This window comes from Oryx dammah, unplaced genomic scaffold (genome assembly GCF_014754425.2).
Source record: "Oryx dammah isolate SB20612 unplaced genomic scaffold, SCBI_Odam_1.1 HiC_scaffold_13, whole genome shotgun sequence".
NCBI classification, from domain to species: Eukaryota; Metazoa; Chordata; class Mammalia; order Artiodactyla; family Bovidae; genus Oryx; species Oryx dammah.
In genome coordinates this window covers 46740794-46812571 of record NW_024070197.1, presented here as the reverse complement: position 1 = coordinate 46812571, position 71778 = coordinate 46740794, and the positions used below count along the sequence as shown (strand labels likewise).

General features: G+C 46.9%; 1 protein-coding gene and 1 long non-coding RNA gene across 2 annotated transcripts in view; both read left to right on the top strand.

Moving 5' to 3' along the window:
• LOC120872821 overlaps nt 1–1752 on the top strand; it is a 62929-nt gene extending 61177 nt beyond the window's left edge. The window contains exon 4 of the long non-coding RNA XR_005723345.1: nt 1393–1752. This is a non-coding gene — a long non-coding RNA (uncharacterized LOC120872821). The remainder of the gene's footprint in view (nt 1–1392) is intronic.
• A 33698-nt stretch (nt 1753–35450) lies between these two features.
• Nucleotides 35451–54975, top strand: CUNH16orf78 (chromosome unknown C16orf78 homolog). The gene is made up of 5 exons (XM_040253475.1): nt 35451–35600; nt 39554–39667; nt 40212–40347; nt 50136–50388; nt 54828–54975. The coding sequence occupies exons 1-5, from the start codon at nt 35451–35453 to the stop codon at nt 54973–54975; spliced, it is 801 nt and encodes a 266-aa protein (XP_040109409.1).
• Nucleotides 54976–71778: the final 16803 nt, after the last annotated feature.

Genomic DNA, 71778 nt, shown 5'->3' with positions numbered 1-71778 from the left:
CAGCACATGATTTAATCCAGGTGAAGGGTTGGTCAGGACAATGTCGTTTTCCTGTGACTTAGCCTTAGGAGAACTGAAAGAAATGAGTATCTGCCTGCCCGTTGCTGGAGGAGGAAGGAGCTGGTCGTTCTCCACTCTCTTTGTATTCGTCCTCTGCCGTGCGCTCCCAGCTTCATGCCCTTGGAGGCTGATGCCCACAGATTTCATCACCAGGCTCTGCCCTTGGCATCTGAGTGGGTTCATCCTGTGGGAGGCACCAGGAAGAGACGGGAGGGAGCAGGAAAAGAAATGGGGCTTTTCTTCCTTCCACTCCATCCCTGCCAGGCCCCGGTGTACACTGACTGCCCTTCCCTACTGAAGGCCAAGGGCAGGAAGACCCTGCCTTTGGTGGCCTCCTGAGGTACTGGTTCCACCTTTTGTACTTAGATCTACAGTCCAGCTTTAAGTGGCTTTTCCTCCTGCTTTTTATTTTGAAAGTTTTCAAATCTACTGAAAAGTTTAGAATAACTTAATAAACACTCATGCCCTTCAGCTAGATTCCCCAGTGGTTAATGTTATATCACATTTTCCTTATGTCTTTCAATAGATATAGATATAAATAGATGGAGATGTAGATATAGACAGATAATGCATTGAGCTGTGCAATTTTGGATTTTGCTGAACAATTTGAATGGTCTAGACATCTTAACATTTCACTCCTAAACACTTTGGCATGTGTCTCCTAAGGATAAAGACGTTAACACACCCCTTAGATGTTAGCTAACACATTAGTTAATGAATTAACTAACATTAATTCAATAATATCACCCAATTATTTGTCTTTTCCTTAAAAAAAAATACTTTCTTGATAATCCTTTCATTTAATAGTGCTTTGCAGCTGATAAAGCACTTCCACTAACATTATTTCATTTCATACCCAGAGTCACCATCTGAAGCAACTGTTATCATCCCCATCTTAGAGGCAAAAATAAATAAATAAATAAATAAGAATTAGAGAGGCTAATGACCTACCAAAGGTCACACAGCATGAGTGGGATTCAACTGTAGGCCTTCCGACTCCAAATTCCAAACACTTTCCTTGACATTATGCCTCATTTTGGACAGAGTTTAGAAAATGTCCATTTTTCTAGAACTTATGCCCCAGAACATTTCCCTTATTCCCTCCCCTCAAAAAACCTTCTCATTCACCAAAAATAGTGAGGATGCCTTTCTCCAGCTTCAAATAACAATACTTAAAATGTGCTGGTTATCCACCCTGGCCTCTGCTTGATATGGAAAAAAACGTTAGGCAACACATTTGAACAACACATTTAATTTAAGCTAGTGTGATTGATTACATAGTATTTCTTAACTGCATTATGTTTGATTCACCCCTTCCTTCCCTGGGCACAGGGTGAAAGAAAGCTTCTCTCCTGGATGAGGAGAGCCTGGTTTATACTGCTCATGAAGCAGGACAGGGCACGTGTCCTTGACACCCAGCCAAGACAGAATCTCGGACTCCCTGCTACCAGATTGCTTCCTGAGGACCTCTCCAGTCAGGCCTTTTCTCTCCTTTGTGATTGTCACTGCACTGCTCTAAGCCACCTCACCTCCAGCTGGGAGACTGCAGCAGCCCCTCACCTCGTCTACCCTCCATCTGCCTTCCCCTCCCCACCACCCCTCCACTCCCAGGCTCACCAGTAATGTTTGCTACCCTGAGAATAAAGCACAAAAGCCTGCGCTGTCCCACCTCCTGGCTTGGGCTCCCACTGACCTCGCTGCCTCGTCTCCTACCACGTACCACTCCCCACCCCTAGTTCATGCCAGGCCAGCCTTGTTTTCCTCAAACAAGCCTGCCCACGGTCTGTCCACCTGCTTTTTTCTCTCTGCCTGCAATGTGTCCCCATTTCCACCTCCAGCTGCCCAATTGTGCATCCCTCAAACCTCACCCTTCAACCTTAGTTTAAAGACCCAGCTCTAAGCCCCACAGCTAGATCCGACCCCCCCCCCCCCCGACAGATGCCTACATCACATCCTATGCTTTTCCTGCAAGGATCCTGCCATCTTCACGTAATAAGTGTCCAACGAATTGGTCAGTGATCGAATCCTCCCAGTTTCTCTCCAGAAAGTAGTGAGGTCCATGGGACAAATTGAGAGAGTAGCATTTACATATATTCACTACCATGTGTAAAATAGATAGCTAGTGGGAAGTCAGATCAGTGCTCTTTGATGACAGAGAGGAGTGGGATGGGGGCTGATAGGAGGAAGGCTCAAGAGGGAGCATATATATATACATATATATATAAATATAAATTTATTCATAGCTGATTGCTGTTTTTGTATGGCAGAAGCCAACACAACATTGTAAAGCAGTTATCCTCCAATTAAAGTATAAGAAAGAGGGGCTTCCCTGATGGTCCAGTGGGTAAGAATCTGCCTTGCAATGCAAGAGAAGACAGCGGTTCAGTCCTTGGTCCGGGAAGATCCCCCATGCCACAGAGCAACAAAGCCCATCAGCCACAACTGCTGAGCCTGAGCTCTGGAGTCCGGGAGCCACAACTCCTCAAGCCCATGGGCCTAGAGCCTGTGCTCCACAACAAGAGACGCCACTGCAATGAGAAGCCCGTGCACCACAACTAGAGAGCAGCCCCCACTAGAGACAGCACAACAGTGAAGACCCAGAACAACCAAAAATTAAAAAATTAATAAATCTTTGGAAAAACAGTAGTGAGACCCAGGCAGGAGAGGTAATACCTAAAGTCGGTGTCAGAGCCCAGGTGAGCCCCAGCCTTTCTCACCCAAAGCCAGGGCCCCGGCTGCCTGGGAGGGAGTCCCTCCTGCTATGTCCCAGCTCCTCTTCTGGGAGCAGTCCACTTGCCCTGCCATCATCACAGGGCGCGCCCCACTGGAGGGGGATGGGAAACCGCCTCACCCTCTCTTCGCATCTGCTCTTCAAATCACAGATGTTCATTCATGCAGTCGTTCAATCCCTTTATTATTCCCATTCACTTATCACTATATATTTACTGAGCGTAATTATATGTGTGATACTGTGCTATTCATAGGGATACAGAGGTAAGCAAAACAGACTGCTGCCCTCAGGGCATCACCATGTAGACAGACCAAACTGCATAAACAGACAGTGGGTGTTAAGTGGCAGCCAGAGGGAGGTGCAGGAAGGAATCTAGAGGACAGAGCGACAGAAGAACGGCGGTTCCCACCCAGCATCAACCCTCCCTCTCTCCTAACAGAACTCTGGCCATTGAGTTCAGCAGTCCACCCCCTCGAACATCCCCTAAGCCTCTGGAGAAACCACCTCAACCCCCAGGCCCGAGGGTGGACCCGATTGGTCCAAGGGTAATTCTACCCCCTTGCCAGGGACAGGCTTAGGAAGTTGCATGTGACCTACATCAGGCCAATGAGACAAAGGTCATCCTGCTTGGGAAGACAGGGACCTAGGAAAGAGTCCCTGCTTTAAAGAGAAAGGCCCAAGAAGAGATGCCGGCTCAAAGTGCCACAGCCTCCTGTTCCCAGCCTGAGGGTGAAGCCAGCCCCACACTTGGCTGAGCAGAGAGGTGGAAGAACCAGGTCCATGGTGCTAATGAATTGTGAGGGTCCTGGAGCCCTCTGATTTCCTGTCCATGTGAGATTTCCTTTTTTTTTTTTTTAATAGTCCATCTAAAGTACCAAAACTGACACAGAGATATGGGCCGTATCTATCAGTACTTCCCTCACTTTCCTGTTCCTAAGTGCTACCATAGTGCCTGGAACACAGTAAAGATTCCATAAATAGGCACAGGGAATGGATGGCATGTGTAAAGTCAGACTTCCTAGAGCCAACAAGGCTTCCCATGCAAGTGTCAAGTATGAAGTGCTCCTGGGGGTCCCCTCTGGGGGAAGCAGAAGTAGGCAAGAAAGTAGGGGAGGCGAAGAACAGGAGCAGAATCAGACAAAGACCCCAGGGCAGTTTCCACCTGATACCTCAGGGAACTTGACCCAGGGAGCTGGGCTTGGGGACCAAGTCTCCTCAGTCTCTGCCTGGGGACCACTCCAGGGGGACAGAAAACTCAGTCCCTTCAGCTCTCAACTCTCACAGTTAAAGTGGTTCCAGAAGCACAAGAGTGGCACCTGCTGACCACTGGAGGCAAGTGTACAGCGCAGCTAGCTGAAGGGTATGCCGAAGTGATGAAAGGGATTGAAGAGGGTCTGGGTATGGTCCAGCAATGGAGCCACAGGGTAGATAAATGAACAGGCCTAGAGCATGTCCACGACTGAGCCTCAAGCAGCAAAACTGAGGCAGCTTTCTGGTCTACAAATGCTCCCACCATATCCCTCCTCTAGCCAGAGGGGTCTTTTCCTGCTGCCCACACAAGGATGGCTAACAGAAGCCCCCAACTCTTATTAAAATGGAAAACAGTCTTTGCATTTCAAAATTATTATTGCACTTCTTGAGATTCTTTTTGCAAAACATCAAAAGCCAGATCATAATTTGATGATGAAATATTGATTATGCGTCTGTGTTTGTATGCAGAGGTCCACACTATGTAGATAGAACGCCCACACTGTAATATCTTCTATTTAAGTCAATATGAAGATGGATGTTCCCCCCAGGCAGGTTTTGATAAAATACTTGTGTCGATACAAAGAGACATTAATGCCAATGCAAATCAATACCCGCTTATTGGTTTGGGTCGCTTCTTCTTCACGCAGCAGCCGTCCCCAAGAGGGGCTCCAAACCCCAGCAGCTCCCAGCCCTGTTTGCATATTTCTTCATTTACACCATGTGAGTGGGAAATGTCGGGGGAATGTGGACTGGCAGAGGGCTGCCCACGCCCGCTCCTGAATTGAATCGGGAAGGAAATGAAAATAAAAGCAAACACAACCTGTAAACAAATCTGGGAGATGCTTTATTACTGTCATTAGCAACGTGCTTATCCTGTCTCCCTTTCAAAAAGAGTAATATTAAAACGGCAGAAGAGCCAAGAATCATCTCCATCCTTGTCAGGTTCTCAGCATACAAAAGGAACTAGGTCTCATCTTAACTGTGGACACTTGCTGTGTCTGCCCGCCCAGCACTTGTTGTCACCAGAAACTCCACGTATTTAGTACTTTCTAAAAATCTCACTTATTCTCTGCCTTCACCAACCATAAAGTGAGGTTCCCAAAGGGCTGAGTTTTTAATTTGCTTTGTTTACTGCTGTATTTCCAATGTGTGGATGTTGAATTAATTTCTTTCTGCTTCATTCATTCACCCAACAAATTGAGCAACTACTATATGACATGACTCTACTAGGTCCTCGGAGAAGGCGATGGCACCCCTCTCCAGTACTCTTGCCTGGAAATTCCCATGGACGGAGGAGCCTGGTGGGCTGCAGTCCATGGGGTCGCTAGGAGTTGGACACGACTGAGTGACTTCACTTTCACTTCTCACTTTCATGCATTGGAGAAGGAAATGGCAACCCACTCCAGTGTTCTTGCCTGGAGAATCCCAGGGACGGGGGAGCCTGGTGGGCTGCCATTGATGGGGTCGCACAGAGTCGGACACGACTGAAGCGACTTAGCAGCAGCAGCAGCTACTAGGTCCTTGGTGAAAAAAATATTGTCCCGATGAAGAAATTTTGGTGAACGAAACAGATATTCCAGTGGGCTAGAGGACAATGAGATAGTGAGTAACTACCATGTGGAGTAAGTGAGAAGGCACTAATTGCTATGGAGCAGGCAAAGGATGAGCAAGGTAAGGACTGAGAATGTTAGGGAGATGCAGTCCAGTTTTAAATTGGGTGGTCAGGTGCAGCCTCGGAAGGTAAATCTGAGCAAAGCTTTGTGGGAGGTAAAGCTTCCCTGGTAGCTGAGATGGTAAAGAATCTACCCACAGTGCAGGAGACCCGGATTCAATCCCTGGGTCAAGAAGATCCCCTGGAGAAGGGAATGGCAGCCCACTCCAGTATTCTTGCCTAGAGAATTCCATGGGCAGAGGAGCCTGGCGGGCTACAGTCCATGGGGTCACAAAGAGTCGGACGTGGCTGAGCAACTAACACTCTGTGGGAGGAAAAGGAATGAGACAGGCAGCTGTGGAGCAGAGAAGGGAGGGATTTCTGGGCACTTGAAATAGTGCAAATGTCCTAAGGCGAGAATATGCCTGGCTGATTTAAGGAACATGAAAAGGGGGGTGGCAAAAATGGATTGAGCAACACTTGGACAGCTGAACTAGATGGAGGATGTTAAGGCTTCTCGGGGCTACCCTGCCCCTAACAGCTGCCACATGGGGAGACCCCATAAGAAGAATCATACTGAGTCCCCGGAATCCAGCCACCCCATACCCAACATCTTCTCTATGCTTGAACCAATATATTCCTTTTTAAAGTCACCTGTAACTGAAAGAGTCCTGATAAAACACTCTGAAACCAAGTGCCTAGGACGCTTGAGTTGCTGTGCCAACCGTGGGTCTCAAAGATACGGGTAGGCTGGCTCAGGGGCAGTGGGAAATCCCGCCTGGGGTAGTGAGGCCTGGGAGCCATCTGTGCAGGGGAGGCCTGGACTCCTGACAAGTGAGAAGGAATCTTTCAAATTTGCAATTTTCAAGTGTCAGAAGGATGCGGTGCTGCTCCTCTGACACTCTGCACGTTAGGCAGATTCTCTGCATTTCCATCAACACGTCTAGTGTGCAAGATGCAGCCCTTGCACCCTCATGACCTGGAACCCACAACTGAGAATGAGAACGCCAGGTGTTAGTTTGTCCAGCAAGGTACATTCAAAGGACCAGACAGGCCCTTCTTCCTCAATTACCAAAGCGGACGCAATACTTTCAAAGGATTCTATTCAATTCAGCAGGCGCCTTGAACAGCTTCAAGATGCTGGGGAGTCAGAGAAACACACAGCTTGGTCTGTCCCCTTAGAAGGTAATCTAGTGGGTGAGGGGCCTTTTAATTCATTTCATTCACATGTAGTGGTTTATTCACTAAGTTGTGTCTGACTCTTTGCAGACCCATGGACTGTAACCTGCCCAGCTCCTCTGTCCATAGGATTTTCCAGGCAAAAATACTGAAGTAGATTGTCATTTCCTTCTTCAGGGGATCTTCCCAATTCAGGGATCGAATGCAGGTCTCTTGCACTGCAGGCAGATTCTTTACCAACTGAGCTACCAGGGATATTCCATGCTAAAGGCAAGACAGGGGCTGCTGGGGTAGAAACTCCCCAAACAGGGGAAGGACAGACATTTGCAGATGATACTGGTGTGTGATCACCCCACCATTATTCATTCATCAGAAGTGAAGTGCTTCCTGTGAACCCAGCACTCCTGGGCATTAAGGATACAGCAAAGCAAGATGAGCAAGATCCCCGCCCAAGTGGAGGATGAAGATAACAAAGTGAAACTAACTTTTTAAAGAAAGGCTTTCTGAAACTAGTTAAGTGTAGCAGGAAGAATGTACCAGGAAAATATATTCCCATAGAGACATGGGAGAGTGGACAAGAGGGAGAAGGCGGAGCTGAGCTGAGCTGAGCCCACATGCTGGGAAGGAGCCAGTCTGCCATGATGCAGGGCAAGTACTCTAGGCAGAAGGAATAGTGGGTGCAAAGGCCGGAGCAGGAGCAGGCTTGGCACACCTGAGGACCAGAGGCCAGGCTGGGTGACCCGAGCTTAGCTGGCGATGAGGAGAGATGGGAGATGAGGTCAGGGTGAATGGGGCCAGATCATGAGGAGTTCGAGTTTTATTCTAAGTGCCAGCACCTTTATTGCAGGGTGATATTGGCATATCTCCACTCAGATAAATTAACATTCTCACCTTGGCAGGTCATTTGGGTGGGAACAAGAAATGTACCCAGCAGTGCGGAAAGAAGAGGAGGGTTCTACAATTTCTCAAGATACAGAAAATAGTCCCTTGTGGTGGTGTTGGGTTTTGTTTTGTTTTTAGAAGAAGAGAGCCTCCAAATAAGCAGAGCCCAAGATTGAAATTAAGAGGCCACAGTAGAGGAGAGAAACACACAACACCCATCATAAAATGAACCAGGCAGGGGCAGTTCATCCCCCGCAGAGCCCATGGGAAGGAGAAGGTGGGCCTGGAAGGACGTGGGGATGCTGAGCGCTGGAGGTAGGAGAGCTGTGCCTGGTCTGGGAGGCAGCAGCAGGGGTCAGGAGCAGAGTGAGCTGGCCAGGAAGATCAGGGTAATGGCTGGGATTGAGAGCGAGAGAGGAGACCAGGCTGCTGGCAGCAGATTTAAAGTTAAATGGCTGCTGTGGGTCTTGTGTAGCCCTCTGGGCTTCTCTCCTTCTTGGGGAGCTTTAGTCCTGGACCCAGGGGAAGTCTCACCAGGTTTCTACCCAGCATGTGGGCTGTGGCAGTGGCAGGCTGCAGGAAGGGTGAGGTCCCAGGCTCATAGAAGATCACACATCTAGTCCTCACCAGCAGCTGCTGTGTTCTCGGCAGTTGGAAAAACATAAAAGACGTTCATTTTTCTGTAGCAGCTACAGTGATGAGCAGAGAGAAGTGACTGGAAAGGTCAGACAGGGCCTCCACCTACTCAGCTCATAAACCAGGGGAGCGACAGAGCCCCGAGACCTCGGGAGGGGAGTAGATGCTCTGCTGTACCGAGACTGCAGAGCTGAGGCAAGATCAGACCACCCTGGGTGACTTCTGCTCCGGGTCCCTGGCCCCCTGGCTGAGCTTGCTGAACAGGGCAGGCTAAGAGGAGCTGTGCCACTAGAGTTCAAGGGCCAGGTGACTTAGAAAGGCAGGATAGGGTTGTGGTCAAGAGAATGGGCTCTGATGTCAGAATGACATTAGTTCAAATACAGAATGGCTGTCATCCTAACTTGAGGTGGCACCATTGAGGCTGAAACCCACTGACATTACAAAAGTAGGCCAGCCGCCTGAGGAAGGAGCCAGTGCTTCCCCTTACTAAGAGAAGCTTCACTGAACCCCACCAAGCAGGTAAGAACTGCAGCAACTTGAGTATCTCAGGGGGGTTCCCTGCTAGGAGGTCAAGTGGAGGGCAGAACCCAAAGGTAAAGCATTGGTGGGTTGCTTCCAGCACAACCTGGGACAGAAGGGGTCTCCATTCCTGAAAGGGCCTGAATAAAACCTCCCAGAAGTTATATCCCAACAGCCATCATAGTTTGAAGACAATGCCATTAAAATTATGAATTCCCTAACTCTAGTTTTATACCCACCAAACATCCTTCTTATTTAAAATCAGCTTCCTATGATGTGTGTGAGAGAGTGTTGACAGAAAGGGAGGCAACTATTTTCCTTGGCAAGCATGTTTTCATTAATAAACCAGTTTTCCAATCTCCCCCTCTCTCTCTCTCTCTGTCACTTGCTACATCCTTTGTGAAGGGAGTAGTATGGATTGTACATTCCATATCCCAGGTGTGCATAAAACTAAATGCCACGAAACGTCCCTTCAATTCTGATCCCCAAGGTACATGTTGCTTCTCCGCAATAGCTTCCTCTCCTTCCTCTTTGCCCAGGCCGTTCTGCTCCCTCCTCCAGGTATATCAGAGCTCAACAGAATCATGTCAGGGCTTGGAGGATCCTGAGAGCACACTGAAAGCAATGACTCCTGCACTGAGGTTCGCAGAAGTAGCATTGGGTTCCATGAATCCCTGGCAAAAATTCAGAAAACCTAAGGGAATCCACACATTAGCCGATAATGAGGCCACACAGACTAACTAAAGCATCAGCCACCTCATTAAACTGGGAAGCTTAATACTGTTTTTATTGCACAATCACTTCTAAATGTCTTTTATTAATAAAATTGGGGAAATGAATTAGTTATTCCTTAATAGGCACAGTGTGTTTAGTTGACAAAATCTTTACAAAGAAGAGGATCCACGAGTGGTGATTTTCATTTTCAATGGGGTTGGAAAAAACCAAGTTGCCACCAACCACCCGCCACCACTCTATTTTACAAATGAAGAAACTACAGGAAAAAATAATACTTTCCCTCAAATTTCTATTTCCCTTAGATGTTAGAAAATTCTGTAACTCTTTGTAGCCTATAGCGGCTAGAATCATGAGAGACAGTCTCTTTAGAATCTGTTCACTTTTTTCCTCTTAATCCACTCAAACTCAGTGAATGATAGAGCTGACCCTTGAAGTCAGTGTTCACCGAAGTGTGAATTGTCCTCAGTTCACCTGCTATTGGTGAGAGGGGAGGGAGGGGATGAGATGGTTCAATAATTTTTAAGTAGGGAGGGAAGGGGTAGAAAACGACACCTCCAGTGGTTTCTCCATATTATTTAATCTTCACAACACTCTCATGAGGAAAGTATTTTACAGATAAGGAAATTAACATTTAGAGAGGTTAAAAGACTTTCCAAGGGAACAAATGTTTAGAAGTAAAGCCCAGCTCTCAGGTTTAAGTCCAGGGTGATTCGGTGGCAAGGCTCTTTAAACCCCACTGGATTCAGCACCAGGGACAGAGGCAGAGCTCCTAGAGTCTTCACTGGGAAAGGACGGGACAGAGAGGGTGAGAAGTTGGGTGTTGAGTCCCAAGGATGAGCTCTAACTACAGACATGTGTGAGCTATAGGAAGGGGGCCAGGACCAAGGAAAGAGTCATCATCATAATCTCTTCACATCCGCATCAAACTGCTCTTCTTAGAACCATTTTCTGTTCTCCTGCCAACCACTTAAGGTAGGACAAGCATTGTCACCTGTAAGATGCCATTGCCAGACTGCCACCCAGAGTTTTTATAAAACACAGATGGATCCACGCATGGAAAAGTTATCTGAGGTTCATAAAAATCCACTGTTAAAGAAATAACTGTAACAGATCAACCCCAGATCCCCAGTGACTTAACACAACCTAGCTTGTGTACAGCCCCAAACAGGAATTCCTGGTAGCCATGAAGCTCACTTCCCAGAGCGATTCTGGTACCCAGAGTACTTCCTCTCCTCATGGCTCTGCCACCTTACAACACAGCTTCTAAAGTTCCCATGTTTATCTGCATCAAGCCAAAAGGAAAAATCATGAAGAATACCTAGGGAGATTTTCATAAGCTGAGTCTGGAAGTGGTACACATCACTTCTGCTCACATTCTATTCATTAGAACCAAGCTCATGGCCTCACCTATCTACAAGAGGTTATAGGAGGTGTGGTCCAGCTGTGAGTACAGGAAGATGAGGAGATGAGTCTTGTTTAACACAGAGCAGTTTCTCATTTCTGTGCTAAGTTGAGAAGCTGTCCAAATCACATGATTTTTAACCCTATTTGAGAGCTTGAGAATGGGAATAAACCAAGGACCAACCATGTAAAACATCTTGACTCCAGGGCTTGTGCTGGAAAATTCCACATATGGATAATCTTGGAATCCCCTGCTGGGCATCTTGCACCCTCAAAGGTATAAAGGCAGGAAAAATGATCACAACTAGAGCTTTTAGATAAGACCAGTCAACCCTAAAGGAAATCAGTCCTGAATATTCACTGGAAGAACTGATGCTGAAGCTGAAGCTCCAATACTTTGGCTCCCTGATGCAAACGACTGACTCTTTGGAAAAGACCTTGATACTGAGAAAGACTGAAGGCAGGAGGAGAAGGGGACGACAGAGGATGAGATGGTTGGATGGCATCATCGAATTGATGGACACGAGTTTGAGCAAGCTCTGGGACTTGGTGATTGGCAGGGAGGCTTGGTGTGCTGCAGTCCATGGAGTCACCAAGAATCTTTCGCGACTAAGCAACTGAACTGAACTGAGAACTGTTAGATCATTAGATTACCTAGGATGATATGTATATCTACATATAGATAAGTAGATAATCTATACTTCTGGAGATTCTAATTCAGCTACCTGATGTGGACATGGGAATGTATTTTTAACCACAGGGGATATGTCAGGACTCTTTCTGTTACAAATGTCAGGAATTCAACACACATACTCTTAAGCAAGAAAGGCAATGCTTTGGTCCATGTAACCTTGCAGGGGTTGGACTACTCTGAGTTGTAACTGGATGTAGTCTCAAACAGCCTCACTGGGACACCCCAGCCCTCTGTCTCCCAACTGATCTTTTCAGTAGAAGATTCATTTTCAGGCAATCTCCCCTCATGGGTCAAGATGGCCACTAGCAGCTCCGGGCATACTGGTTTTTTATCCACATCTCCAAGAGAACTGCTCTTTCTCAGGAAAAGTTCCATAATTTATCCCTTTGGCACTAATTGTTCTGGCTTGGGTCCCATGTCTGTCCCTAAGCCAGTCATGTGACCTGAAAGATGGTAATCCTCTGACTGTCCAGCATGAGCCCAGGTCATGAGCCAGACCTGACCAATCCATACCATACACGTGGGCAGTGTGCGGCAGGATGGTTTCCCAAGGACAACCAGGGTGCTATACCGAGAAGGGACACAGGGAATGGGCGCTGGGCAAGCATCAGCAACAGAGACCCTCGTGCACAGGCTAGGGGGCTCTGAGAGATGTGGGAGCCCTGAGCTTCAGGCTCCCCACAGGTCTGTGGGAAGGTCTTCAGAACTAGAGAGGGGTCTCTGCTCACCAAGCTGCCTGATGCCTTCTGCACCCACCCCAGATCCTGTTGAGGTCTCTATACATTGAACACATGGAACTTGGACCACCCTCTAGCCTTCCTTTTTCGGAAGGACAGGAGTATGCTTGGCCCTTTCGCTCAGACACTCTCAGCAGCCCTGCCTCAAAAGGCCTGGCCCTCTTCCCAGGACCAAGTGTTTGGGTGCCAATGGCACCAAGGACTTTAGCTGGTGGTAACTTAAAACAGGTTCATGACCTGAGGCCTCTGGGCAACAAAGAAGCCATGAAGCCCTAAAACTGAAATCAACACTCAAGTGTATGTATATAATATACGTGTATGCATCTCTCCACTTGGGGAAGAAAAAACTGAGAATTTCCATCAGGTTAGCCAGAGAGACTAATCCTAAAAAGACTGAGAACCACCATTGTCAACTGTGGCTTCTCTGGGTATCTGCTTCAGGTATTTAATGGTGAAGTTTCATGTCCCATAATACACTTGTTGAAGATGCAGGGAGCTTCTCCAAGTTGCTGGCATGGGCCAATTTGAAATATTCTTTGATCAGTGTTTCCCAAAACAGGTTCCTTGGAAGAGAGATTGTTGTGATCTTGTGTCTAGTGAGAGAAACACAAACATTTCATGTTCAGATCAGTTGGGGAAATGCTAGGTTAAATGAGACTAAACAGGCTTCTTTTCTGCAGGACTTCTCAAGAGACTTTAATATTCCAATGTTTTGTGACTCCTCAGAAGCCATTATGGTAGGCAGTGTTTCTCAAACTTATATAACACAAGCACGGTCTTGAATGAGGATTTTGCTTTTTTTTGCAGCATCCTGTGATTCTTGTGATTCTATGGACTGTAGCCCCTAAACACGAACTCAGGGGTTATCCATTTGGGGACCTCCCTGGTCCCCAGGGATGTGTGTTTGTGGTGTGACTTTGAGTTTCTGCTGCTGTGAAGAGAACTGGCAGCAAGCATCCAAAAGCTTCAAAGAGGGGGTGGTATTTAGAACAAGTCATTCTCTGTTCTTTTCCTGAGTCAGAACAAAAAAGATGCCAGCATGTTTGAGAGACCCCTGGCATCTCTGGATGCCTGTGAGCCATGTAGCATCAAGAAGAGCAAGGGGCTGGAGTCAGCACGCCTGGGGAGGGCTCCTGACTGTCACTAACTGGCTGTGCAATTCAGGCAGGGATTTAACCCCTCTGAGCCTCAGTCTGTGATCTGTAAAAGTGTTTGATGTGAGGAATTGGTGAGCTCATGTAGGGAATGCACAGTGTTTGGCACTCAGGAATGCTCACCCATCGGTAACCAAGGTAGAAGACTCTTTGAAACCTGGAGGGCTTCCTTTGACTGTCCTCTGACAGCTGCAGGAAATGTCCCAGTGATCTTTGCCTACCTTCTCCTCTTGCCTTAACCTTCTCCCCCTTGCTCTTGACAGCTCCCCATTTTCTCCCATTCAGGCTCCTTGGCTGCTGCTCGTGCGTGCATGCTAAGTTGCTTCAGTCCTGCCCAACTCTTTGTGTTTCTATGGACTGTAGCCCACCAGGCTCCTCTGTCCATGGGATTCTCCAGGCAAGAATACTAGAGTGGGTTGCCATGCCCTCCTCCAGGGGATCTTCCCAACCCAGGTCAGGCGGGTTCTACCTCTAAACCCTGCTGTCCCTTTTCCCTGCCCTCTTGTGGCAGTTGAGGGGGTAGCAATGGGACCATGACCTCTGAGACTGGCTCCCTCCCACCTCCCTCGGCAACTCCACTGGCACAGTCTTGGGCCAACGAGCCACATGGAAATGGATGCAGAATCCCCCACCGTTGGCTGACACTCAGGCTCCACTTAAGGTCACCCTTTGTGATATGTCACGGAGAGCGAACAAATCCGCACCGTGTCTATTCTATCAGAGCTTGTTTCTATCTGCATCTGTCATCGCTGATTGCATTTGAATGGGTTTATTCTCTATTTTAAATAAAAGATTTATGCCTTAGCTGTCAGAGCCGGCCTTTATTTGAAAATTTAATCTTGTTTCTAGGAGTCTAGATTAACTTATTAGATTTAGGCGTCCCTCGTGTGTCTCTGAGAGAAAAGGAGAAGATTCTCCTTTGCACACAGCCCTCCACATGCCACGCAGTGGAAGCCAAGAGCTGGGTAGGCTTCACCATCCAACAAACGAGGCAGGATGGGGGCCTCTGTCTGGAGAGCTTTATTTGGTATCCTTATATCCAGGGAGGGTTCTTCTGGGCTCATAAGTCTCTGGACCAGCTCCCCAAATGTGAACTGGGAAGCCTGTGTTCCCTGCAAGCATCCTCCACCAAACTTGCCCTTTCTCCAGAGTTTTCTGGAAGCCCCGGCAGAGACCCCCAGTGGGAGACCGCCAAGTCCACCTTACCTGTGCCAACGAAAGGAGTTCCAAGCTTCCTTCACATCTATGTTCTATCTTCTGCCCTCTCAGAGCGCTCACCCAACTGACCAGACCCCAGGGTCAGAAGACCTGGGTGTGACCTTGGGCAGTCACCCAACATGCCTGACCTCATCTGAAAGGTGGAGGTAATGTTCATGCCCATCTCATAAGGCTGCTCTGTCACTGACTGGGAAAAATAGTGGGCGAGGGGGGAGAACCCTTGAGAGTTGCTTTCTCTGAGCTTGTAGCTACTTCAGTAGGTATGGGGTGGGACACACATCTACCTCCTTTGCAAGTGGAGACGTGGCTGCTGCAAAGGAAAGAAGTGTCCGCTTGGGGTCACAGCAGAGTTATGGGTAAAGCTGGTCCAGAACCAGGAGTTCTGATCCCCACCCAGCGCCGCAGGCTCTTCCCTCCTCCCCACCCACACCCCACCCCCATCTCTGTCTCTCTCTCTCCCCCTCCCCTTCTTTCCTTCTCTCCTTGTCTCTCTCTGCAGTGGATGGAATTGTGCCCCCTAGAATTCCTAGGTTAAAACCCTAACCCTCAGTGTGACTTTATTTGGGGAGAGGGTCTTTAGGAGGTAATTAGGTTAAATGAGGTCATAAGGGTAGGGCCCTAATCTCAGGATTGGTTGCCTTAAAGGAAAAGCCACCTCTCTCTCTGCACCACCCCCCCCCCCACCCCCCCCCCCCGCCACCACGTGCATGCGCTAAGGAAGGCCTTGTGAGCACACAGTCAGATGGCAGCAGCCTGCAAACCAAGATAAGAGGCGTCAGAATGGAAACCTACCTTGCTGGCACCTTGACCTTGGACTTGCCAGCCTCCAGCACTGTGAGAAATTTCTTTGTCAAGCCACCCAGTCTGTAATGTTTTGTTATGGCAGCCGAAAGAGACTAATATACTCTCTCTGCCTCTGTAACGTCTCTCTCTCTTTCTCTGTCTGTCTGTCTCTCTGCTCGCTCCCTCCCCGCAGTCCCTGACTTTCCCACAGCACTTTCGCCCTCTGCTGGCCAGTCTCGGGTTAGCAGGCAAGGTCCGGGCCTCAGAGAGGGTCTGTCTCATCCAGGGCAGTATCTTCCCACCCTCCCCCCAACACAGACACCGCACACACTCCCCAGGATGAGAGTCGGATGGCATCTCACCACCCCTTCGTTTGCCCTCCCTCACACCCAATAACCCAACACACCGTAATCCCTGATACATGAGTAAACACTTTTTGTTCTAAGCTCCTGAGTCAGGGCCACAACCGACCCATCTCTTTACCAACCCTCATGCCCACCTACTCACTCACTGCCCGGCACACAGTAGGTGTTCACTAAATGAGTGACTAAGGGAAGACACTTATGGGGATTTCATGAGTTCTTGTATTGGGTGGGTCGGGGGGAGGCTCTGACTGAGGAAGGGAACGTCTCTTCCTCCTGGTGGAGCCCCCGTATGCACACTTCACATGGTGTCTGGGCGGTGCCCACGCTCACTCCCTGCACACAGCGCCAAGCAGTGCCCGCCCGGGCTACCTACCGGTGACGGATGGGGAGCCCCGTCTCCTGCCTCGTTAAGTGGCCTCCCACCCAGCTCCACCCGCCAACCTGGAGCAGGGGACGTGCATCTCTTGGTTTGTCACTCGGCAAAACAACTCAGAGGAAAGGAAGACGAAGCGACTGTCTCCACAATTCAGCCCCCTCAGCCTGGGAAGGAACTGTATCTGAGGTGGCTAATTAAGATGAATCTATCCGAGGGGAGAGGAAACCCCAGCTTCAGCTTCCTAGCTTAAAGGCTGCTCCATCACTCTGGTTCCTGAATCAGCCGTGGGAGGCAGGGGTGGGAGGTAAGGGAGTCTCCTGGCCCAGTGTGCTCAGCCAGGCTCCTTTCATCCGCATCAGTCCAGGATGAAGGTGAAGGGAGTGAGGAACTCAGCTGGGGCACAAGGTTTTAGGGGCACCGCGAGCAGGATCATGCAGGGTGAGTGCCAGCCACCCTCCCCTTCGCCTCCGGCTCTCCTGCAGCTCAGCCCTATGCTGCTCCCGATCTCGCCTTTCACTGTTTGATAGTTTATTCACTGCGGACTTTTTTTGCATGAATTTTGATTTTTTTTTTTTAATAATGAAAGTGGGGACTTAGATATCTGTATATCCATGTTCTTAGCAGCATTATCCACAATAGCCAAAGAATAGAAAACAACCCAGGTGTCCACTGACGGATGAGGGGATATATGAAGTGTGGTATATCCATATGGAATTGTATTCAGCCTCTAAAAGGGGAGGAGATTCTGACACGTGCTCCAGCATGGAAGAACCATCAGGAAGTTTTGCTAAGTGAAATGAGCCGGTCACAAAAAGTCAAGGGCTGCATGATTCCACTTACATGAAGTACTTAGAGTAGTCAAATGTAGAGAGACAGAAGGCAGTGTTACCCCTGGGGCTGGGCAGAGCAGGGACTGGGAGGTTAGTGTTCAGTGGATATTGGCTTTCAGCTGGGGAAGAGGAGAGCATTCTAAAGATGGATGAAGGCGAGGCTTGCACAACGATGTGACTATACAATGCCACTGAACCGAACATATAAAACAGTTAAAATGGTAAATTTTTAATATTTTACTACAATAAAAATACTGCATTAAAATATCATTGTTGAGTTTTTTTTTTTTTTACACCCTTTTAACTGTTATGCCTGAATTAAGTACCTCCTGCCTTGTCCGACCCTGAATTCTTCACACTGTCCTTATCTTACACATGGTAGAAAGAGCCTGAGGGATGTTAGAGGCCTTCTGAAGGTCAGTGAGAAAATTCCAGGTGAGCCAGGAACTTGAAAGCCAAGGGCCCAGCTCCCAGCTAAGGATACAAGCCAATACAGTTTCCCATGCCTGCCCACCTCCAAGGCACTTCCAGGGAGCTCTATCAACACCACTGTCCTTCTGGAGTCAGTTGTTCCTTGGGTGGAGTCTTATCCCACAAATAAAGGCCTCAGGGGACCCAGAGATGCTGTTGCTCAGCCCCAACCCACCCCTCCTCTTAAGAAGACCCTTCTCCCAACAGCTGCAACTCTATGCTCCTTTGCAGAGAGAACTCGAGGACTGTAGTCAGGCTCCTTTTCACATTCGCTAGCTGTGACAACGGGTGCTACTTTTCTCCCAACATCTATCCCCTCTCCTTCTTCATAACAGAACCCAAATTTAGCTGGCCCATGTTGCCTGGAATAAGACCTTCACTTCTGAGCTTTCCTTTCCAGCTGGGGGTACCCACAGGCCTTGAAGCACCCCCTTTTCTTCTCTTTTCCTCCTTTCTGTTGGCTGGAAAGATGGGCATGATGGCTGGAGCCTGTGTTGCTATACTGGAGGATGGAGAAGCACAGGATAAAAGGGGACTAGGCCTCTGACATAGGGAAGGCCAGAGCAGCCCCACCCACCTGCGCACTTCTGTGAGAGGTTCAGGTCCCAGCAAGACACAGACCATGTGAGCTCACCCAGCCTCCCCTTCCTCAGAGGCAAGGCCTCTCTCTCCATGTAGACCACTTCCAGCCCCTCCTGGTCATTTCGGAAACATTTCCTAATAAATTACTTTCTCGGGAGTCTTGGGTGCAGAGTCTATTTCTGGAAACCCAACCTATGACTTCCCTCCCTCCTCATTTGACCTCTCACAGCCTCCGTGGTGTCTAGTTAGGCTGCAGTCCAGCTGGGTCCAAGAGTCATTCTGGACCATTCACCACATACTTTCTTTAAGTGAGAGGAACTTCTAGCAAGCTTAAGCCACTGCTGTGGGAACTTGGGCTAGTCTCTTGGCCCCTCTGGCTTTAGGCTTCCCCTCTGTGAAATGCAGATAAAGCCCAATGAGAAAATAGACATGAATGAATTTTGTAAACTTGTAAGAGATATGTTGTGGACTGAATGCTTGTGTCCCCCACCCCACCAAGTCCATGCTGAAATGGGCTTGAAAATGGACGTTCCTTCAACTTGTAGGTTGAAATCCTAACCCTCAGTGTGATTGTATTAGGAGGTAGGGCCCTTAGAGAGGGAATTAGATCATGATGGGATTCATGTCCTTGTCAGAAGAACACAAGAGACGCTTGTGTTCCTCCTCCCTCTGCTCCCTGCCACGTGAAGACACAGGAAGAAGACAGCCGTCTGCAAACCAGGAAGAGGGTCTCATCAGAGCCCCACCATGCTGACACCCTGATCTCAGAATTCCCAGCTTCTAGAGCCCTGAGAAATAAATCTCTGTTCTTTAAGCCACTCAGTCTGTAATATTTCTGTTATAGTGGCTAGAGCTAAGACTTATTTACTGAATTATCTGATGGATGACCAGTCCCATGAATAACCAAGAGTTCCCCCCAAATCAACATGACCCCCAAGCCCCAGATGTTTTTATCCAGGAATTCTGGCTGAGAAATTAAGTCCCTCTGATGTTGCTGCAGGGAATGTGACCTGAGTGTCCCTTATTCAGGGCAAGGCTGTGGGGATGGTCTCCTGCCCTTCATACCATCATCACACACTGTCGCTCCCAAGACCCCCAACCCCACCCTGGCACCTCCTTGGCCCTCAGCCTCCCAGACACCCTGCACCTGCCCCATTCTGCTGACTGTACAGCTGTGTCTCCTCTGGGCTAGGCAGTGATGCAGCCACGTGACAGGCTCCCATGGCAGCACTCTCAGCAGGAACACAGGTCCCAACCCCAGGCTGGGGACAGGGAGGGGGCAGAGGGCACTGGAAGGACAGGTGGGGAACTGGAGGGGAGTAGGACCAACTTCAAATGGCAGAAACAGGCAGCTCCTTCCTAAGCCATGAGCAGAGATGGAAGCAGTCATGAGTTATGTGGGCGAACACTTCATAGTTTCCAAAGAGCTTTCTCATCCATTATGTCTCTTACTCCCAGGGAGAACAAAACGGTTCAGAGAAGGCAGAGACCTCTCCCACAGTCACACAGCAGCCAGAGATGGCACATCGACCCACTTTAAAGAGCCCTCAGAATTTGGAGAACATCCCAGAGGCTTGGGCTTTGGGCAACAGATCTGGGGGCGACAAGAAGGAACACTCACCTGCTGTTTCCCAGTGGTGGCCTGTCCCCTTAGTCGAGGGCCAGGACAGATGCTGGGTGGAGGGAGGGTGTCGTCCAGGGGTTCCAGCTGAGCACCTCCTCCCAGAAACTAGACCTGGTGCAGTGGAGGAGACACGTCTGTTGGTTTTTCCCACTTGTGATACAAGCACCCCTACTATTACTTTTGGAGACCATCTCTCCCCCAGGACACACTTGGAGTGCTTAGTCAAGCATCTCTAGTAGCAGACAGGTGATCACTGACGGCAGCTCAACCAGTCAGATTGTTCCCTATCACTTTCACACGTCCTGAATGCATGGTCAATTTCTGAGGACCCAGCCTCCCCGCTTGGACTTTCACAGGCCACGTGATGTCCACCCAAGCACAGCTGGCCCCAAGGCAGGTGAGTCTCCCACCTCACTCCAGTGAGGGATGATGGCACTACTATGGGCCCATTGCTGCTCTTTCTTCTACACTGGATCTCACGTCACTCTCCTCCTGGCTCCAGCCTCCTCGACCTTGGTCATCTCCATGGGCTCCCCCAGCCCCTTCCCATCACAGGACCTCTTTCCAAAGCAGCACACCGCACAAGAGAGAGACAGAGACAGAGAGGAGAGAGAGACAGCAGTGCATCTCTGCAGACAACGCTGTCACTTAAGGTGAGGATTCAGATTTCCAGAAGCAAAGTGGGAAGACGGCAGACAAAGCATTCCTCAGCAGGAAGAGAGTCAGCCAAGAAAGTGGCAACTTCGGGGTCTGCAGGCAGCAGGGAAGTAATGAGAGACAGAAGTGGAAATAGAGGCTGGAGCAGATTCCAGGCCCCGTAAGCCAGGTGGGGAAAGTATGAGCTTCTTTCCTGTTGAGTCAGAGGGAGTCTGGAGGCCAACGTTCGGCCAAGATGTCCGAGTCACAGCTACTTGCAGTCCTGTGGGGTCACCCTGATGGGCAGGGTCAGAATCGGGAGCTGGGGAACTCGGCCCGGGAGCATGACAGAGGTGGTAAGGTGCAGCCTCGGGAGCAGCAGCCCAGGGCACTCAGGGAAATGCAGCTTCTGGAGGCGCTCCCCCAGTTCCACTTACTTAGACTGCAACCTGCCTTTCTCTTTTTTTTGGCTGCGCCAGGTCTTAGTTGCGGCATGCTGAATCTTTTTAGTTGCAGCAATTACTACTATTAGTTGTGGCAATGTGGGGTCTAGTTCCCTGACCAGGGATCTAACTGGGGCCCCCTGCATTGGGAGCACAGAATCTTAACCGCTGGACCACCAGGGAAGTCCCACCCCAGCCCTCCCAGCCCCAAGGCCTCCTGGCTTTCAAAGTCCCCAGACTTCTCCTAGGGGAGGTGGGGGAGGGGGTTGCCTGGTACACTGGAGCCAAAGCCCCTTCACTTTCAAGGCCTGCATTTCCTCACCATGAGGAAGTGGCCCTCTGCTACTAAGAGTGCCTGTTGATTTTTCCATGTGCTTATTGTGTTAGAAACCTTTCACATGAATTAATCCTCGTCACAACTCTGGGAAGCAGGTATGGTTATTAACCCCAGATTTTACAGGTAAGGAAACTGAGGCAGAAAGGTTGAAAACAACGTCCAGTCACACAGGCAGTAAATGACAGCCATTCCTGAACCACTGTGCCACACTGCCCTGAAATGGACAGGGGTGTCCATTTCCCCCTTCCCTGAGCTAGCCCAGGACTCTGCCCGACCCCTGTGACCGACCCCCTCCCCGACATCCCACCTCACTGGTTCCAAGATCCTGACAGCGCCCTCTACCCGCTTCTCCAGCCCCACCCCCACCCCATCCATTGCAGTGATGTCTCCATCTTCACTCTCCCACCCAGGTTCCCTTTGCCTCTTTCTCCGGGGAGCTTTAAGCAGGAGAGACAACTGGGAATCTGCTCTTCAGTCTCCTTGGGACTTCTACACTGGGGCCACCAAGCCTCCTGCCGCCTCGCCGCCCTAGGCCAGACATTTGGAGCTTCAGTTGATTCCCGCAGAGAAGTCGCCACACCATCGCCAGCTGCCACCATGCTGTGATTAGTTAATCACTAAGTGCATGGGGCTTTTAATTAACTGCCAGCCCTGCACGGGCAGCTGTTCCACAAACCACATCTGATCGTGGCTCCCTGCCTCCCGCCCCCGTCTGGGCTGATGGAACACTTCAATCACGCAATTGCTGCTTGGATATTTGGATGCTGCAGGCATGGCCGCTGCCAGTACTGCAGCCCTGATGGAAGCATCAGCCACAAGAAAGAGAAAAGAAGGCAGCTATTAGTTGGGGGGCCACTGGGTGTGTAAGGCTGAGGGGAAGTCTGCACAAGATCTGTGAGTGTACAGACATGGCTGGGACATTTATCTATAGAGTAGAAGCCATTCAACTCGTACAAATGTAAGAAAGAAAGAGATCTGTAGGTGCCACATAACCAAAGTGTACTTCAGGCATGGCTGGATCCAGGAGCTGTTGTTCAGTCGCTAAATTGTGTCCTACTGTTTGTGACCCCATGGATGGCAGCATGCCAGGCTTCCCCAACTCCCAGAGTTTGCTCAAACTCATGTCCGTTGAGTCAGTGATGCCATCCAACCATCTCATCCTCTGTCATCCCCTTGTCCTCCTGCCTTCAATCTTACCCAGGGGATGCAGGAATACAAATGAAATTACCAGAGCAGATGGGGCCTGAACCATCAGAGGAACAGTACTTGGATCCTAGATGGGTCAGTTGAGCACAGGGAGTTCATATGAGACAACTTGTCCAGATAAGGGCTTCCCTTGCTTCTTGCTGATTCATTTATCTTCTCCCATATTTGGACCTCAAGATAACTCTGGGCAAACTTCTATTATAGCCTTATCACATTTGATTTTAACTATTTGGTCACATATCTGTGTTGTCCAAGAGACCAAGATTTCCCAATTTCAGTTCTATTGATTTGGGGACAGGAAGTTTTTGTTGTGGGGGTATTCTCCACCTTCCCTGGTGGCTCAGACAGTAAAGCGTCTGCCTGCAATGCACGAGACCTGGGTTAGATCCCTGGGTTGGGAAGATCCCCTGGAGAAGGAAATGGCAACCCACTCCAGTATTCTTGCCTGGAAAATTCCATGGACGGAGGAGCCTGGTGGGCTACAGCCCATGGGGTCGCAAAGATTCGGACATGACTGAGCGACGTCACTTTCACTTTCTGTGCTTTCCAGGATGTTTAGCAGCAGCATTTCTGGCCTCCAGCCACTAGATGCCAGTAGCACCCCTTCCCCCAGTTGTCACAACCAAAACAATGTCTCCAGACATGGCTGAACGACGGTTGCAGGGGCAGGAGCCACCCCTCTGCGAGTCCCTGGGATAGAAGATGAGACAAAGGAAGTGTCCAGTGCAGGGTCTGAGACCTCATGGGATTCCCACGATACTTGGAGGGCAGAAGCAAGGGCAGGGGGAAGAAGAAAGTGATAGCGCACAGAAGAGCTGTGTGGGCTCCACACGCGACAGAGGGCAGTCGTGTGCTGGCGTGGGCACCACTGCATGCAAGGGCTGAGTGTCTGTGCAGGGTGATGAAGGGACCCCTAGGGCACACCAAAACCCCACACTCGGAATCAGATGTAAGTGGGAACTAAGAAACTGAGCAGAAGGCAAGAAAACTCAGACCCCGAGAGGCAGGGACCCAGGTGGGGACCAGCCCAGTGCTCACCCTGTGCCCCTACGTAGCTGCTTGTGTGCAGCAAAATACCAGCAGACGGCCCTTTTCTGTCCAGGCACTGCTGTAAGGCCTGACCCAATAATTCTTCAGGGAAACCTACGAGATACATCATGCCATTTGATCCCATTTCACAGGTGAGGAAAGAGGCACTGAGGGTTTTGTGGCGGTGGTGGTGGTTTGTTTACTTGCCGGAGATGCCAAGTGGCAGAGCCGGGGTTCGAATCCTACTAGTCTGACCTCTGAGTCCACTCTCCTGCCTGGAAGGTTCCACTGACCTTACCAGAGAGCAGAACAGCTGTCCAGGCTGTCCTCAGCATTTGTGGGGCTGCAGTGGAGGAGACAGCTCTGGGAGTGACATGGAGAAAACACCTGCAGAAAGTTCTTCAAAGAGGGACCAGGGTTTGCACCCTGAGAACCTCCCCCAGCTCGGCTACCTGGAGAGGATGTTGGATTCCAAGGCTGAGGGCTTGTTTAAATTCTTGACCCTCCAGTGCCCAGCAGTGGGACCACTGGGTCCCTCCATTAACCCCAGGTTCCTCATCTACCCAGTGAGAGTCACACCCACCTCCCTGGAAAACAGGAGGGACCCAGGCTTCCCTGCCCACCAATGGTGGGACCTTCACAAGAGACTTCAGCTCTTCGATCATGGGTATGGTGGGAGGACCTCGTGGACCTTCAAAACAATCAAGGGTTTTGAAAAGTTGCAGAAACGTGGGGCATAAGATAGTGTCATAGTTATAGCCTCATAATTAAGAGTACAGACCCTACAGGGAGTCTACCGTGTGCCAGCTGTGCATCCTTGGGCAACTTGCTTAACCTCTCTGGTCCAAGTTTTCTCTTCTGTAGAATACAGCCCATCATAGTTCCTATTCCTGTCTCCGGTATCATGAGGGGATAATAATACCTCTGTGGCTCGTTTAGTGGGAGAATGAAATGAAAACATACCTGTGAACCTGGAGATAGTGCCTGGCACATGAGATAATAGTGCTCAGGGACCCATGTCAGCCCTAGGATCACATCTGAGATGTTCCCCTGGGGCTGGCGGGCCCTCATCCTACCCCCAGCACATGTATCAGAGAGTTAAGTGGCCAAATAGCGGTTCCTCAGAGCAGGTGTCAGCCTAGCCTCCCTTCCCAACCCTGGGCATGCACACTCCACATCCGGGGCTCTTTGAAGATCTAGCTGCTGCAGGATTGCTTCCCAAACAGCGGAGGGGAATGCAACTAGCTCTCAGAGCATGCTCCACCTTCCTGAAGCCCCACAGGCCCCTACCATTCCCCGGGGAGGAGAGGAGTCATTCTTTTCTGTATTATAACAATAATAACTGAGCTGGGACAGCAGAGGGAGGTTGGAACTCACCACAGACAGGCCCGGGGTAGGGAGCAGGACCAGTTTATCCTAACCAGGCTGAAACTGTCCCCATCTGGAATCAGCTGCCCATCATCTGGAATCAGCTGCCTCCTGCCCACCCGCTGGGCCAGGCCTCCAGGCTGGCTTTCCTTGAGAGGTGGGGGGTAGAGAGGAATGAGACCTGAGCTGTCCTTCTGGGCAGCAGGACAAGCCCCCAGAGCCCAGACCAAGCCCCTCTTCCTTGCTGATTCTTGCCTCGGTGCCCCCGTGGAGGAGGAAGGTAGGGAGACCATGGCCTGGCTATTTCCCTTGCATTGGGCCCCTTGGTCTTGCCCTTAAGGGTCTTGCCCATTGTTCTTGGGATCGGTGTTCCTACACCACTCCCACCTTTGGCTATCATAGGCCCATGTATTTGTCCACTGCATATACATGGCTATCACCTATTAAGCACCTACTGTAAGCCTGGAAGTAAGCACTTTACTCAGATAGTTCATCGAATGCTCACAGTTGCTGGAGTAGGAATTATAATTGGCTTTATTTTATAGAAGAGAAAACTTAGACCAGAGAGGTTAAGCTATTCACCCAAGAGTACACAGCTTACACATGATGGATTCCCCTACAGAGTCTATACTCTTAATTATGATGCTATAATATGGCACTAGCTTATGACCCAACTTTCTGCAAATTTTCAAAACCCTTGATTGTGCCATGAGCTCCTCCCAACATCCCCATGATCAAAGTGAGGTTGAGGTTAATGCCATTTTATAGATGAGAAAACCAGGGTCTATGGAGAATCAGCCTCCTTGTGGTCATGCACTCAGGAAGCCTCAGAAAAGAGAAGGGACATAGTCAACCCCCTGACACCCAGCCCAGCCTCTCTGGGAATCCATCGCAGGGGTCTCCTGCGCCCTCCTAGTCCCCTGGGGGAACACAAGACCTGAGTCACAGAGAATATGCTACTTGTTCCCAGCCCCTCAACCCTTCCCCTCTCTCCTCCCAGACAGAGCAATGGAATTTGGAGGTGTCATTACCAATAAGATCTGGAAGAAGCCTTAGCCTCAGTCAGCCCAGGAAGCCCTTGGGGATCAACCTGTTACTTAATGCAAACCTGGAAGGAGGGTGGGCTTGAGAGTGTGATCAGACAGGTGTGACCCCAGCCCTACCACACAGCAATCAGACAGCCTAGGGCCCAGGCCACTTCAAATCTTGGGCTCTACACCTATGGAATTGGATAAGAATCCTTACTTATCCAGATCAAGGATGTGTGTGTGCGTGTGTGCTAAGTTGCTTCAGTCATGTCCAACTTTGTGACCCCTACAGACCATAGCCCACAGGCTCCTCGGTCCATGCAGGATTCTCCAGGCAAGAATACTAGAGTGGTTTGCCATGCCCTCCTCCAGGGGAACTTCCTGACTCAGGGATCAAACCCGCATCACCAGTATCTGCTGCATTACAGGCAGATTCTTCACCACTGAGCCGATAGGAGGAAATACATTTGTTTTTTGTGACTTTGTAAAATGTTTATTTAGAATTACTGCCTAGGGGGTCGGGGGTCACAAACTCACGTGTCATCAGGAGACAAACGGATCAGGTAGGTGGGTGAAGTTGGCCTGGTAGGAGCTGTGGCAATAGATGGCACATACCTCCATCTCAAGGGGAAAAGATGCCAGCCCAGTTGTACCAGATCACCATTTATTAAACAAATCAGAAATCTGATTTTTTTTTAAATGAAATGCCCTGATTTCTAAAACACTTTGCAGACTCAATAACATACCTCTGTGGACCAAATGTCACTTGCACCGGTTTGTAACTCCTAATGGGAGTCCTAGCTGCTAGAAAAGCATAGAGGCCAAACAGCAAGCCCAAGGTCACACAGCCAACCAGGCAGAGCCAGGCAAGCCTCAGCCCAGCCCTCTGGCTCCCCAACCAGTCCGCTCTCCCCAGTTCCATGCTGCGTGGCAGTTTCCAGCACCCTCCGAGCCATCCAGCCCGAGATCTGTGCCTCTGGGAAGCAGTGAACTCCTGGGAGCCCTGCAGAGCAAAGGAAGGACACTCCCAGGACAAAGGACACTGCAGGGTTCTGAGTATGTACATCATAGCACATCCATCCTGAGGCCTAATTGAGACATTTGCTTGGAGTGTCCTCAAAAACTAGGGCAGATGTGGTGCTCTGAGAGTCAGAGCCACCCACTGCGGACACCCCGCTGAGACCGGGGACTGATGGCTGTTCTCTGGAACTTGGACCAGCCAGGGAAGCCAGTTCTCACTAATAAGATTATATATTTTTTAAATGGCCCTTGTGTATTGCAAGGAGCTGCTGCTGCTGCTACTAAGTCACTTCAGTCGTGTCCGTCCTAAAATGCCAGAAAGGAAGACACAGTAAAAAAAAAAAAATATATCATCAGCTCATTTCTGCAGGAATTGTTCAGCACCAGGTTAAAAACTCCCCGTGGATTTCACCCCCAGGCATCCCCTAATCTGAAGCGGGAAGGCTGGAGTTGTGTTCCAACCTAGCTCAGCCCTTGAGGCCTCCTTGACTCTTGTGGTAGGTATAGGGGTGGGGGGCTATCTGAGCCCTGTTCTCAGACTCCTTTCTCCTGGAACTCCACAATGCTCTCACGGTGCTGGGGGTCAGAAGAACTGGGCTCCGGTCCTGGATGGACATATTCCCAGCTCAGCGGATGTGAGCAAGTTGCCCTCCCACCCCTCAGTTCCATCCTCTGTCCTCTGCGCCGACACCGCACCCAGCTGTGGTGAAGCTCCAGTGAAGCAGAGGCTACAAACGGGTATCCCACCCCGACGCGTGAGCAAGGCCGCCTGGGTTTTGCCCAATCAGCATTTCTTTTTAAGTTTGTCTCCGACTAATTTCACATAAACATCTGGATTTCTGGCTTCTCTTGAAAAATCAGAAGATTTGGCCACACAGGGTTGACCGTCCCATGTGGTCACAACGGGCTGTAGCTGAGTGACAGCTTGCCTGTTCCCCTGATGCCACCCACTCCTGACTTCCGGTACCCCTGACGCCACCCACTCCTGACTTCCGGTACCCCTGACGCCACCCACTCCTGACTTCCGGTACCCAGCCAGCTTCACTCCTTTATGTTACCTCCTTCACACTTGAATTTGAGACCCCTGATTTAATGCAATAGGTATGAAAAGTCTTTGGGGGGAAGTCTACAGATTCTGGGCTTCGTTATTATTAATGGAATTTCTGGATCCCACTGTTTGGCTTTGACCTTGGGCAGGTCTCTCGGGCTCTCTGGGCTCTGGTCGGCTCCGAATCTGTGAAACGAGAGCGAGCACTAGAGGGCTCCAGGAGCGTTTCCAGCTTTGACCCTCGGAGTGCCTCCAGGAGCTGGTCTTGCAAACTTTTCTCTTCAATAGCAGTCCAAGAGCCTCTTGACTACTTAGGTTCTGCCGTAATATTTGTTAAAGGGAGGGAAACAGGGAAAGAGGGGAGAAGCTGTTCGAGTTTCCCTGGGTACCAGTCACTGAGTCTCTATCTCTCTTAACCCACCCACCACCTACTGTTCATAAGACAGAGCCAGGCTCTGAAGCCAAGAAGAGTGAGCTTCGGGGCTGGCCAGCCCAGGGGCAGGACTGGATGACAGAAAGCATATAAAAACACTGTCTTCGCCTGACTATACTTTCTCTCTCTCTCTCTCTTTTTTTTTTCACCACTGTTCCTAACATCTTTTATTAAAGATGAACATCATGCCAATGGTTGGGGGTGGAAGTGCAATGGCAGGGCATTATTCTCCACTTCACCCCCAGACTCCCAAGTTTCACTTCTTTCTGCCAACCCTCAACTCAATCCCAGGTCCAGTCTAGGCTTGGCACTTGGACTTGCCAGCAACAGTGCTCTATTGGATGCTGTCTCCACATATGCAAGGTGTCTTCCTGGCTTTCTCCAGCTCAGCCTGCCCACTCTCCTCCCTACTTGCTCCTATTTCCGTTCATATCACCTGGCCCATTGGAAGCAGTCCAGAGTGGTTGGTTGAATGAAACAAAAGCAGCACATCCTGGTGCCTTCGTTCCCTTGTTCAGTTGCTCAGCCACATCTGACTCTTTGCAACCCCATGGACTGCAGCATGCCAGGTTTCCCTGTTTTTCACTATCTCCCGGAGTTTGCTCAAATTCATGAGCATTGAATCAGTGATGCCATCCAACCGTCTCATCCTCTGTCATCCACTTCTCTTCCCGCCTTCACTCTTTCCCAGCATCAGGGTCTTTTTCAATGAGTCAGCTCGTCATATCAGATGGCAAAGTATTGGAACTTCAGCTTCAGCATTAGTCCTTCCAGTGAATATTCAGGGTTGATTTCCAGTAGGATTGACTGGTTTGATCTCCTTTCTGTCCAAGGGCCTCTCAAGAGTCTTCGCCAGCACCACAGTTCAAAAGCATCAGTTTTTCAGCACTCAACCTTCTTTGTGGTCCAATTCTCACATCCATGTACAACCACTGGAGAAACCATCACTTCGACAATATAGACCTTTGTTGGCAAAATGGTGTCTCTGCTTTTTAATACGCTGTCTAGATTTGTCATAGCTTTTCTTCCAAGGAGCAAGAGTCTTTTAATTTCATGGCTGCAGTCACCATCCGCAGTGATTTTGGAGCCCAACAAAATAAAGGTCTGTCACTGTTTCCATTTCTTCCCCATCTATTTTTCATGAAGTGATGGGACTAGATGCCATGATCTTAGTTTTTTGAATGTTGAGTTTTAAGCCAGCTTTTTCACTCTCCTCTTTCACCTTCATCAAGAGGCTCTCTTTAGTTCCTCTTCGCTTTCTGCCATTAGGGTGGTGTCATCTGCATATCTGACGTTATTGATATTTCTCCCAGCAATCTTGATTCTAACTTGAGCCTCATCCAACCCCAGCATTTCGTATGATGTACTCTGCATATAAGTTAAACAATCAGGGTGAAAATATACAGCCTTGATGTATTCCTTTCCCAGTTGCTCCAAACTAATTCTCCACTTGCTTCCCCAGGCCTTCATTCTTTAGACACACAGATTAATTTTCTCCCTGTACACCTCTATGCTTTGGTGGGTGCAGTTCCCTCTAGCTGGAGTGTATAATCCTTTTTGTCAAAGTCCTCTGCATCCTTCAAGACCTACTTAGCTCCAATACTACTTTGGTGGTATCTTCTATGATCCCACTCTTGCCTGCCTCCATCCATCATGACCATTCTTGATTGACTGCAATTAATTATTTCATTGGTTTTCAGCAGAGTTGTACTATTCCTTAAGAGGTATTTGGAAAATTGGGGGGTTGTCTTCTATTTTAGTTGTGAAAGTGAAAGTCGCTCAGTCATGTCCGACTCTTTGCGATACCATGGACTACATAGTCCATGGAATTCTCCAGGCCAGGATATGGAGCGGGTAGCCTTTCCCTTCTCCAGGGGATCTTCCCAACCCAGGGATCGAACCCCAGGTCTCCCACATTGCAGGCAGATTCTTTACCAGCTTTTAGTTGTGAGAATGCATTAAAATACTGAAATACATCCAAAGGATAATTATATCTTTTAAATTTTTCTCTCTTTTTCTGGTTTGGAAGATTTTAGTAATTTTTAGAAGTATATATCTGCAAATAGGTTAAGTTGTATATGAATTTTATTGCAAGACAGCAAACCCCTTACAAAATGTGTTACATAAGGGTGCATTGGCAGAGCACTTCTGCCTCTGGCTGAGTGAGGAGATGGTAAATCCTCTCCCCAAAAAGCAATTATAAATTTGGGCAAAATTGACCAAAACAACCATGTAGCACTCTGGACATCAACCAAAGACACATAACAATTGGAGTAACATCTGTGCTGGGAAACTGGAAATTTGGGCAGTAACAGTGAGAATCTATATCATTTTAGCCTAAGTCTTCTCCTATTCCCATCCTCCCTGCTCAGTCAGAATGGAGTTTCCACCAGCGTGGGGCAGTTACTCTGGTTTGGTTAAAGGGGGCTCAGTGGATTTTGATCAGTAAGTAGCACTCACTCTTGGCAACCTTATCGGTTTAAGGGAAAATCTCTAAGTCAGAGAAACATGAAAGCCAACAGTTCTACTGGACTAAGTTTCCAATTGTGATTGGACATATATATTTCTGGCTAAAGCTGCATGTATGTGCCTCAGAAACTAGAAGAGGCCGATCAAGCCACAAGCTCATGGCCAACCCTGAGGCTATGCATGTGTGCAAAGGAGACAGGAAATAACCCAGCAGAAAGAAAAGGACAGGAAACATGTGAAAATGGCCTGAATGTTGAATGTGCTCCTGAGATAGGCTGCTTCTGAAAAGGGTTCCCAATAACCCTTGCCTCTAAAATTAGTGTCCTCTCTTTGGGCATAGTCTGAACATAGTGACTTGCTTCTAAAAAATAGAACATGGGAGAAGTGATGGATGTCACTTCCAAGGCTGGGCTATAAAAGACTGACTTCTTTCTTGCTCTCATTCTCTCTTTAGTTCTTCTCCCTTGCTGTTCTGATGAAGCAGGCTGCCATGTTATAAAATTCCTTATGGAGAAGCACATGTCACAGGGAACTGAGGGTGGCTTTCTGCCAACAGCCAGCAAAGAAAGAACCCAGTTCAGTGGACTGCAAGAAACCCAGTCCTGCCAACAACCAAATGAGGAGCTCTGAAGCAGCTCCATTCCCAGTCAAGGCTTCTGGGCCAAGGAATCTGGTCAACACCTTGATTTAGCTTCAGTCAGAGGACCCAGCTAAAGTGTACCTGGACTTCTGACCCACAAAAGCTGTACAATAGTAATATTTTTGTTTTAAGCCATTAAACTTTGGGTTGATTTGTTATGTAGCAACATGGTAACTGACACAGCTCCCCTACCCAGACACAGACTAATCAACAGAGGACAGAAAGTTGGCATTTTGAGCACAATCTCTGTCCAGTCAGATATGCAGATACAGACACAGAGAGAATGTTTTGGAAGCTAGACTTAAGTATAAAAACAAGAATATAAAAATTTTAATCAGAACTTCAGCAGCTTCACACCATAAAGAAAACAGGACATCAGACAAGAATTGCCTGATTCATAGAGCCTGGAGAAGCTATTTTAAAAATAACCAAATGAAAAAGTAGCAACAATAAACCTGGGGTGAGGGTAGAGGTGAGTCAGAATCCAAAGTTGCTGCTCTATTTCTTAACTCCAATTTTCAACAAAAAATTACAAGTTATACCAAAAAAAAAAAGGTAAGTGTGAACTGTATTCAGAAAAGCAACTATCATTATAAGCTGTCTCTGAGTGCTCCCAGATGTTGAAAGACTTTAAATACTTATTAAAATATGGTCAAATAACAAAAGTAAAACATGTCTTAAATTTTAAAATATGATAATAATGAATCAACAAAGAGGGATTCTAAATAATAAGACAGAAATCATTTTTAAAGTGAAATTCTGGACTTGAAAAGTACAATTGAAATGAAAATTACACTAGAAAGACTCAACAACAGATTATACATGGCAGAGGAAAGAAGACTGATAGATAGATAGAAATTATCCAGTCTGAAGAACAGAGAAAAGAATGACTGAAGAAACATGAGCAAAGCTTTAGAGGACAAGATTAAGAGGACAACATTAAGCATGGGCATCTAGAAGCAGAGAAATGGACAGAAAAATATAATGGAAAAAAATGGCCAACATCTTCCAGAATTTAATGAAAGAACATTAAATACATATCAAAAAATTCAACAAATCCCATGTAGAATAAATATAAAGAGATCCACACTTAGACTCATCATAGCAAACTTTCGAAAGGCAAAAACAGAAAAATCAGCAAGAGAAAAATGACATACGTAGGGGAGCAACCACCTGACTAACAGCTGACCTCCCATAGAAAACAACGGGAGGCAGAAAACGACAAAATGATGCATCAAAGTGCTGAGTAAACTGTTAACCAAGAAGTCTGCTGCTGCTAAGTCGCTTCAGTCGTGTCCAACTCTGTGCGACCCCATAGACGGCAGCCCACCAGGCTCCCCTGTCCCTGGGATTCTCCAGGCAAGAACACTGGAGTGGGTTGTCATTTCCTTCTCCAATGCATGAAAGTGAAAAGTGAAGTTGCTCAGTCGTGTCCGACTCTTTGCGACCCCATGGACTGCAACCCACCAGGCTACTCTGTCCATGGGATTTTCCAGGTGAGAGTACTGGAGTGGGGTGCCTTTGAAGAAGTCTATCATCCAGCAAATCTTTTTTTCAGAAATGAAGAGAAAAATATAGATATTTCCACATACACAAAGACTAACGATTTTGCTAAAATTCTGCAAATATAAAGCAAATGAATCCAGATACAAAAGATTACATGTATATGATTTTATTTATATAAAATTCCAACAGACAGAGCAAATCTGAAATTAAAAGTCAGAGTAGTGTTTACCCTTGGAGGGAGGTAGTGTCCAGCAGGGGCCATAGCGGGGAAATTCTGGAGCACTAGTTATTTATGATTCTGGCACATTTCTGCATGTAGTTTAAATCAATAAAATTTACTAAAACAAAGAAGGAAGCTTGGTCATGTCACTGCCTCCCCCCTGTTTGAACCCCTTTTCTTTTCCCTTTGCTTCCCTTTCCTTTCCAGACTCAGCAAAACATTGGCCTCCAAGGAGCTGCCTGGTGTGGCCTCTGCCTGCCTCCCCAGCATCATTCCTCACTACCTTGTAATCTAGTGTGGGAGGAAAGGGACAGGCCGAGCTGCCTCCCTCTTGCAAAAGAAGGAAACTCCATCTCACACTTTCAGGGAGCTTTGGACTATATGCCTAGTAGCCATGGGGATAACATACCTACAGCTGAACTGACCTCCCAGACTGATAAACACCAGATTCCATACCAAGATTTCCCATCGCCAAAAAGAATGTGATAATCCCCTGTGTAGTCAATCACCTTTGTAATCTTTATGGCACCCACTGGTGTAGGCTACAACATATAACCAGCTGATGCTTCTGATCATGAATCGTGGCTGTAACCTGATTGCATCTCCCTTTAACACTTTCCAGGCTAGGTTTAAGGAATTTGGGGATGTGGGCTTGAGCAGTACACTTAAAGTATATAAGGTTTTCACAAAAGTCAGTCGGGGTCCTTGGCTAAGAGGAGACTCTGCCTTGGGCCTGCTGGTGTAATAAACTGCACTCCATTATTGGCATTGTCCTTCTGAATGAATTTGTTTCCCAGAATGCATGGCTACAACACTAGCTACCTTGGCCTTCTGCTATTGTGCAAGTGTTCACTGCTTCCATCCTGCCACAGGGCCTTTGCACATGCTCGACCTCCTGGTCCAGAGACCCATTAAGACCAGTTTACCCTTTAACTTCAGCCACTCCCCAAGTGTGATCCACTCACTAACCCATCCGAGTCTAGTTGTTTAGTTCTTAGAATTATATTTCTTTCCTTCAGAGTACTCCTCTTCATTTGTCCTTATGGATTCATAGAGTAATTATTGAACTGCTGTCTTTCCCACTAGCTCATATGTTTTAGGAGTCTTGATGATGTTTTTATCTTGCCTTATATCCCCTGCACCATGCTGGCATATAGTAGGCATCTGATATCTAGTCAATGAATATAAAAGTAATTAAGCCTATACAAATCTTCATTCTAATTAGAGCACATTGTGGAAAGCCTACCAAACTAAAAAATTTAGATTTTTGTATAAGCTGCAGGGAGCCACTGAAGGTTTTTGAGGGAGATAGGTGTGAGTTGACCATTGTTTTAGGAAGATCTCTATGGAAATGGAGGTGGAGAGCCCATACTGGAGGCTGTGGCAGAATCCAGGAGATGGACAGTGCCTGAAGAAGTGAGGGAGGAAACAGAACAGGCTCTGTCTTGAAAGCAGGACTCTATCTCGGGCCGGATTGTGGACTTTGAGCTATATGTCCAGTATCTGTGGAAACAACATACCAACTGGAAAACCAGACCCCCAGAAGGAAGAGCCCCAGGGTTCTCCATCGCCTAAAAGAATACCCTAATTATCTGTGTAACCAAATAGAATCATACATTCTATTATGCTTACTGGGGTATGACCACAGGCCTATTGATAATTGTCCACTGTTAACTACCTAGGCTTAAGGCATACCATCTCGGGTGAACTTTGATTGTATCTTTCTTTTTCCTTTGTTCAGGCTAGTTTCAGGGGACCTTATACACTTAGGGTATATAAGGTTTTCACAAAAACTGGCCGGGGTCCTTGGCTAAGAGGAGACTCTGCCTTGGGCCCGCCGGTGTAATAAACTGCACTCCACTATCTGCATTGTCTTTCTGAGTGAGTTTGTTTCCCAGAACCTGTGGCTACAACAGAGGGATAGGATCCACATGGGGAAGCCCGCTCCACTCTGACCCCCACCCGCAGCCTGACAATGACCTCACAATCAGCCTCTGGACCTCCTGCCCCTGGAGGCCAGTATCCCCGGCTCTGCCCCAACACTGCCCTTTATGTTCGCGTATATGTTCATGTCTAGAGGGAAACACCACACCATCTGAGTCATCCAGGACCAGCGACCAGGAGGCAGAGGGCTCAACAAAGTGGGAGTGGGCCACCTTCCTGCCCACGGCAGGGCCAGGGCTCCACGATGACAGAGAAGTCAGAGGACCTGAAGAACTCCCTGCCCACAGAGAGGAAGCTCGTGTGGAGGACAGCCGAGGAGAGGCGGATGTCAGACCTGACTCGAGTGTTGGAGTGGCTGGAACGGAGGCAGGGGAAGAAGAAGCAAGCTCTCCAGGTGTTGTACTGTCCCAGAAAACCTGCAAGGAAGGCTTCGCTCAAGGCGACTGGAGCCTGATGAAATGGGGCGGGGGTGGGTTTGCAGCACGGGGGTGAGCCAGTAGGAGAGCGCCAGAGGGCGTGGGGAGATCGTCCATCGGTCAGGCCGTCCATGTTTGCTGAGGAGCCCCGTGTAGTTAAGCTCCCACCCTGCCACAGAGACTGGGAGGTGGGGGTGCTGTCTTTCTTGATGTTCGCATTTCAAAGGATGGCTCTCTGAATGCTTGTGCTCAATCATGTCTGACTCTGTGAACCTGGACTGTAACCCACCAGGCTCCTCTATCCATGGAAACTTCCAGGCAAGAATACCGGGGTGGGTTGCCATGCCCTCCTTCAGGGGATCTTCCTGACCCACCATCTGGAGAAAAACATTCCTGGATTGTAAACCTGGGCAAGAGGCTGAGAGAAGATTTATATCTCAAAAGGGCAGAAAAGGAATTTACAGTATAAATTTTCTAAAGAAATTGTTCTAGGAAAGGGGAGGTCAAGGGTCTACTGTCAGGAAGACTCCTGTCTAGTTTCACTGAGGTTTCACTTAATGAGACATTAAAGCTGTCTCTGTCCACTTTTCAGAAGGGCTGCTTCTAGGGTCTTGCCATGTGTCCTTCCCATTGTCCCCAGGCACTTCCAGCCTCATGATAGCCCCAGGGTCAAAGGGCATCTTCCACCTCCACTGTCCTCTCTGCGACTCCAGATAACACAATAAACCTCAGATACTCAGTTGAGTCCAACTCTTTGGGACCCTATTGACTGTAAGCCCGCCAGGCTCCTCTGTTCATGGGATTCTCTAGGCAATACTGGAGTGGGTTGCCATTCCCTCCTCCAGGATATTTTCCTTATCCAGGGATCAAACCTGTGTTTCTTCCATCTCCTGCATTGGCAGGCAGGTTCCTTACCACTGGTGCCACCTGGGAACCTCTTCCTTTCTATCCTTCATCAGAACTTGGTTTAACTGCCTGTCTTAGTCCGTTTGGGCTGCTACAATCATATACCATAAACCAGGTGGCTTAGAAACAACAGAAATTTCTTTCTTCCCAACTGAGAGGTTGGGAAGTCCCAGATCTGAGTGCCAGCAGATTTGATATCTGATGAAGGCCTGCTTTGTGGTTCATAGATGGCTGCTTCTTGCTGTGTTCTCATAAAGAGGAAGAGACAGCAGAGCTCTCCAGGGCTTCTTTTCTAAGGTCCTAATCACCACTTCCCAAAGGCCCCACCTCCCCAACATTATCACATTAGGAATTAGGATTTCAACACGTGAATTTAGGGGGCGGGGGGCACACGAAACAGTCTGCAACACTAGTTTTCTCTCTTTCTCTAGGAACAACCAGTTTTGCCCCAGTTTCCCTCAAGAGTTCCCCTTTGGTCCCTTCATCTACAGAAGGTCAAGCCATACCCTTGGAAAGTGATCTCTTCAACAGAGGAGGCCACCTGATCTTGACTCCCCTGGTCCCCAGAGAAAAAATGGGTGAAAATGGCATTACTAACAGCAGTGATATATTTTACTAAGCATTTGCTGCGTGCCAGGCCCTGTGCTTGGCATTGCAGTGAGTCATCTGGTCAACTGCTCCTAGCAAGGCTACAAGGTAGACACTGATCTTACCCACCAGCTGAAGGATAAGGAAGCGGAAATGAAGAGAGGAGCTCACGGAGCTAGTGAGGGTCTCAGCCAGGGCACAAACCCAGACATGCCCAGTTCCCCAGCTCATGGGCTGTCAGGCCCAGCCCCAACACAGCTCTGCCACCACCTGTCCTGCTTCTCCCAGCTCATCGGCCCCTGCCTTTCACGGGAGCTTCTGTTCTGGTTATGTGTTTATTTATCATTATAGTCATTTACTGAGGGTAGCTCCGATAGTAAAGAATCTGCCCGTGACATAGGAGACCCGGGTTCGATCCCTGGGTTGGGAAGAGCCCCTGGAGAAGGGAATGGCAACCCACTCCAATATTCTTGCCTGGGGAATCCCATGGACAGAGGAGCCTGGCAGGCTACAGTCCATGGGGTCGCAAAGAGTCAGACACAACTGAGCGACTAACACACAGTCAGAGCAATCTGGAGGATTAGTTTCATCAGATACACGGAAACACATCTGACAAACATATTTTACTCTAAGGAGTTAGTGATTTACCTACCCTACCAATTACCCCTCCTTTTGGTGGGGAGGTGTTAGGGCTTGACTGCTGGGCTTCTCAGAACTCAGTTACAGGAATCTTACTCACTCCTTTGATGAATATACTTGATCCCATCTCTTCCTGCTAAGTTTATATTCTAATAATGTTTTCACAGCTGTAGCTTCTATGTGGCTTTTCTTGTAAATAATTTTGGACCCAGAAAGGGAACAAATTTACTTTCAAAATACAATTAAATCTTCAAGCATCGTTACCCTTTCCAGAAGCATTTGGATTTTGAAAGAAGCTCCTGAGAGAGAGGATGCTTCTTCCATTGCAGGTCTCGGATGGCAGGTGGCAGGGGGCCCTTTAGTGAAGACAGCTGGAGGAGGGCTCTCTGTGCCCCTTGTCTCCCTTCCCCTGGCAGTCCAGGCTTTTCCCCACTTCAGCACTATAACCTCTGGGTTACAGTCTACCCAGAGAGCTGTGCCCCTTGTGGACATTTGTCATAAAAGAAGACCCCTGAGATTTAAGGTCTCAGGCACAGGGGCCACCAAGTCAGTTTCTGTGACGGTTTCCTGATGGGTCTGTGGAACCAAATCAGTTCCACTCAGCTTCCTTCAAAAGAAGGGACTGTAGCTACTCGGGCAGCTGTTGAAGAGAGGTTGAAGGTTGAGAGGGGAAGGAGGGAGGTGGGCCACTCTCGGCATAACTGGACTTAGTTTCTCTCTAATCGACTAGGAGTATCAGCCCTGGCCCCAGCTTGCACCCCTTCCCCCACTAAGCCCCCGCAAAACCCTGAAGGTAGCTAGCACCCACTTCTTAGATGGTCTTTGGACAGCTTCCTGCCACACACCCAGACTGGCTTATCAAAACCCTCCTTCCATTCACAGAGTGCTGCTAACAATCAGGGAGCACTAAGCACTTCCCCACAATAATTCATTATTTCCCACCGTAACCCTATGAAGTAGCTTCTGCTACCATCCCCATCCTCAGATAAGGGAACTAAACTGCACGGAGAGTCGTCCCTTGTTCAAAGTCATTCGGCCAGACAGCCATAGAGCACGACTGCAAGCCAGGCCATCAGCCCTGGAGACCAGTCTTGGTCATCTTTGCACAACCCTCAGAACCCGCAGCATACCCCAAGAGGCTATCCAGTCAGACCAGTTTCCCTGCTATGCTCCAGCACCCCAAGTCTACCCATTAAGGATGGGCCTGGATGCACCTTTGTGGGCCCCTCCCCTCCTGGGCAGTGATGAAACTTACTAATGAAACTTACTCTTTTACCGGGTTTTCCCGGCAGCTGGGAGAGCCAAGAATACATGCCTCGAATGGACTTGTTGCACTTACCTGGCCTTCCATTCCCACCAGGCAGACTGGAGCATCCGGGGAAAGAGAAAGGCAGGAGGAGTTGTGATGACAGCTCGGGGAGGACAAGATGGGATGGGGGTGGGGTGAAGAGAGGAGGGAGCACCCTGGCTGGGCTCGAAGACTGGAGGTCACGTAGGGAAGTGGCAGCTAGCAGGGCCATTTGAGGGCTGGAAGGAATTCCTCCCAGGCTGGAGAGTGGGGCCCTCCTGTGGACAGTGACAGGGAGCTAGTGATGGACTCTGAAGTGGAGAGGGACAGCCACGCCTGGCGCTGGAAGTGGGATGAGGTCACCAGGTATGTCTGGAGGCAGAGGGGCCACAAGGAGAACGGTAGGGCTAGAGTAGGTGCTCAGGCTGGGCGGTCCTTCCCTTCTGTGGCGTGCAGGACTGGCCCGTGCCCACTGAGGCGGCTGCAGGGCTTTTCTCCCTGTTGTTTCAGAAGAATAAACCCAAGGTGGTGATAGGCTTGGCAGAACCTGCGAAGGAAGAAAAGAAAACCAAAACTGCCCTAAAGCATCAAGGAGCCCGCCGCAGGAGCCAAGGGAACCAACAGGTGGCATTCTCTGAGCAGGTAACATCACCCCGCCGACCCCAGCCCCTTCACACGACAGAGGGGGTGCCCACTCTGCTCTTGCATGACTTGGCTACTTTTTCTTTTAAATGTGGGGCTCTAAAATTCATCCCTGCCACACAATAGCACCTACATAGGTCACCCACCCCCTCCAGCCAGCCAGCTCCCACCCAACACACTGCGTAATCCAGGTGGGAAGACCTGCACCCCTGCAGTAGGGCTCATTCTTCCTGGGTACCACCTCCCTCCCCTAAACCACTCAGGAGTGCCATTGGAAAGAGGGGACAACCAGCAATGGCTGTGGTCTCCAGGGTCCCTCACGAACTCTGGGGACAGAAGAAAGAAGTTGGTGAGCAGACACCAGTGTGCGTTCCTGTCCCAGGGACCCAGCAGCCACAGTCAGCCTCTCCTTGGGTCCCCCTCATCTGCCCTTCAGCCAACCCTTGAACTCACTAGCTGGGGGATGAAGGAAGCAGAGCCAGAACCCATTCTCTAGCCTATAACATCTCTCCAGATCTCCTCCCAGGCCTCAGGGCAAAACTCCTCCAGGGAGGACGAAACCTCTGTCCTGTACCGAAGGCTCTACAGAGTGGAAGCAAAGGGAAAACACCTCAGCAGCCTGACCCCGAGCACCAACCCCAAGGACACACCCAGGAGATCCGGTAAGGGAAGAACCTCAGTGGGGGGATGCCAGAATTGTCCTCGCCATTGCCCTCCTATCAGAGGGGCCCAGAGATGGCACCATCTTTAAGGCAGCACCATCTATGTCAACCCCACCTCTGTGGATGCAGGAACCCCCATGACTAGGGATCATAGCATCAGGGGGTGTGACCTGGACAGGAGACAAGTGGGTGTCAAGCCTCAGCTGGCACCCAGGGGGAGGGGGCGTTTCTTCTCAGGAAGCCAGGATCATGTCCCTGGGGTTCCTGAGGTCATTTTGGTGACATCATCCTCGTGTCCAAATGATCAAACTAGTTTAGATACTGTGACAGTGTCAAGGCGCTACAGAAGACACCACAGCTGCTGGCCTGAAAGCTGCCAGCTGATGCTAGTACCCAAGAAGAAGTGGGCTTGGGCTATGCCAGATACTTATTGCTAAGACTGACTATGTTTGAGTCCCAGCCCCACTGATGGGTAACAAATTCAGAGTTGTATAATCCCAAGCAAGCCACTCCATCCATGGGGTCTAGTTTTCACATCCGCAAAATGCAACAATTACACAACCAGCCTCACAGTATAGTGTAGTATTTTAGCAAATTGAGGCACAGACCACACTCCGCCAGATGCAGAGTAGGTGCTCAGTAGATGTTAGCAAAGGGCTGCGAGTGGTCTAGGTTGCTCAGTCGTGGCCAACTCTTTGTGACTCCGTGGACTATAGCCCTCCAGGCTCCTCTGTCCATGGGATTCTCCAGTCAAGAATACTGGAGTGGGTTGCTATTTCCTACTTTAAGGAATCTTCCCAACCCAGGGATCAAACCCACGTCCCCTGCACCTCCCTCACTGCAGGCAAATTCTTTACTACTGAGCCACCTGGGAAGCATATGGAACTTCTCTGTAAACATTTTGCTAACATTCTCAGGTGGGCTGTGTTGGAATAACAAATGCATTTGTTGTACCTGGCCTCTTGGGATGGAGGTGTATGGTTAAAAAAAAAAAAAATTCTGGAGGGGATTTCCAATTAGCTCAAAAGAAGAGGGGCAAGAGCCTCGGAGTAGGGGTTGCCAGTTCTCCTGTGTTGCCCCCCACTCTGCCCAACAAAAAGTTCCTTATTTCATTTAATGTACCAAAGCCATTGTAACCAAACTGTGGTTACTTGCCAGTTAGAATTAAATATGATTGGCTCGAAATGCAACGTGAGATCCAGGACTGAATCCTAGGCTAGTTATTCAGTGAAAGAATTGGTGAAATCCAGGGAAAAAAACTCGATGTTAACGTCAGGGGGAGGATGTATAGGAGCTGTCTGTAAGAGCTGTCTTTGCAATTCTCCTCTTCTATAAATCTAAAAGTATTCCAAAATAAAAAGTTTATTTAAAAAAAAAATGGAAGTTCAACTTATGCCCTATGGGAAGCCCCACCCCTTCCCCAAGGTTCCTGTCGTTCTCCATGTCCTGGTCCTGCTGAGAGGCTGAGCATCTGTGGATCTCACTTCCAGGACTATTTCCTTCTCCCTGCTCTCTGCCAACCCAGACAGGGAACACATCCCTTCTCTCCAGACCTCTCACATGAAGCCATTGCATGTCAGCAAACTTTACTGAAGGTTTGGGGCAACAAAGGTAAATAATTACATCACAGACTTACACAGCAAACATATTAGAAGTCTATTATGGTGTTCTTCAAAGTCCTTTGTCCCCTGCCATCAGGAGATTTCCCTGATGGCTCCATTTCCTGCAAGGCTGGTTTCCAGAGGTTTCGCTCAACTCCAAGACTAGGACTAGGGTCAGACAAGCTAGGCACCCAGGACACAAAATTTAAGAAGGTGGTCTCTCTCAGGCGCCCACCTTGCCCTTTCATGAGCCTGAGAGCCAACACCTCCTTTAGTTTCGCCCCCTGAGTACCTTGTTCGTCTCACTCTAGTCCTGGTTCTGCCCAGCTCTCCCTCTTCTCTTATTTCCTCTCCCTTCTCCTCTGTCCTCTGCCTTCCCTGCCCCACACGTTCCCATTGCCTTCTTGCCTCAAGGGATCACTTTGTTCCACTGTCTCATTCCACACTCAATGTAGTCTGTGAAAAAAAGTATTTTTTTCAATGTAGTCTGAAAAAAAAAAAGGTATTTTCCTAAACAAAGGAAGTCCCTTCCCTAAGAGAAACTCTCACAGAAGTCGATTAATTTTTTCCCTCTCCTGCACAAGGACGCCAGCAGGGCAGGCTGACTCGCCAGCCCTCTGGTCCTCTGCAGTGCCTCCTGCATCTATCTGCCCAGCTCTATCCCCAACAAAGCCACCCTGTTGGAGAGCAGGCGGCCCTCTTCAAAGGTAATACAACCAATGGCCACTGGGGGTCAGCCGGAGCTCACGCAGACAAGTGGGCCGTTGTTCATAGGCATGCAGCAACCACCTGGGCATCCACGCGTGGCACCAGGACTGAGTCAGGGCTGAGTCTGGGCACAGCAAGGGGAACGTACTGTGAAAGCTGTCAGGAGGCCTGAAATGAGTGAGCAGGATCTGGTTTGGGAGTCAAGATTGAGACAAAGCAGCCTCTAGGAAGGGTGTAGAGGCAGTAAAGGGCTATGGCAAAAGTCTAAGAAGGATAAGTGTGGATCAAGAAAAAGCATTCTTTTAAAAAAAATTTTTTTTTAAACTTTTTACTTTATATTGGAGTATAGTGGATTAACAATGTTGTGATAGTTTCAGGTGGACAGCAAATACATATATGGGGATACAGGATACATATACAGGGATTCAGCCATACAAATACACGTATCCATTCTTTCCCAAACTCCCCTCCCACCCAGGCTACCATGTAACATTGAGCAGAGTTCCTTGTGTTGTACAGTAGGTCCTTGTTAGTCTTCCATTTAAAAAATAGCAGTGTGTACCTATTGATCCCAAACAAGGAGAAATATTCTAGCCAGAACATCTCTTACTAACCTCCCTCAACCCCACTCAGCGCCCAAATAACTGGCGTCATTTTCAAGAGCCCGCTGTTTTAGGGGTCTTGTGAACCAGTTCTGTCTGTGTAGTTTCCTGTCTTGCAAATCCTATTATCAACTTAGAGAAGCCTGTGAAGATTCCTGCAGCTCTCTATGCTACTCTGCCCTGTAGATTCTAGCTGAATTGTCTATTCTCTCTCCTCAACTCAGGGAAAACTCCTGTCTAGGTTTTCTCTACCCATGCTGCAACGCTAAAGCATCTTCCAGCCATCAGCTGGGGATCTCGTGGGACTCACCCTTCTGTTTCATTTTCCAAAGGATCACTGCCCTGTATGGCCAATGTCTGAAAAATGCCATTTCACCTATCAGGCCCCAGTGTTTAATTGCCTGAGACGGACAGGTAAATCTAGTTCCTGTTGCCACACCTTGGCTGAAAGCAGAAATCTCAGATTGGCCTTTCCAAAACACAGCCCTAATTGAGTGCAATCACAAGACATGGAAAAATTTATGAACTTGGATCTGAATTCTTAAAAGGTGACTGTGGCTAAGGGCCACTAAAAGATGCTGGGAAAGCATTGGGAACACACTTGCAAAGTAAATCTTGACAAAGTCTGAGCATCTAGGCTAAGAAAATGGAATTCATTTGGCTTTCTCTTCTTGCCGACCTATACTCAGGGCATTCTGTCAATGCCAGGCAAGGGTGTATTCCTAATGCAGAGGGTTGGGGTACAGTTACCCCTTCTGTCTCTGGGTGATTATAGAGTCAAGCCCTAGAGTCCCAAACACAGCTCACCAGAAATCCAATGTATTCGTTCAGCAATGGACTCAGAAATATGGGACATTTTGTCCAAGAGGTTAGCCAGGACAGGCTCCCAGAAAAAGGCATTGATAACCTGGGTTCATGTTTTCCTGGCATCTTGGTCACATGACTTAATCTCTCTGATCTTCCATTTTCTTATTTGATCAATGGGCATGATATGATTGTGAGACTGCAGTGCCCCTTCCCTAGAAAGCCTTTAGAAAACTGCCTGAAACGTGAGTTACTCAATAAGTGTTAGCCAATATGTATAATTCTCATTACCATTCATTTTAGTACTCATCTTCCCTGCATGAGACCTACTTTGATCCAGAAGAGGCTCAGATGTCTCAAGAAAGTCCATGGCCCTTTCTGCAAGAGATTTCCATTTGTGTCAGTGAAGATGTGTACCTCATGATTCTCCTGGAACATGGTATCAATTTCCACCATGCATAAACAGACTGCTGATGCCACCTGACCCCACCACTCTCTCAGGGGCCAGCTGTCAGTTTAGAGAGCTGTACTGGACACAAGGATCCCAGTTCAGCCATGGACTCATTGTGAGACCTTGGGCAAGTCAGAGCCTCTCTCTAGGCTGTTGTCCCTCCATTTACATTATAGAATGTCTAGACTTTCCTAGACGTATTCTGGTAAATTTTCTGCATTTTATTCATGAATTCTTGCAAGTTTATAGGAAAAAAAGTCAAGTTAGCATCAATCTAGAAATGATACTTATAGACTACTGATTATTACAGTCTCACAATCTTATTCTTAGTCCATATATAAGTTACTGTTAGGGTGAATGAAAGATATTTGCAAAGTCAGAAATATTTAGGGAGTTTCTCAGCCATTTATCCATTTATCTAAAGAAAATGCTCTAGAAGAGAGCAGAGGCATCAAATTAGGAAATAGTTTAAAAATAAAAATCTTGATATGCACTTAAAATCATATTTTTTAGAAAGAATGAAAAAGGATAGGCAAAGAGATATGCAAACAGATGAGGTGGATTTAATGCTAAAAGAAACAACAGGGTGAAAGAGAGAGATTTTAAAATGCTAGAGAGAGTAAACCATAAACCTACACACACCAAAAATAGAGTTAAATAAACATTTAGAAATGCAAAGTAAGTCTGACAAAAATAGTTACAGTAGGAGATTGCAATATACCTCTTTAAAGACAGATCAAATAGATAATTTTAGGAAGTGCCTAGAAGAATTTAACAATGCAATTAACAAACCACAACTTTATATTTGAATAGAGAATACACATTTTTATGTGGCCAAAGCATATTCACCAAAAGAAAACTTTAACATTAAAGATAGTAAAGATTTTAGGGCCAGTTACAGTCAATAATTAGAAATAAAATTTTAAAAGATAATCTCAACAAAAATTAAGAAACACACTTACAAAATACCATGATTTAAAGATAAAAACTAATGGAAATAAGACTGTTTCATACCAAAATCTATAGGATGAAGGCAAAATCTATGCCTAGGAGAAATTTTACAGCAAAAACTGAAAGCAATGGTTTTTGTCTTATATAAAACAAATTAAAAAGTAATACTTTTATTAATTTAATGACATAGAAGAAATAATTAATATGAAAAAGAGAATTCATCCATTCAATACCAACTAAGATGAAGCTAGTGGAGGTGATGGAATTCCAGTTGAGCTGTTGCAAATCCTGAAAGATGATGCTGTGAAAGTGCTGCACTCAATATGCCAGCACATTTGGAAAACTCAGCAGTGGCCACAGGACTGGAAAAGGTCAGTTTTCAGTCCACTCCCAAAGAAAGGCAATGCCAAAGAATGCTCAAACTACCGCACAATTGCACTCATCTCACATGCTAGTAAAGTCATGCTCAAAATTCTCCAAGCCAGGCTTCAGCAATACGTGAACCGTGAACTCCCTGATGTTCAAGCTGGTTTTAGAAAAAGCAGAGGAACCAGAGATCAAATTGCCAACATCCACTGGATCATGGAAAAAGCAAGAGAGTTCCAGAAAAACATCTATTTCTGCTTTATTGACTATGCCAAAGCCTTTGACTGTGTGTATCACAATAAACTGTGGAAAATTCTGAAAGAGATGAGAATACCAGACCACCTAACTTGCCTCTTGAGAAATCTGTATGCAGGTCAGGAAGCAACAGTTAGAACTGGACATGGAACAACAGACTGGTTCCAAATAGGAAAAGGAGTACGTCAAGGCTGTATATTGTCACCCTGCTTATTTAACTTATATGCAGAGCACATCATGAGAAACGCTGGACTGGAAGAAGCACAAGCTGGAATCAAGATTGCCGGGAGAAATATCAATAACCTCAGATATGCAGATGACACCACCCTTATGGCAGAAAGTGAAGAGGAGATAAAAAGCCTCTTGAAAGTGAAAGAGGAGAGCGAAAAAGTTGGCTTAAAGCTCAACATTCAGAAAACGAAGATCATGGCATCTGGTCCCATCACTTCATGGGAAATAGATGGGGAAACAGTGGAAACAGTGGCTGACTTTATTTTGAGGGGCTCCAAAATCACTGCAGATGGTGACTGCAGCCATGAAATTAAAAGACACTTACTCCTTGGAAGAAAAGTTATGACCAACCTAGATAGCATATTCAAAAGCAGAGACATTACTTTGCCGACTAAGGTCCGTCTAGTCAAGGCTATGGTTTTTCCTGTGGTCATGTATGGATGTGCGAGTTGGACTGTGAAGAAGGCTGAGCGCCGAAGAATTGATGCTTTTGAACTGTGGTGTTGGAGAAGACTGTTGAGGGTCCCTTGGACTGCAAGGAGATCCAACCAGTCCATTCTGAAGGAGATCAGCCCTGGGATTTCTTTGGAAGGAATGATGCTAAAGCTGAAACTCCAGTACTTTGGCCACCTCATGCGAAGAGTTGACTCATTGGAAAAGACTCTGATGCTGGGAGGGATTGGGGGCAGGAGGAGAAGGGGACGACCGAAGATGAGATGGCTGGATGGCATCACTGACTCGATGGACGTGAGTCTGAGTGAACTCCGGGAGATGGTGATGAACAGGGAGGCCTGGCGTGCTGCGATTCATGGGGTCGCAAAGAGTCGGACACGACTGAGCAACTGAACTGAACTGAACTGAAGATGAATGAAATACAAAATTAAAAGTAGCTAAAAGGATAAACCAAAGCTAGCTTTTTAAAAAAACAAGTGACAAATAGTATGTATATCATAAGCCTTGTCAAAAGAAGAGTCAAAAATATACAAGATTTTATATGAGAAAAGGTACATAAGCAAAGGTAAGAAATACATTAAGTGAATTATAATAGAGTGTTGGAGAAGACTCTTGAGAAGACTCTTAAGACTCTCCCTTGGACATCAAGGAGATCCAACCAGTCCACCCTAAAGGAAATCGGTCCTGAATATTCATTGGAAGGACTGATGCTGAAGCTGAAACTACAATACTTTGACCACCTGATGCAAAAATGACTCATCTGAAAATCACTGATGCTGGGAAAGATTGAAGGCTGGAGAAGGGGTCGACAGAGGATGAGCTGGCTGCATGGCATCACCAGTGCAATGGACATGAGTTTGAGTGAACTCTGGGAGTTGGTGATGGACAGGGAGGCCTGGCGGGCTGCAGTCCGTGGGGTCACAAAGAGCTGGACATGAGTGAGTGGCTGAACTGAACTGAACTAAAACCCAACATAAATGAATAATTTCTTCTCATACTATAAACTATCATATGGACATAATAAAGAGTGGAAAACTTGACTAGAGCAATTCCTAAGGTAAAAATTGGAAGATGGTAGACACCTTCCCACTAAAAAGGCACAAGGACAAATGGTTTCACACCAAGTTCTACCTAACATTAAAAATCAAATAATCCCAATGTTACTTCAGCTATTTCAGGCTACATAAATATAGACATTTCTATTTTCTAATTTTCCTTGTTATGATTTTTAGATAAAGGCCTGTAATTTAAAAGTGCACATTTCATTTTCAAATACATAGTTTTTATAGTATTTTTAATATTAATCTATCATTTTGATATTAATTTCTCATTTAAATTCTTTCTTCCTTGCAATCACCCTCTGTGTTTTTTCACTCTTTGCACTTGAAAATATGTGGGTTATTTTTGAATATCTTTTGATATTGATGTCTAACATAATTCCACAGTGATAAGAGAACAGATTCTGTATGATTCAGAATCAGTCATTCAGATCATGACATTTTTGCCCCTTGTTTTCTGTCCCTGGATATGTTCCAGTTTATAGTCTCCTGATTTATAGTCTATGGGAACTTGAATAGAATTTGTATCCTGTTGTGTGAAAACTGTATAAATCTTGATTGTGTTGAATTGGTTCATAGTGCTTTTCAGGTCTACTATATCCATCTACTTTTTTGTCTGTTCCCTCTATTAATTTTTGAGAGCTTGATAGTAAAACTTCAACTAAAAGTCTTAATTTATCTACTTAAAAAAAAAGAATTGTAATCTATAGTGGAACCATGCGTAACTTTGTTCTGTATTTTCCAAGTCTCCTATAAATGTGTTACTATACTTTCATAATTTAAAAATAAAAAATAAGAAAATATAGGTATTTCTGCATTAATTTGACAAGCCACCATGCTGATGATACAGGGAACCTGAAGCTGGTGCTCTGTGACAGTCTAGAAGGGTGGGATGAGGAGGGAGGTGGGAGGGAAGTTTGGGTGGGGAAAAGCATATGTACACCTACGGCCGTTTCATGTTGCTGTATGGTGGAGACCATCACAATATTGTAGAGTAATTATCCTCCAACTAAAACTAAAATTAAAAAAATAAAATATTAGGCAAAAAGCAGGCCAACCTTACAATAATATGGATACAAAGTTATTTTTTTAATTTTAGCAAATAGACTTAATGTTTGAAAATACGGCAAACATATCCATCTATGAAATGAATAATAAGCCATGACCAAGTAGGATTTATTATAGCAGCTTGCAAATGGTTAGGACATCAAGGTATCTAATAACATGATTTATCAGTAAATTAAAGGAAAGCCATATGATCGTATCAGTAGATGATAGAAAAGCAATAAACAGACAACCAAGTATTGCTAATAAAAACCTTATGTAGACTGGGAGTAAAACTCCTGAGTATCACAAAGCATTCTAAAAATTCTGGCATACATCATTTAAATGATGGAATGTTAAATCTCTTTATTAAAATCAGAAACAAAATGAAGCATGACTTCCTTCATCATTATTGACACTGTTTTGGAGAGTGTCAAAAGCAGCATGTAGAGAAGAGTACATAATTTTTATAAATATTAAGGGGAATATGTTTTCATTTTTCTCCTGATATGACCGTCTTTCTGCAAAACTCAAGAAATTCTAGGCCCAAAATGATACTATATGGTGTGGTTGTTCGTGTACTAGAAAAAAAAAAAATTTAACAGTAGTCTTTTCTCTATACCAGTCTCACCAGTTAGAAATGGGAAGAAAATACTCTACTCATACAAGCAAAAGTCTGTAAAATACAGAAGAGTATATTTAACAAGAAAATAATTAAGGCCGCCAAGCTCTAGTCCCACCAGTATTTCACTCAGTACAAACTCCGTATTTGGGTAGCATCAGACCCTCACTATTACATTTAATATATGTGTGCCTTTGTGCACACTGTTCCTCCTGCTCAGCCATGCTGTTCCTCCTGCCTGCAATACTTTTCTTCCTTTTTATCATGTGATAAACTGTTTGTTCTTTAAAATCCCAGTTCAAAATTGATCTCCTCTGATACCTTCTTCTAAACCCCCTTTAGGCTAAAGTTCACTTTAGGTGAATTTTCTCTAGGGAAAGAGAGAAGATTGAGAGAAGGAAATGAATGAAAGGCGAAAAAGGGAGAGAGTTGAGAAGAATGAGAGACAAGGAGAAAGTAAGGAGGATAAGATGAATAGGGATTAAACAAATGCTGAATGAGAAAAAACCAAGGTCTTGGAGAGACGTTAGATCTGGTAATGTTTGAAACCCATGCAGCCTTCCAGGCCCCATCCCCTTCCCGTCCACCTTACCACCACCCAGACCAGGACCTAACTCCCTGGTGACATCTGTCTAATTTCAGACTTAGACATCAAGGATGCGGTTGCTCAAGAGTCCACTCAGCGCCCAATGGCATACCGTCGACAAAGCGTCGTAGAACCCGTATTACAGGACAATGCCTTCGCCCAGCGGAAGTCAACCCTCTTGAGAGAGTGGGGGGGCAGGATGCCTGATGCCTCTTATGAGCGTAAGCTGAAAAGCCTCATGGAGAAGGGCACGGAGCCCAAGGTGGAGATGATGAAGATGTTGAAGCCAGAAGAGGTGCTGAGCTGCCGGTAAGCAGCCCTGCGCGGGTGGGGCTGGGTGCTTCCCGTAAGACCAGGCTCTGCTCACGACGGTCTGTGGTTCAGACACCTACCTGGGCTGAGCCCTGAGCAAGGGAGGGTGGCTGCAGCATGTGCGGGCTCTGCTTTGAGTCCCAAAGAGCTGAAGCCGGTGGGTCCACTAACGAACACGACATTTAGGTGCTGGCGTTTTGATGCCCTGCCTTAGGACATGTACAAAACTTTCCCCAAATTTCTGTTTGACAGAAGAAACCATGACTGTTATTCACAAAGGAATGAATGAGTTGTTTGTGGCCTTGTTTTCTTCTTTTTTTATATAATTTTTTTAACTTTACAATACTGTATTGGTTTTGCCATACATTGACATGAATCCACCACAGGTGTACATGAGTTCCCAACCCTGAACCCCCCTCCCACCACCCTCCCCATATCATCTCTCTGGGTCATCCCAGTGCACCAGCCCCAAGCATCCTGTATCCTGTATCGAACCTAGACTAACGATTCGTTTCTTACATGATAGTATACATGTTTCAATGCCATTCTCCCAAATCATCCCACCCTCTCCTTCTCCCACAGAGTCCAAAAGACTGTTCTTTACATCTGTGTCTCTTTTGCTGTCTCGCATATAGGGTTATCATGACCATCTTTCTAAATTCCATATAAATGTGTTAGTATACTGTATTGGTGTTTTTCTTTCTGGCTTACTTCACTCTGTATAATTGGCTCATTTCATCCACCTCATTAGAACTGATTCAAATGTATTCTTTTTAATGGCTGAGTAATACTCCATTGTGTATATGTACCACAGCTTTCTTATCCATTCATCTGCTGATGGACATCTAGGTTGCTTCCATGTCCTGGCTATTATAAACAGTGCTGCGATGAACATTGGGGTATACATGTCTCTTTCAATTCTGGTTTCGTTGGTGTGTATGCCCAGCAGTGGGATTGCTGGGTCATAAGGCAGTTCTATTTCCAGTTTTTTAAGGAATCTCCACACTGTTCTCCATAGTGGCTGTACTAGTTTGCATTCCCACCAACAGTGTAAGAGGGTTCCCTTTTCTCCACACCCTCTCCAGCATTTATTGCTTGTAGACTTTTGGATCACAGCCTTTCTGACTGGTGTGAAATGATACCTCATTGTGGTCTTGATTTGCATTTCTCTGATAATGAGTGATGTTGAGCATCTTTTCATGTGTTTGTTAGTCATCCGGATGTCTTCTTTGGAGAAATGTCTATTTAGTTCTTTAGCCCATTTTTTTGATTGGGTCGTTTATTTTTCTGGAATTGAGCTGTATAAGTTGCTTGTATATTTTTGAGATTAGTCGTTTGTCAGTTGCTTCATTTGCTATTATTTTCTCCCATTCCAAAGGCTGTCTTTTCACCTTGCTTATAGTTTCCTTTGTTGTGCAGAAGCTTTTAATTTTAATTAGATCCCATTTGTTTATTTTTGCTTTTATTTCCAGTATTCTGGGAGGTGGATCATAGAGGATCCTGCTGTGATTTATGTTGGAGAGTGTTTTGCCTATGTTCTCCTCCAGGAGTTTTATAATTTCTGGTCTTACATTTAGATCTTTAATCCATTTTGAGTTTGTTTTTGTGGATGGTGTTAGAAAGTGTTCTAGTTTCATTCTTTTACAAGGGGTTGACCAGTTTTCCCAGCACCACTTGTTAAAGAGATTGTCTTTAATCCATTGTATATTCTTGCCTCCTTTATCGAAGATAAGGTGTCCATAGGTGTGTGGATTTATTTCTGGGCTTTCTATTTTATTCCATTGATCTATATTTCTGTCTTTGTGCCAGTACCATACTGTCTTGATGACTGTGGCTTTGTAGTAGAGCCTGAAGTCAGGCAGGTTGATTCCTCCAGTTACATTCTTCTTTCTCCAGATTGCTTTGGCTATTCGAGGTTTTTTGTATTTCCATACAAATTGTGAAATTATTTGTTCTAGCTCTGTGAAAAATACCGTTGGTAGCTTAATAGGGATTGCATTGAATCTGTAGATTGTGTGGCCTTGTTTTAACAGGAAACTCCCCTAAGTTCCTTTACGTGATGGTGTTGAATTGCTGGGACAGTAGCCACCATTCCCAGGGGCTACCTGCTGTATGTTTGGGGTTTCAGACTCTAAAGTGACCATAAACAAAGTCTGAAACCATTTGGCATGTATGCTCTTACCAAGGGGTCTCCCTTCTTGCTGTTCTTTGTCCCAGTTATAAGACCCACTGGTTTTCAGCAACACCAAGCAGCAGGGCTTCTGCCTCCAATCTGAGCATCCCTCCCCAGCCTCATGTTACTCTTTACTGTAAAGATGTATCTGACATGGTCCAGAAACTTCAGTAGAGGAGGATATAGGACAACAGAATAAGGTAGTCATCTTTGTAGAGTTCACAGCAGCGAACTCACCTGCACGTTTCAGACACCTGGCATCCACAGGCCCCATCACGCAGTCCTGCTCTGATGGCTGGCTGGCTGGGGGGTGGATGGGTGGAATGGCTAACCGGCTGAAAGATGGGCAGCAAGCCTTGTTGACTAGAGGGGGTTCTGGCTCCTGCCACTTCCACGGCTGAGTGACTTGGCCATGGCTTTCAGATTGATAGCATGGTTTTAATTGACTCTGGCCAAAGATAGTCTTCCTGGGTTCCATGGTGGGGAGAAAAGAGACTTGGACAGCGTAGGGGGAGAGAATATTTGGAGATGGCAAAAAACAAGCCATTAGAAAAACATCCAAACAAAGGATGAAATTGTCCTTTGTTGTCTTAGTGAGGGCATGCGGGTAGATGTGTGTGAGATCCTCCCCCCAGGGGCTGGGCTGGTCAGGGAGGGATGGGGTGGACTGTGGCTGGAGCCATCAGGGAAAGGCTGGACTGGTGAGAGCTGACTGTGAGAACAAGGAAGCTCTGGGCAGATCTTGAAAAAGAAGGGACGTTCATTGGTGGCCTCCTGATTAGGATTCCAGGCTTTCACTGCTGAGGGCCTGGGGAGGGCCTGGGCTCAATCCCTAGTCAGGGAACTAAGATCCTGTGGGCTGTGGGTACGGTCAAAAAGGAAAAAGAGGGAAGAGAAGGGAGACCATTTCCAATGGATAGAAACCCCAGTTTCTACAATATACAACTCCTTCCCCACCATGTGTAGCAAAGTAAGCAACCAGAAGGTGGCCTGAAAGCAGCCTGAGTCGGGGGCCTCCCTCCTTATACTAAAGCTGAGAGCAAGGCCAAGGTTGATGGTGGGATAAGGGGCATGACGGCAGAGACACTCTCTAAACGCATGGCAGAGACACTCTCTAAACGCATGGCAGAGACGGTATCAGTCCTGTTCTTCAGTTACAAGTCAGAACGGTGGGGCTTTAGCCAGTATTTTAAAATGATGTTTTAATTTTAATTGTTTGAATACTATTAAAAGATACTCACCTCTATCTCTACAACTTTCTCAGCCTTTATTTCCACTGTCCTGTATTTCCCCCAGCTCTTGGCCTCACTCAGATTATACACACACCTAGCAATTTGCATCCAGGTTTTCCTCCCCACTTGGCATAACGTCACAGCCGTATGGCACCTTCTCGCAAGTGGTATTTTAACATTAAGAAGATTTCTTGAATTGAATATTCCATAGTTTGCTTGACCACTCCTCTACTGATGGAATTTACTATTTTCTTATTGTCAATAACCTCAAAATAAATACTTTTATTGATATAGATTTTCTTCCATTGACTTCTCTTCTTGGGATAAGTTGAGGACCAGAGTGGAATTACTGAGTCAAAAATAATGAACTTTTTTGGGTGGAGAGGCAACTTGTTTGGCATAAATGTTGCCCAATTTATTTCCAAAGGAGTTATGCTATTTTTCTAGATTCCAATAAATATGTTAATATATGATATTTGTTTTTCTCTTCTAGAAAAAATGTTACTTATAAACCTATTTGCAGGGCAGGAATAGAGACACAGATGTAGAAAATGAACTTGTGGACAAAGTGGGGAAAGGAGAGGTTGGGACAGTTGGAGAGAGTAGCATTTACACATATACACGATCATATGTAAGCTAGATAGCTAGTGGGAAGCTGCTCTAGAACACAGGGAGCTCAGTTCAGCGCTCTGTGATGACCTAGATGGGTGGGATGGGGTGGCTGGGCAGGAGGGAGGCTCAAGAGGGAGGGGTGTGTATATATTTACGGCTGATCCATGTTGTACAGCAGAAACCAACACAACATTGTAAAGCAATTATTCTTTGATTAAAAACAAATTTTAAAGAGTTATGCCAGTAAAAACTCCCATCAAGTCTTTTATGAGACCTCTGTCAGCTCCAGAAATGTCTGGAGAGCCAGTCCTTACAGAGGTCCCCACACTGACACTGTTTAAATCTAAGCTCTTCTCAATAAAGTTTGGAGCTGCGGTGACTCCACCCTCAACTGACCTCTTTGGCCTTGTCTCGCACAGATACCTGAGGTTATCCAAGAACAACATTCGAACCTTGCTCAAGCTGTGCAAGGACGCGGGAATGAATGTGGACATCCACCCCCACATGATCGAAGGAGAGATAGACGCTAAAAAGGTGTTCAACCAAAACATCAGTGTAGCCCTCTAAAGAGCCCCTCTCCCTGGCCGCCTCGAGCTCCCTCTGCTGTTGGGTCCTTAACCACCAGATGCCACCCTCTGGTACACCGCACCTGGCCCTTCAGACCTGGGGCACCCCCTTTAGACAGTAGCAATTAGGAAACAAGGCTAGACTGCTTGGATCATTGTGTTGATGTGGCATTTTGTCCTTGTCATCCAAGTCAGAACCAACGCAGGAGAAACTATGGGTTTTCTCCCCACCTCCCAAAGAACACTCCCTAGAAAAGAAATCTTAGAAGTGAGAAATGGGAGTCCAAAGTCTCCAGTCTCTGTATAGAAAAAGTCTTAATGACCCAGATAAAACGATGGTGTGAGCACTCACGTAGAGCCAAACATCCTGGAGTGTGAAGTCAAGTGGGCCTTAGGAAGCATCACTATGAACAAAGCTAGTGGAGGTGATGGAATTCCAGCTGAGCTATTTCAGATCCTAAAAGATGATGCTGTGAAAGTGCTGCACTCAATACGCCAGCAAATATGGAAACTACAGCAGTGGCCACAGGGCTGGAAAAGGTCAGTTTTCATTCTAATCTCAAAGAAAGAGAATGCCAAAGAGTGTTCAAACTACCATATAATTGCACTCATTTTACATACTAGCAAAGTAATGCTCAAAATTCTCCAAGCTAGGCTTTAACAGTATATGAATTGAGAACTTCCAGATGTTCAAGCTGGTTTTAGAAAAGGCAGAGGAACTAGAGATCAAATTGCCAGCTTCCACTGGATCATAGAAAAAGCAAGAGAATTCCAGAAAAACAGCTACTTCTGCTTCATTGACTATGCTAAAGCCTTTGACTGTGTGGATCACACAAACTGTGGAAAATTCTTAAAGATATGGGAATAGCAGACCACCTTACCTGCCTTCTGAGAAACCTGTATGCAGGTCAAAGAGCAATAGTTAGAACTGGAACAATGGACTGTTTCAAATTGGGAAAGAAGTATGTCAAGGTTGTATATATTCACCCTGCCTACTTATATGCAGAGTACATCATGAGAAACACTGGGCTGGAGGAAGCATAAGCTGGAATCAAGATTGCCGGAAGAAATATCAATAACCTCAGATATGCAGATGATACCACTCTGATGGCAGGAAGTGAAAAGAAACTAAAGAGCTTCTTGATGAAGGTAAAAGAAGAGCGTGAAAAAGTTGGCTTAAAACTCAACATTGAAAAAACTAAGATCATGGCATCTGGTCCTGTGACTTCATGGCAAATAGATGAGGAAAAATGGAAACAGTGGCAGATTTTCTTTTCTTGGGCTCCAAAATCACTACAGACAGTGACTGCAGCCATGAAATGAAAAGACACTTGCTCCTTGGAAGAAAAGCTATGACAAATCTAGACAGCATGTTGAAAAGTAGAGACATTACTTTGCTGACACACGTTCATATAGTCAAAGCTATAGTTTTTTCAGTAGGCATATATGAATGTGAGAGTTGGACCATAAAGAAGGATGAGTGTCAAATAACTGATGCTTTTGAACTGTGATGCTGGAGAAGACTCTTGAGAGTCCCCTGGACCATACCAGCCAACCCTAAAGGCAATCAATCCTGAATATTCTTTGTAAGGACTGATGCTAAAGCTCCAATACTTTTGCCACCTGATGTGAAGAGCTGACTCATTGGAAAAGACCCTGATGCTGGGAAAGATTGATGGCAGGAAGAGAAGGGGGTGATAGAGAATGAGATTGTTGGATGGCATCAGCGATTCAATGGACATGAGTTTGAGCAAACTCTGGGAGGTAGTGAAGGACGGGGAAGCCTGGCATGCTGCAGTCCATGAAGCCACAAAAAATCAGGCACAACTTAGTGGCTGAACAACAGCAAGAGTCTCCAGAAGGATTTCAGGGGGAACAAACTGGTAAGGGGCTGTTAGGGACACACACACCCCTGTCCAACCACCCCCACCACCTCTCATGGGGGACATGACTCTGTGGGAAGCTGGTCCTCCAGTGTGCAGGGTGGAGAGTGGATTGGGAGAAAGGAAGAGGGAGGAGTCTGTTCAGGTAAACATGGGTTACTCCAGGAAGTCACCGAGGGCAAGGCTGGCTCAGAGTCACACTGGCAAGAAGCAGCAGGGCTGAGGTGGAAGACTGTCCTCGCCTCGACTCCCGTTCTGTGATGGAGCCTCTGGCAAATCCTGCCGGACGGTTCAGACCCACTTCCTTCCCACCGTGGAGCAAATGCCAGTTGACGTCCCTGCAAGCATTTCAAGTATGGTCCAATTCCAACGGCCGCACTGACTAGCTGTGTGACGTTGGCAAATTACCTTCCCTTTCTGGGCCTTTGTTTCCTCATCTATCAAATGAGGCTAATGATAGAACCTGCTGAGGGAGGATCCTGAGAAGAGGAAACGGGAGTTTATATGTGAAGCAAAAGCACAGGCAATGACACATAGAGCTCAGCAAACATGTGCTGTTCCCACAGCTCCTGAGGTGGACGAGGAGCAGCCTCAGACCTCCCAGCCCTGGCTTCCTCAGAAGGTGTCTTGAAAATGGGGCCGATTGGTGTTGAGTCCAGGATGCTGATTCCAAACCCCTGGCCTTTGTGGTATGTCCAAAAATTAAACGGTCTCTCAGCCCCCAGGGGCTAGTGCGCGCCCCAGAGGGTGACGTGGGGCCACGCTCCAGACGGGCCTCACTAGCCAGGTTTTACTTTCTGCTTCCATATTTGAAAAAGGCTTGGATCCTACCACACCCCTACACCATGTTTTTTATTGATTTATTTAAAATATGGATTTAATTTTAAAATACTTGTTTATTTATTTATTTGTTTGATTGTGCTGGGTCTTAGTTGCACCATGCAGAATCTTTCAATGGCAGCATGCGGGATCCTTTCTTTTTTCCTTTTTTAGTTGGAGTACATGGTGTTTTCAGTTGCAGTATGCACACTCTCTGTTGCAGCATGTGGGATCTAGTTTCCCGACCAGGGATTGAACTAACATCCCCTGTCCCCTGCTGGGGGAGTGCAGAGCCTTAGCCACTGGACCACCAGGGAAGTCTCCACCATATGCTTTTTAAATCTCCATGCCCCACTTCACAGCTCCAAAGCAACCCCTCAGAAGTGAATGGCTCTCTCCGCTGAGAGTCATTGCCCTTGGGAGTCAGATTAAAGTTGGAGGCTTCCGATTCTCCTGCCTGCCACCATGCACCCACTCAAGTCCCCACTAAGGGACTTCCCAAGGGAAGGCAGAGACCCTTAGGCTTGCAGGCAAGTCAGAAACACATGCGCAGAGCACTGTGCCCTGGCAATGTCTAGACAGAACCCACAGCCAGAATGCCAAGAAACCAGTTGTAAATGATTAGGTGATAGTTTCTCTCCAGTGAGTACCTGTTCTTGGGGAGAACCAGCTCTTCAAAAATGGGAAAGAAAGGTATTTCCTGAACATTACTGAGTGTCAGGCACCTTATCATTGTTGTTTCATTCAAAATCAAAGCCCACAACCATCTTCAGAGACATCTGCTTTGTGCTGCCGACTCAGTGGTCTGCATGAAGCACTGCCAACTGTTTTCCGGCACCAAGTGTTCTGGCCTCCAGGAAGTCCTTCTGCCTGTCTAATCTGCCTCTCTCTTGCGGCAGTGTGAGCCTATTTTCTCTCCTTTGGGCCACAGTGGAAAGAGAGGAGAAGCTGGTCTTCATTGTCTGATAAATATTCATATTCTGGAGGATGTGTGCTGAGGAACAAATGAACAGATGAAAGGCCCAGAGAAGTTAAATGTCAGATGCATCAATAAGAGCAGCCTGGATACGACAATGACCATTTGTTTCAGCTCTCTGTTATACCGTTCCATTTGATTATTTCTCCAGTTTCCTTTCCATAGCCCTCTTAAAACACATTGATGAAGATGGGTCTAGCCCTGTTTTCTAACAAGATGCCGAAGACCGAGTTCCTTTCTGGAACTCAGGAAGGACTGACTCTAAGATGGCTATAGATTGCATTCATTCATTCATTTTCTCTCTCCTCACCAACTGTGTTATATGGCAAGCTTTCTGTATTCCCCCTGTGGTCCACTGAGATTGCTGGGTCCTTTTCTGCAGGGCTGGAGCTGTATATCAGCTTTTTGTCCATGACTCACTAGGAAGCCCAGATGCAGGGAGGTGCTCAGGGAGAGGCAAGCCCAGCCTTTCTGGTGTCACAATGGAGCCAGGGGAGGTGCCACCCTTCCGATTTCTAATCTGGAGCTCTCTCACCTGATGGAGTGGTCAGGTGATTCATAGCAGCACATTTGTGATTCCAGCACTCCAGTAACTATCTCCACTGCATCACCCAGCTCCTCAAATCCACCAGGGTCCACATTCTCCCTGACGCTTCAAAGGTTTGGATATACCACCGGGGAAAGAGCAGAACTTTAGCTCACCTGCTTCATCTGCCTCTGATCATATCACATATTTACAGAATCCCACCAGGTCCTATGGGTGGATCAGGAACTCAGTCATTAAGAAGGGCAGGTCCTGCCAGCCTGGAGTATACAGTCCTGAAGACAGAGGAGTAGCCAGTCAGTCAGCGCAGTGCACTGAGCATGTGGAGTGCCTAGGGAGACCTGGAGGAAGAGACCCCACCATGGCTGGGAGTGGAACACAGAGGAAAGCTTCTCTTCTTTTCCTTTCTTTCTTTTTTAAAATGCAATTTTCTGTATCAGGCCTTAGTTGCAGCATATACGAGCTTAGTTGTAACATGTGGGATCTAGTCCCTTGACACGGGATCAAACTCAGAGTCTCTATGTTGGAAGTGCGGAGTCTTAGCCACTGGACCACCAGGGAAATCCATCCCTTCTTTTCCTTTTAAACTGAAGCAGAGTTGACAGATCTAGACAGCGTATTAAAAAGCAGAAACATCACTTTGCTGCCAAAGGTCCGTATAGTCAAAGCTATGGTTTTCCAGTAGTCATGTATGGATGTGAGAGCTGGACCATAAAGAAGGCTGAATGCTGAAGAACTGATGCTTTTGAACTGTGTTGGAGAAGACTCTTGAGAGTCCCTTGGACAGCAAGGAGACCAAATCAGTCAATCCTAAAGGAAATCAATCCTGAATTTAGAAGAACTGAAATTAGAAGGACTGATACTGAAGCTAAATCTCCAATACTTTGGTCACCTGATGCAAAGAGCTGACACATTAGAAAAGACCCCAGTACTGGGAAGGATTGAAGGTAGGAGGAGAACGGGATGACAGAGGACTAGGTGGTTGGATGGCATCACTCTGGGAGATGGTGAAGGACAGGGAAGCTTGGTGTGCTGCAGTCCATGGAGTCGCAAAGAGTCAGACATGACTAAGGGACTGAACAACAACAAATAGTTGATTTACAAACTTGTGTTAATTTCTGCTGTACAGCAAGAATTATATGTACATATATACATTTTATCACAGGATGTTGAATATAGTTCCCTGTGTTATACAGTAGGACTTTATTGTTTATTCAATCTATATATTATAGTTTGCATCTGCTAACACCAAAATTTTTAAGAAAAGTTCCTTGAAGGATGAAACTTCTAATGCAAAGATGATGAAACGGTCACAAGAATTTTTGTCTGGGAAGGAAGGGCAGGCCAAAGGAACAGTGTGTACAGAAAGCTCTGAGGTCAGGGGCAGTGTGATGGAGTAACTGCAGCTAGTCTGTCCGTGTGGTGCAGAGAACTGACAAGAACAGTAGCAGGAAATCATATGCTTACAAAGGATTTGTAAGCTATGCCACAAAGGTGTTTGTTTTTTTTTTTTTTTCCCCTTCTTGGGCTTGTTCATTTAGCAAATATTTATTGAGCACTTACTATATGCCAGGAACTATAACTACTGGGAATAGAGCATTAAACAGAAAAAGACACCATTCCTACTTTCCTGTTGCCTCGTGCTCATGTTTATCACTCAGTCATGTCTAACTCTTTGTGACCCCATGGACTGTAGACCGCCAGGAATTCTCCAGGCAAGACCACTGGAGCGGGTAGCCATTCCCTCCTCCAGGGGATCTTCCCAACCCAGGGATTGAGCCAGGGTCTCCTGTGCTGCAGGCAGATTCTTTACCATCTGAGCCACCAGGGAAGCTTATGTTCTAGTTAAAGGAGTCAGTATGTCCCTCAACACATTTCAGCAACTGATGAGAAAATAAAAAGGGTGCAATGGAAGTAAAGAACTGGGCAAAGGATGGGGAGGAAGGATATCTTTAGCTAGACTGGCCTCTCCAAGGAAATATTTGAGTTAATACATGGCTATGGAGGAGGCAGCCATGTGCAGATATAGGAGGGTCTGCTCCAGCAGAGGGGACAGCAAGACCAAAGGCACATTGATGGGACTGAGAGAATGGTCACTGTGACTGAAGGAGAATGAGGAAGGAGAGGAGGGAATCAGTCAAGCCTTAAAGAGCAGAGTCTGAAGTCCAGAGTTTGGAGTTCATTCAATTGCAACCAGAAATCACTGGAGGGTGATAAAGAGAGGAGAGATCACTCTCATTTCTGAGAGAAGAAAACATTGTGAGAGGGGAAGGGAGAGCTTGGTGACTAGTTAAGGAGGTGTATCAGTTAGCTACGGCTGCATAACAAATTACTCAAAACGTGGTTTAGAGCAGAGGTCTCCAACCTCCAGTATCTAACGCCTGAGGCTTTGAGGTAGAACTGATGTAATAACAGTGATAGAAATAAAGCACACAATAAATGTGAAGTGCTCGAATCATCCCCAGACCATCTCCCACCCTCACTCTATCTGTGGGGAAAAAAAAAAATGTCTTCCATGAAACTGGTCCCTGGGGCCAAAAAGGCTGGGGGCTGCTGACTAAAAGAATGTAATTCTTGTTGAGTTGGCTGGCCAATTGAACCATTCTGATCCGGGCCAGGCTTGGCCTATCTAGGCTGGGCTCATGTGTTGGTGGGTTAGCTAGTGATTTCACTGAGGATTGGCTGGTCTACAGTGCCTTGACTGGGATGTCTAGTCCCTGCTCTGTGCATATCATTCTCTGACAGGCTAGCCTGGGCTTATGCAGACAGAGCTGAAACAAAACCAACGCTCAGTGTCGGATGTGACTGGTGATGGAAGTAAAGTGTGGTAAGGTAAAGTAAAGTGATGGTGGTGGCAGTGTTCCAGGAAGTGCACAAAGTCTCCCGAGATCTAGGTTCAAAACTGGCATGCTCACCATACTGTCACCTCATGTAGTTCTCAGTGGCCAAAGCAAGTTCCAAGGTCAGCTCAGAGCTCGGGGTGGAGAAGGAGACAAAGTCACATTGCCAAGGGTCTGCACAGAGAGGGGAATAAAGGATTATAGCCACTTTTTTGCAATCAACCTACCACAAGAAGCTGTCACGTAGTTCAAGAAAGAGCAGTTGCAGTCTTAAAATACTGTCATCATGGTGGAAGCAAAGAACTGAGAACCGAGAATACACTTTGGAGGCAGAATTGATAGAATTTGTCACTGAGTTAGATGCAGGCACAAGGGAGAGGCGTCAAGGATGACCCCTGAGCCATCCTTCGGCTGGAGTAACTGTTGAGTGTGCCTGAAATGAGCTGGGCAGGGGCCAGGGATTCAGCTGGGGCTGATCAGGGGGAGTCTCCACCAGCATTCTCGGTGTGGCTCTAGTGGTCTCAGTGGGCCACCACTGGCAGGTGGTGGTCTGTGGTTGGTCACAGAAAACTAACCAAACTGACCACATGGACCACAGCCTGTCTAACTCAGTGAAGCCATGAGCCACGCCTTGTAGGGCCATCCAAGGACGGGTCATGGTGGAGAATTCTGACAAAACGTGGGCCACTGGAGAAGAGAATAGTAAACCACTTCAGCATTCTTGCCTTGAGAACTCCATGAACAGTATGCAAGGCAAAAAGATATGACTCTGAAAGATGAACTCCCCAGGTCAGTAGGTGCCCAATATGCTACTGGACAAGAGTGGAGAAATACTCCAGAAAGAATGAAGAGACAGAGCCAAAGCAAAAACAACACCCAGCTGTGGATATCACTGGTGATGGAAGTAAAGTCTGATGCTGTAAAGAACAACAGTGCATAGGAACCTGGAATGTCAGGTCCATGAATCAGGGTAAATTGGAAGTGGGCAAACAGGAGATGACAAGAGGGAACACCGACATTTTAGGAATCAGTGAACTAAAATGGACTGGAATGGGTAAATTTAACACAGATGACTGCTTTATCTACTACTGTGGGCAAGAATCCCTTAGAAATCTCTGTTCATTTCCAAGGCAAACCTTTCAATATCACAGTAATCCAAGTCTATGCCCCAACCACTAATGCCAAAGAAGCTGAAGTTCAATGGTTCTATGATGACCTACAAGACCTTCTAGAACTAACACTAAAAAAGATGTCCTTTTCATCATAGGGGGCTGCAATGCAAAAGTAGGAAGTCAAGACATACCTGGAGTAACAGGCAAATTTGGCCTTGGAGTACAACATGAAGCAGGGCAAAGGCTAACAGAGTTTTGCCAAGAGAACACACTGGTTATAGCAAATACCCTCTTCTAACAACACAAGAGATGACTCTACACATGGACATCACCAGATGGTCAACACCAAAATCAGATTGATTATATTCTTCCCAGCAGAAGATGGAGAAGTTCTATGCAAAAACAAGACCAGGGGCTGACTGTGGCTCAGATCATGAACTCCTTATTGCAAAATTCAGACTCAAATTGGAGAAAGTAGAGAAAACCACTAGACTATTCAGGTATGACCTAAATCAAATCCCTTATGATTGATTATACAGTAAAAGTGACAAATAGATTCAAGGGGTTAGATTTGATTGACAGAGTGCCTGAAGAACTGTGGACAGAGGCTCCTGACATTGTACAGGAAGCAGTAATCAAGACAATCCCCAGGAAGAAGAAATGCAAAAAGGCAAAATGGTTGAAGAGGCCTTACAAATAGCTGAGAAAAAAGAGAGGCTAAAGGCAAAAGTTGGCTTAAAGCTCAACATTCAGAAAACGAAGATCATGGCATCCGGTCCCAACACTTCCTGGGAAATAGATGGGGAAACAGTGGAAACAGTGGCTGACTTTATTTTGGGGGGCTCCAAAATCACTGCAGATGGTGACTGCAGCCATGAAATTAAAAGACACTTACTCCTTGGAAGAAAAGTTATGACCAACCTAGATAGCATATTCAAAAGCAGAGACATTACTTTGCCAACTAAGGTCTGTCTAGTCAAGGCTATGGTTTTTCCTGTGGTCATGTATGGATGTGAGAGTTAGACTGTGAAGAAGGCTGAGTGCCGAAGAATTGATGCTTTTGAACTGTGGTGATGGAGAATACTCTTGAGAGTCCCTTGGACTGCAAGGAGATCCAACCAGTCCATTCTGAAGGAGATCAGCCCTGGGATTTTTTGGAAGGAATGATGCTAAAGCTGAAACTCCAATACTTTGGCTACCTCATGCGAAGAGTTGACTCATTGGAAGAGACTCTGATGCTAGGAGGGATTGGGGGCAGGAGGAGAAGGGGACGACCGAAGATGAGATGGCTGGATGGCATCACTGACTTGATGGACGTGAATCTGAGTGAACTCCAGGAGTTGGTGATGGACAGGGAGGCCTGGCATGCTGCGATTCATGGGGTCGCAAAGAGTCAGACACGACTGAGTGACTGAACTGAACTGAACTGAAAGGGAAAGGAGAAAAGGAAAGATATACCCATTTGAATGCAGAGTTCCAAAGAATAGAAAGGAAAGATAAGAAAGCCTTTCTCAGTGATCTATGCAAAGAAATAGAGGAAAACAAAAAAAAGGGAAAGACTAGAGGTCTCTTCTAGAAAATTAGAGATCCCAAGGGAACCTTTCATGCAAAGATGGGCACAATAAAGGAAAGAAATGGTATGGAATTAACAGAAGCAGAAGATATTAAGAAGAAGTGGCAAGAATACACCGAAGAACTATACAAAAAAGATCTTCATGACCCAGATAACCATGATGGTGTGATCACTCACCTAGAGCCAGATATCCTGGCATCCGAAGTGAAGTGAGCATTAGGAAGCATTACTACAAACAAAGCTAGGAAAGGTGATGGAATTCCAGCTGAGCTATTTCAAGTCCTAAAAGATGATGTTGTGAAAGTGTTGCACTCAATATGCCAACAAATTTGGAAAACTCAGCAGTGGCCACAGGACTGAAAAAGGTTAGTTTTCATTCTAATCCCAAAGAAAGGCAATGTCACAGAATGTTCAAACTATCGCATAATTGCACTCATCTCACATGCTAGCAAAGCAATGCTCAAAATTTTCTAAGCAAGTATTCAACAGCACATGAACCAAGAACCTCCAGATGTTCAAGCTGGATTTTAAAAAGGCAGATGAACCAGAGATTAAGTTACCAACATCCACTGGATCATAGAAAAATCAAGAGAGTTCCAGAAAAACATCTATTTCTGCTTTATTGACTGGGTCAAAGTCTTTGACCATGTGGATCACAACAAAATGCTGAAAATTCTTCAAGAGATGGAAATATCAGACCATCTGATCTGCCTCCTGAGAAATCTGTATGCAGGTTAAGAAGCAACAGTTAGTACTGGACGTGGAACAATGGACTGGTTCCAAATGGGGTAAGGAGTACGTCAAGGCTGTATATTGTTACCCTGCTTATTTAACTTATATGTAGAGTTCATCATGTGAAATGCTGGGCTGGATGAAGCACAAGCTGGAATCAAGATTGCCAGGAGAAATATCTATAACCTCAGATATGCAGATAATACCACCCTTATGGCAGAAAGTGAAGAGGAACTGAACAGCCTTTTGATGAAAGTGAAAGAGGAGAGAGAAAAAGCTGGTTTAAAGCTCTATATTCAAAACACTAAGATCATGGCATCCAGTCCCATCATTTCATGGCAAATAGATAGGGGAACAATGGAAACAGTAATAGATTTTATTTTCTTGGGCTCCAAAATCACTGGAGATGGTGACTGCAGCCATGAAATTAAAAGATGCTTGCTCTTTGGATGATAAGCTATGACAAAACTAGACGGCATATTAAAAAGCAGAGACATTACTTTGCTTACAAAGGTCTGTCTAGTCAAAGCTATGGTTTTTTCCAATAGTCATGTATGGATGTGAGGGTTGGACTATAAAGAAAGCTGAGCACCAAAGAATTGATGCTTTTGAACTGTGGTGTTGGAGAAGACTCTTGAGAGTCCCTTGGACTGCAAGGAGATCAAACCAATCCATCCTAAAGGAAATCAGTCCTTAATATTCATTGCAAGGACTAATGCTAAAGCTGAAGCTCTAATACTTTGACCACCCTATGTGAAAAGCTGACTCATTGGAAAAGACCCTGATGCTGGGAAAGATTGAAGGCAGAAAGAGAAGGGGATGACAGAGGATAAGATGGTTGGATGGCATCACCAACTCGATGGGCACAAGTCTGAGCAATCTCTGGGAGGTGGTGATGCACAGGGAAGCCTTGCGTGCTGCAGTCCATGGGGTCGCAAAGAGTGGGACACAACTGAGCGACCGAACTGAACTGACAGGTGTTCACCAGGAGAGCGATGTGATGACGGACAGGTGGGCAGAGCCAGCCCAGACACAGGCTGCGTTTGTTTCCTAGGGTTGCTGTAAGAAGACTACAGAGTGGCTGGCTGAGAACAACTGACCTTTGTTTTCTCAGAGTTTTGGAGGATGAAAGTCCCAGATCAAGGTGTCAGCAGGGCCAATTTCCTTCTGTAGCCTCTGGAGAAGGGTCTTTCCCCTCCTCCTCCAGCCTCTGGTGGTCACAGGTGTTCCCGGGCACATGGAAGCATCACTCCAATCTCTGTCCTCATCTTCACATGCCTGTCTTCTCTGTATGTCTCTGTTCTTCCTGGAAGGACACCAACCAGATTAAATCAGGGCCCAGCTATGACCTCATCTTTTCTGATTATATCTGCAAAGACCTTGTTTCCAAATGGGTAACATTCCTAGGTTCCAGGGGGTTGGGACGTCAACATATCTTTTTGGGGGCACAATGCAACCCACGACATGGAGAGACCAAAATGAGGAGTTAGAGGCCTAGTTGAGGGGCAGGGAGTTCACCTAGAGCCCCCTGAGCTCATGAGAGAGCTGTGATACCCACACCCCTGACCTCTCCCTGACCCAGCCCTCCCACCACACCCTGCTGCCCACACTGCCCATCACGGCCCGAGGGACGTCCCAGAAATTGGGCCCCAGGTTGGCGGCCTCAGGACCAGAGCTGCTACTCTCTGAGATACTCAGAGAGCCAGGGCCTCCAAGAGATGGTCCCCCACCACCCCACCCCCAGGCCCTGGTTGCTGGATTTTCTTATCAACATGCAACCCCTTTGCACAAAGTAAAGTAATCTTAGCAGGAGGGCAGCTCCAGCCCCTGCTTAGAGGAATGCCACATCCTCAAGGGGCTGATTGGTGCTCCTAGCCCCTCAGGTGGGGAGTCCTTATGGGAACCCCATCTCTCAGACCCCAGATGCCCCTGCATGGTTGGGTGTGGGCTTCCCTGGGGTCCAGCATGGATGGGGAAATGGGAAGAGACTTTGCCTCACCCCAGCTTTTAGGGCCCCATGAGTTCCCCTGGGGGTCCAGGAACCTTACAGGGAGCACTGAGTCAGGTTCCTGACTTTCTGGTCCAATGAGCCCCAGTGAACCCCAAGATAACAAAGAAAAGGTAATGCTTGTCAGCAGGCTCAAGCCAGACAATCCCACCTGCTGCACACTGTATTCCAATAGTTTATAAACTCTGAAATGACCTCATGCATGGGACCATGACACTGTATTTTCTGAAAGAAACAGGCATATACACCGGGAACCGATTCACACAGGTCCCATCCCCTGGTTTATGACGAAGGTGACACTGCCGTGCAGTGGAGATCTTTTCCATAAATCAGGCTGGTCAATTAAATATCCATATGGGAAAAATATTGACCCTCTGCCTCCCACCAGATGCAAAAATCAGTTCCAGATGGGTGCAGATTGTGAAAGCTTTTAGAAGAACCAGAAGACAATCTCCATGACCTTGGCATAGACAAAAAAAAATTAATAGAATACAATAAGCCCTAATAGTAAGAGAAGATATTAATAAATTATATTGCAGTAAAAGCCAGGATTTCTGCTCATTAGAAGACATCACTGAGAGTGGAAAGGCAAGTGACCCAAGTGGGAGAAAATATTTCTAGAAATGTGCTCATATCCAGACGGCATGTGTTAAGTCCTATATTTCAGTAAGAAAAAAGGAGGCAACTCAACAGAAAAGAGGCCAAAAGACAGTTTACAGAAGAGACTAGTCAAGTGGCCAGTAAACATAAGAAACTTCATTAGTCATCAGGACTGCAAATGAAAAAGACGCATCATGCATTCCAGAGTCTGTGTGCCACGGCTGCTGAGCCTGCATGCTCTAGACGCCCCGCTCTGTGACGAGAGAAGCCCGTGCGCCACAACTAGAGAAAGTTCAAGCGTTGCAACAAAGAGCCACAATAAAGGCCCAGGGCAGCCAAACAAATAATAATGATAATAATTTTTAAAAATAAAAATGCTAAGCAGTACCACTAACACCAACCAGAAAGGCTAAACACAGGATAATACCAAGGGTAGGGGAGAATGCAGAGCAACCTACACTCACACAGCCACTGGGATGGTAACTTGGCACAACCACTTTGGAAAACTGGCAGTGTCTATCAAAGTCGAATGTACACCTTCCCCACGCTGCAGTGTTTCATTCCTATATATAGTGAACTGGCTCAGTCATGTCCAACTCTTTGCAATCCCATGGACTGTAGACTGCCTGGCTCCTCCGTCCATGGGATTTTCCAGGCAAGAACACTGGAGTGGGTTGCCATTTCCTCCTCTAGTTTCCGTTCCTAGACACATACATAATAGAACTGTATACCTAGCTGCAACAAAAATCTGTGGTAGAATGTCCATAGCAGCTTTATTCAAAAGAGCCAAATTCTTAGATCAGCCCAAATATCCATCAACAGTGAGAAAGCTAACTTGTGGTATATTCATATAATGGAAAACTGTACAGAAGATGGATGCATGATCCACACACAATATTGTGCAAAAATAGCAAGACAGAAAAAGGAACAGCTGTCTAATTCCAAGTATACAGCAGTCAATCCAGCAAAGGAATCTAGAATCTCCAGCATTAGGAGTCAGGATGGTGGCAGGAGGGGCTGGAAGGGGTGCCTTGAGCATTTGTTACACAAGTGTTCACTGGTGAAAATTCACTGAGTTATACCTTTGGTATCTGTGTCTTTTATGCTCAATTCAGTTCAGTTCAGTTCAGTCGCTCAGTTGTGTCCGACTCTTTGTGACCGAAGCACGCCAGGCCTCCCTGTCCATCACCAACTCCCGGAGCTTACCCAAACTCATGTCCATTGAGTCGGTGATGCCATTCAACCACCTCATCCTCTGTCATCCCCTTCTCCTCCTGCCCTCAATCTTTCCCAGCATCGGGGTCTTTTCAAATGAGTAAGCTCTTCGCATCAGGTGGCAAAAGTATTGGAGTTTCAGCTTCAATATCAGTCCTTCCAATGAACACTCAGGATGGACTGGTCTGATCTCCTTGCAGTCCAAGGGACTCTCAAGAGTCTTCTCCAACACCAGTTCAAAAGCATCAATTCTTCGGTGCTCAGCTTTATAGTCCAACTCTCACATCCATACCTGACCACTGGAAAAACCATAGTCTTGACTAGACGGGCCTTTGTTGGCAAAGTAATGTCTCTGATTTTTAATATGCTGTCTAGGTTGGTCATAACTTATGCTGGTATATTGTATTTTATTGAAAGTCCCTTTAAGAAAAGGTATACTAAATGTTTTTGTGAGAGTTCTAGTTTTATTTGCTAAAAACAATAGAAGCCTCAAAATAGACACAGTTCAGCTTCTCTTCACCTGCAAGGTGAAAGTGGCAGGGGTTCACACTTCCAGTCATGAGATAAATAAGTCTCGGGGATTAGTGTATAGCATGGTGACCATGGTTGATGATGGGGTGCTGTGTATTGGGGCGATGATCTTGAAAGTTCTCATCACAAGAAAAGTTCATGTTGTACATCTGAAACTAATATAACATTGTGTGTCAATTATATCTCGATTTAAAAAATTTAAAACCGGAAATCAAGGAGAGCCTGAAAAGTGATCAGTTCAGGTGCCCTCGCCTCCCGACCTCTCTCGCCCCCTCCACGGAGGCAGTTCCCTCTCAGCCCCACCAGGTGGAGCTCAATCCCAGCGGAAGATGCAATCTGCTCAAGTGTGACCGGCTGCGGATAGAGCCCTCGGCCCAGACGAGGGCCGCTGGACCGTGTCTCCAGCTTGAGCCCAGAGTGGGCGGGTGAAGCCCAGCCGCTCTCACACCAGCTGAGAGCCCCTGGGCCTGTCACTTCTCTGAAGCTGCCATTCTTCCCTGCCCCCCAGGTGAAGGCAAGGAAATGCAATTTAAAGCAGCAATGAGGGATTACTCTATACCTAATGAGACAAGGAAATACTACTTAGCCACGGAATGCCAAGGCTGGTCCAGATACGGAAATGAAAGAAGCCTCAAACCTTGACGTAGGTACCGTGGATCATCGCCACCCGTCCTGGTGAAGTTACACACAGACGTTGCAGTGACCAGCAATTCTGCACCCGGCTGTACGTCCCCAAGTTCTGTCGCCGGAGACACGCTCGAGGATGCTCTCTCAGTGTTGATAGGGGTAGCTGGGCACTAGAGGCCCTCCACACGAGGGATGGTGGATGGCAAAATGTGGTGGGCGGAAAGGTGGGAAATGGGATGAGATGTGACACACTAACCATCATATAAACCAAAGATATATATATATATCAACAGTGTACTGTAAGAACATGTATAAATGCATTGGGACAGCTGGAATGGGATTAGGAAGGAAAGAGGGAGCTGGGAGGGAAGGAGGCAGAAAGCAAGGAAGGAGGGAAGGAAAGAAAGGAAGGAAGAGAAAATGTGGCTGAGAATACCAGGTTTCTAGGCTTGTCGTGGAAAGAAACTCGGGGGAGTTTCCATCGGTCTCTAGCACGTAGTGGTGCCTGCTGTGTGCTAAGTCACTTTAGCCATGTCCAACTCTGTGTGACCCGCTAGGCTCCTCTGTAACCCTCCAGGCTTCTCTGTCCACGGGATTCTCCAGGCAAGAATGCTGGAGTGGGTTGCCATGCCCTCCTCCAGGGGATTGTCCCAAGCCAGGGATCAAACCCATGTCTCTTATATCTCCTGCATTGGAAGGCAGGTTCTTTATCACTAATGCCACCTAGGAAACAGAGCACTTAGTGGGCGGCCCACTAATTTATTTTCTACCTATGCCTTTATACATTAATACTTACTGAGCACCTACTGTGTGTCAGGCAGCGTACCAGACCCTGTAATACAGTAATAAATTTTAAAAAAGGAAAGTTCCCTCCACCATGGAGCTGACATTCTAGTAGCTTTGAGTCTTATTCCACAAACAGAGGTGCAAAAGAAATGGAACGCTTTCCTCAGTCACTATGAATTCATTTTGTGGATTAAGTTTTGTGCCTCTGCCTTGCTGGTGTGGTGGGAAATTCCATTTCAGTCACGGGTGGGGCTTCCTCTCTCACACCCCCAGGAGCCCAGACGTTACCTGCAGCAGTACAGGTGCAGACTGGGGGCAATCTTCACTAGTCATTGCTGGGGTTATAGGGGTCACAGCCCACAACGCCTACAGGTGCCCTGCAGGTGGGCAGCTGCACTGGCTCTGCACCGAGTGGGCTCCAGGATTTCTGCTGGGAGGCCCCATGGCCATGGTCTTGACTCCTGAGACGGGCTGCACTGCTGGCTCTCCCAGAAGGGGCTTGGCACCTCCAAGCTCCTGACAGCAACTAAGGTACCTGTGCATCTTGGCCATGCTGGC

Coding starts and splice junctions, on each gene's coding strand:
- CUNH16orf78 (XM_040253475.1), top strand. CDS start 35,451: ATGACAGAGAAGTCAGAGGACCTGAAGAACTCCCTGCCCACAGAGAGG. Junction 39,668..40,211: donor GGAGCCAAGGGAACCAACAG/GTGGCATTCTCT, acceptor ATCTCCTCCCAG/GCCTCAGGGCAAAACTCCTC. Junction 50,389..54,827: donor GAAGAGGTGCTGAGCTGCCG/GTAAGCAGCCCT, acceptor TGTCTCGCACAG/ATACCTGAGGTTATCCAAGA.